At 44.0% G+C, this 62422-nt stretch overlaps 3 protein-coding genes across 3 annotated transcripts; all 3 read right to left on the bottom strand.

Annotated features, from left to right (window-relative positions):
• Positions 1–7463: 7463 nt before the first annotated feature.
• LOC140546318 (serine/threonine-protein kinase pim-1-like) lies at positions 7464–10202 on the bottom strand. The gene is made up of 8 exons (XM_072669504.1): positions 10124–10202; positions 9116–9280; positions 8880–8974; positions 8737–8787; positions 8253–8628; positions 7942–8118; positions 7701–7813; positions 7464–7511 (listed from the first exon to the last, which is right to left on the bottom strand). Exons 1-8 carry the CDS (start codon positions 10200–10202, stop codon positions 7464–7466), a joined length of 1104 nt encoding a protein of 367 aa, XP_072525605.1.
• Positions 10203–21841: 11639 nt separating this feature from the next.
• On the bottom strand, positions 21842–24594 carry LOC140546317 (serine/threonine-protein kinase pim-2-like). The gene is made up of 8 exons (XM_072669503.1): positions 24516–24594; positions 23493–23657; positions 23257–23351; positions 23114–23164; positions 22630–23005; positions 22319–22495; positions 22078–22190; positions 21842–21889 (listed from the first exon to the last, which is right to left on the bottom strand). The coding sequence occupies exons 1-8, from the start codon at positions 24592–24594 to the stop codon at positions 21842–21844; spliced, it is 1104 nt and encodes a 367-aa protein (XP_072525604.1).
• Positions 24595–26524: 1930 nt separating this feature from the next.
• chrnb3a (cholinergic receptor nicotinic beta 3 subunit a) lies at positions 26525–50377 on the bottom strand. The gene is made up of 7 exons (XM_072670683.1): positions 50093–50377; positions 40685–40836; positions 31133–31177; positions 30131–30240; positions 29490–30003; positions 28832–29215; positions 26525–28737 (listed from the first exon to the last, which is right to left on the bottom strand). The coding sequence occupies exons 1-7, from the start codon at positions 50163–50165 to the stop codon at positions 28603–28605; spliced, it is 1413 nt and encodes a 470-aa protein (XP_072526784.1). The 5' UTR covers positions 50166–50377; the 3' UTR covers positions 26525–28602.
• Positions 50378–62422: the final 12045 nt, after the last annotated feature.

Raw genomic sequence — 62422 nt, 5'->3', positions numbered from 1 at the left:
CAGCACACGTCTACTACAGTCGTCCTCCTCAGATCTGCACTGACCTCCCTGGACTTTCCCGTTGCACTGTGTGTTGGTCAGTCCACTCAGGGCTGGTAATGTGGGCGTTGAGAAGCTACCAGCTGTAGTCCATCATGATCACTAACAGGAAGTTAGCAAGAAGACCTGACCATAGCAGGTTTGAAGACATTTTGGAGGCTCACTTCCCAGTTTCATTGGTGTAGCCTTCAGCTAGGAAGGGAACTCGGGTCTCCCATCCATGAATAAGGGTCTTCCACATTCATTGGCTTATGTCAGGCTAACGTTGGCTAATAGTCTAATGCTAAATAATGTAGCAGGCTAAATAAGATGCTCCTCAGGGTCCTCAGGTATTAGGGGGTGAATTCAGGCCGCAGATGTGAGATTTGGCTTCACCCTGGATCGATCGCATGGTAACTGCACAGATTAGTTGTGTCCTCTGCTGCCACCAGCTGCAGGAACAGGGAACAGCAGTTCCAGATACCATCGCCATCATAGCGTTAATTATAGTGTGAACAAAAGCATGCCTTAGGGGTGTCAAGCGTAGCAGATATACACCTGATTGACACATCACACAACACAAGTACTATGGTACTACTCAACCAGTAAGACCAGATCACTATATAGGGCACTATTATAGGGAACAGAATTCCACTAAAGGTAGTGAACACAGATTTGGGACATGTGCATTATGGGTATTCTATGTCTGCTAGTGTGCATCTGCTTCTCTGATCCCAAAGATTCTCAATGGGGTTCAGGTCTGGTGGCCGGTCCATGTGTAACAATGGACTCTCCCTGAACCACATCGTCCTCCCGTTGCTCCAGAGTCCAATCTTTATGCTTACTAGCCAGACATGTAGAAAGTACTAGAGACCCAGACTTGAGTAAAAGTGACTTGAGTGGCACTCAGGTACTCAACATTTTCTGTACAATGCTGAGGCGGCTTCATCAAACCCGACAGCGCCATCTAGTACTCTGGAGGTGATGATGTGGGTTTGAAATGGTTCGTTATAATTGTAACGAGTAACGATGCAGCACATAAACAATGTAGACACTAAAATATGTAGTGTAGTAAAAAAGTATATAATACTCCAGTAGATACAGATACAGTATTTTAGTACTTTAGTACAGTAGTGAAGTAGATCTACCTCTGTACCATAAATCTCTGTCCTTAGCAAACTAAAGCCGTTTCTGCCGGTTAGCCTCACTAGCAAGTGGTTTTCTTAAGGCTACAATTATCCTCTTATCTATTTGCTTAGTTAAATCTAGTGGTGGTCAGGCAGTGTGTGTATGTATGTATGTGTGTGTATATATATATATATATTGTGTTGAGCTACCCCCCCTGTGTGGAGGCTGCACGTTAGCCTGGCTAGCTCTCGTTCTAAATGCCTTATTAGCTTCAGAACAGTGCTACATTAGAATAGTCGGATTTGGAGCTATGTCTAGAGCGGCCGAATTTCATTTTCCAAGAAATACAGACATCAAGGACAGTACAGACAAAAAAAGCAAACATCAACATGGAATAAAAGCCGGGCGGGGACAGTATGGCTGAGCGGCTGAATTAGTGTGTAGTGATATGGACACTGTTTCAGGACAAGGTCAAAGCTAATACACCTTCTGTGCTCTTCTCTGAAAGACGCTTCTTCATCTAGATGAAGATACTGTATGAGCTTCCCAAATCAAGGCCTTGTCTGAATTAAAAGTCTGGAGATGAGCAGATGTTTCCACCTCCTGAAGTGGACTGAAATGGGCTTGGTGGATCACATGGTTTACAGGAAGAGTGCTACGCTAGCATCAGTCCACCGTAGTCCAGACGAGAGCATTGATTAAAGGGATAGTTTCAGCTCAGAGATCAGCTGTAGTCTAGGGAAGAGTGTGGAAGAGCGAGCTTCTGAACCAGTGAAGAGGTCCAGTGCTGTAGGATAGTTGGTAAGGAGGACTGTTCTGGGTTGAGTCCGAATCTGAGGAATTGGGTCTGTTCGTGAGGGAGGATGTGGTGTGGTAGTAGATGATGAAGGTGGTGTAAAATAAGAAGGGTTTAATGAGGTGGAGAAGATGTGATGTAATGGGTTTACATTTGTTGAGTTCCTGAGGTGTGTGTTAATGAGGTTTCTAATGGGGTTAGTGTTACTGTTTGAGGTGTGTGTTAATAAGGTTTCTAATGGGGTGAGTGTTAATGTTTGATGTGTGTGTTAATGAGGTTTCTTATGGGGTTAGTGTTACTGTTTGAGGTGTGTGTTAATGAGGTTTCATATGGGGTTAGTGTTACTGTTTGAGGTGTGTGTTAATGAGGTTTCTTATAGGGTTAGTGTTACTGTTTGAGGTGTGTGTTAATGAAGTTTCTCATGGGGATATTCTTACTGTTAAAGGTGTGTGTTAATGAGGTGTTACTGTTTGGGGTGTGTGTTAATGAGGTTTCTGATGGGGTTAGTGTTACTGTTTGAGGTGTGTGTTGATGAGGTTTCTACTGGGGTTAGTGTTACTGTTAGTGGTGTGTGTTAATAAGGTTTCTAATGGGGTTAGTTTTACCGTTTGAGGTGTGTGTTAATGAGGTTTCTAATGGGGTTAGTGTTACTGTTTGAGGCATGTGTTAATGAGGTTTCTAATGGGGTTAGTGTTACTGTTTGAGGCATGTGTTAATGAGGTTTCTGATTGGGTTAGTGTTACTGTTTGAGGTGTATGTTAATGCAGTTTTTAATGGGGTTAGTTTTACTGTTTAAGATGTGTGTTAAGGTTTCTGATGGGGTTAGTATTAATGTTTGAGGTGTGTGTTCATGAAGTTTCTACTGGTGTTAGTGTTACTGTTTGGGGTGTGTGTTAATGAAGTTTCTAATGGGGTTATTGTTACTGTTTGAGGTGCATGGTAATGAGGTTTATAATGGGGTTAGTGTTATTGTTTGAGGTGTGTGTTAATGAAGTTTCTGATGGGCTTAGTGTTACTCTTTGCGGTTTCTAATGAGGTTAGTCTTACTGTTTGAGGTGTGTGTTAATGAGGTTTCTTCTGGTGTTAGTGTTACTGTTTGAGGTGTGTTAATAAGGTTTCTAATGGGGTAAGTGTTACTGTTTGAGGTGTGTGTTAATGAGGTTTCTAATGGGGTTAGTAGGAATTTCTGAGGTGTGTGTTAATGAGGTTTCTAATGGGGTTAGTGTTACTGTTTGAGGTGTGTCGTAATGAGGTTTATAATGGGGTTAGTGTTAATGTTTGAGGTGTGTGTTAATGAGGTTTCTAATGGGGTTAGTGTTACTGTTTGAGGTGTGTTAATGAGGTTTCTAATGGGGTTAGTCTTACTGTTTGAGGTGTGTGTTAATGAGGTTTTTTCTGATGTTAGTGTTACTGTTTGAGGTGTGTTAATAAGGTTTCTAATGGGGTTAGTGTTACTGTTTGAGGTGTGTGTTAATGAAGTTTCTGATGGGGTTAGTGTTAATGTTTGAGGTGTGTGTTAATGAGGTTTCTGATGGGGTTAGTATTACTGTTTGAGGTGTGTGTTAATGAGGCATTCATCAGTCATTGAATAGATGTTAAGTCAACGTTAAAGTTTCGCCGTTAACGTCATTCATTGAATCCATAATCCAATCTTATGTTGATTCATCGTCAATTTTGCTCCCTAAATTCATACTGAATCAACCCTGAAATTTTGACAAAACATCAACAGAAGATTGACGCCACCTCAGACATCTTTAAACCTTTTAAAAATATGATTACTGAGGTAAAATACGGTAAATCAGCCCTGCTTTATGCAGCACAGGTCATTTTGAGGAAAGAAAATAGTGAAGATCAGACGTGAGGTCAGACGTGAGGTCAGACTAGTCATCTAGCACTACCGCCAAGTCTTACCTCTCCAATCAGTCACTTCCTCCACCAAGTTCTACTCCGATAGCAATCAGTCATTAAACAGATGTTGAGTCAATGCTAAACTGTCGACATTAATTAATTGAATCAATTAATTGAATCATTCACTGAATCAATTATCTAATCTGATGATGATTCAGTGTCACTTTTGCACCCTGAATTCATACTGAATCAACAGCACTTCAGTCATCTTTAAACCTTTTAAAAATCTGATTACTGAGGTAAAATACGGTAAATCAGCTCTGCTTTATGGTCAGCAAGGGTCATTTTGGGGAAAACAGTATAGTGAAAAGAGACTTAAAGAAACTTGTCAAATATAGAATAAAAATTTTCAAAAATATCTGAAAACATCACCACAGTAAAACAAAAAAGCTATTAAATAAAAATATGAAATATGTATAAATAAATACCCACATTTATGCTCACAAACCCGTCCTAAAAAACCTTTATGGTGTGAATGAGCGTTTATGGTTAGCTAGCTCCCCGTGCTAATGACTGAAAAAAGACGTAGCTAGTTAGCTAACTAATGGGAATGTAACATGACAAAAATCACAATCACATGCTAAACTACGTCAAATATCCATGTTATATTTGATATATTTGACATAGATGACAACAACGTAGTAATCTTGTGCATCTAGGGCGGAAATGCTGACTTCGGGGAAGTGGCTGATAATGGGGACGGCTGTTGTGAAAAAGCTTGGCGATGTGAAAAGATTCAGATTTGAAAACTTCGTTTAAACCATTAAAGTCGGATTACATTACAACATAATGTTACTTAGCTACGTAGCTACAATTCCCTCATGCTAATTAAAACCACACTATCTAATACCTAAAGGTCATTAGCATAAAAGTAATGCCATTACGTTCCATTACAGCTAGTTAGCTTGTTAGCTAGCTAAAGTCCTCAGTCATAACCAGACGTTTTACCACAGTAATGTGAAAGTGATTTAGTTAAAGCTTTAAAATAATCAATATTCAGTTAGAACTGATACATATTACCAATATTCACTCAGAAATGGATCATTTTTACCTCATGAAGTGTTTTCTTACCTCAGAGGCAGCAGTTAGCCGTTAGCGTCTGTTTATTGCCTGAAGGAGCTCGTCAGTTATTACTCAGTGTATATGACTGACTGGCCGCATACCATAGCACAGCCTAGCCTAGCGTAGCGTAGCTTAGAACTGTAGCAAATCCAAATCCGAACAAACGTATTTGCTGTAACTATTCTCAAGTCTTACTGGATGGTGTTGCTTTCTAAGTTCTCGCTGTGTCCAGTCAGCACAGTCAGTAGCGGTCAGCCTAGCGTTAGCTTTACCAAAGCTATTAAAAGTAGATTAGCATCTCAGTCCTTCAGCACTAATAACTGTAGCACTGATTGCTATTTTGCGTCTAGCATTAGCTTTTAGCCTCTGCCCAGCCATTCTCCCTTCTCTTGTGTGGCTGGAGTTAGCATTTAGGCTCTGTTTAGTTGTTTATATGACATATTATTTTATGTCTCATTTAACAGAAGGTAAAACAGATAAATCCACCACTGAATCTGACTAATCATAGCCAAGTTGTCCAGAGACGTGTCTTATGGCTACAGCTGGTCATCGTTTCAGCTCTGAAGACTCTGCTCGGCTCCAGATGCCTCCACATGTTCTAACACTGAAGGTAGAACCGTTGTTAGCTGTTAGCTGTTAGCGTCAGTATGATGTACAGTAATGCTTTCTGAAATGGAGTGAATCATCAGTGATAATAAACACATTCACCTGAGCAGTGCTCTAAAAATCTTTATTTTGATCAGGGGCGTTCAGACCAGGCCATCAGCTTCTGATCATATGGGAGGAGACTGTAAGGGAAGGGGGAGAACTCTGAGAACTCTGGGCTGGAGCTCAGGTGGCTTCTGCTTGGTGGGAGAAGGACGGAGCTGGAATTTATAGGAGGTCAGATTGGTCAGAGGATAAGTCTGTTAGTTCAGACCATGCCATCAGCTTCTGATAATATGAGAGGGGGCTGCAAGGGGGGCGGTTGATTTAAAGTATAGAGGTCAGATAAGTAAGACGGACGTCCGATTAAATACTCCATTGAATTTAGCCCGTTGTGTCGCTAGTGAATAAGGCTAGAATCCGGGCCTAGACCCCTAAGGAGCAAGCCGAGGGCAACGGTGGCAAGGAAAAACTCCCTGAGAAGCCAGGAAGAAACCTTGAGAGGAACCCAGGCTCAGTAGGGGAACCCATCCTCCTCTGGTTGGCGCCGGATTGTGGAAAAGTACTTCTTAGTCCTTCCTTACTTCTACACGTACTTCTTACTAACGACGGACGTAATGTGGAGACCAGCTGCTAGAAGACAGCAGAATAACGGAAAGCTGAGAAAGCCGAGGGAGGGTCAGCCGATCCTGCGACGGGTCAGCAAGACGACGCACCTGGGGAGTCGTGCAGAATGGAGGAGCCAGTCCAGAGGCTTCTACTCCAGGCACTGACAGTGGAGGGGCGCATGGACTACGGTCGAGGGAACTGAGGTACTGCAGCGAGAGGGAGCGGCGGAGCTCGGGGAACAAGCTCTACGCCTAGGAGGGTCCGCAGATTAAGGGCAGAAGACGCGTGAAGGTTCGAGCAGCGGTCCGAGGTGTGGCCAGAGGGGAAGGTGAAGGCATGGAGTGAGGAAAAAGTGATGGGGCAGAGTCGAGGCTAGAAGGGGCGGGAGTTGGCAGATGGCATGACCTAGGGATGAGTTCTGGAGGAACCAGACAACCAAGGATGGAGGAAAGGAGGAATCCTGAAACACACACAATCAACACAGCAGCAGCAGCAGCTTCTACTCAGCGCAGCAGTGAGCTAAAGGCTAACCGCTTCACAGGCTTTTGGTTCATACACTGTTTGGTGCTTCTGTCCAAAAAAAGGCTTCTAAGCTCTACGAGAAGTGGGGAGCGCTTAGCGCTTAAAGGGAATGAGGTGATCTTCACTGTAAGAGTGAACTGCCCCTCTGTCCCACCCCCCCTCTCGGAGCTCTGCTGACCCCCATTTCCACAAACACTGGTGTCAGGCCTCTAAGACAGCAGCAGATTAAACCAGTGGTGAACTTTCCCACCTTCCAGAATCCGCCGTTCACTCTCATCTTTTATCAGACGGAGTCGTCGTCATTAAGACGAGGGTAAACAGTTCCCAGCCTTACATGGGAATTTCCTTAAGCAAGCCAAAGCACGTCAAGTGTACCCATTCCCAGCTACACACACTGCTGGGGCTTCCTGTAAAGACTTTAGGGACTCTACACTATATTGACAAAAGTATTGGGACGCCTGTTCATTCACTGCTTCTTCCAAAATTAACGGCATTTAAAAGAGTTGATCCTGCTTTTGTTGGGGTAACTCTCTCTACTGCCAGGGAAGAAGGCTTTCTACTAAAATTTGGAGGAGCACTGCTGTAAGAATTTGATTGCATTCAGTGACGAGAGCGTTAGTCAGCTCAGGATTATCACCAACTCACCTCATCCCCAACTCATCCCAGACTTATTGGATGGAGCACCATCATTCCATAAAACACAGCTCCACAGCTCCACAGCTCAACGCTGGAGCTCCTTATACCCATTTTTACCTGTTGATGAAACGGGCCAACTTCAGACGGTTTGTCTCCTCTGCTCTGAAGGCTGCTCTGTTCTCAGGACCTGAAACACAACCCAGGAGATACGCATTGGAGACGGAAGCACGTCTAAGGATCAGAAATGCTGAGAATTCAGATCTTCCTCTTCATTTCTAGTAGTTTTTCTTTCCTTCGCCTCCTCGATCACAACTCTAGATATTTTAGCTTCTACTGTTTCTTCTCTAAGCAGTCGTTCTCATTTTCCATGGCTAACCTGATCCTCGGTAGGAACGCTGCACTGGAACCAGTCGTGCTTCAGGATCTGCTTCACTTTGGGCCTCTGGGATGGGTTGCGCTGCAGACACCTCCTAATCAGATTGCAGCATTCTGTGCAGAGGGACGGGATTGGATTGGATGTGAGAGAGATACTTAAGTACATTTCAGAAAGACGACCGTGCAGAACACGTCGTCCTGAACTTCTAAGAGTCTCTCGAGGAGGCTCTCAGATATCTCACCATTGGATAGGTGGTCCTTGAAGCTCAGAAGCCCCTCCACGATTTCCTGCTCGTCTGTAAAGGGAAGGTGTCCACTAACCAGCCTGAACAGTAGGACTCCTAGAGACCAGACTGTCGCAGGACTGGCGTGGTACCTCCCCTTTAGAAAGAACTCTGGGGGGCAGTACTGAAAGGTGCCTGAGAACATAAAAGAAGAAGAGCGTCCAGCTCGTTAACTTTCCAGTGAAGTGGCCATGAGAGGGACACATGGGTCCTCTCAGACTCATGTTTCTAAGGTAACGTGTAAATTTCGTCCCTAGACTCCAGTTTACCTGCAAATTCACGGTATCCGCCTTTCTTGACCCAGTCCCCACAGCCGAAGTCGATCAGCTTGATCTCTGAGGTGTCTGTGTTGATCAGGAAGTTCTCCAGTTTGATGTCTCTGTGCAGGACACCTCGCTTGTGGCACGTTCTTGCTGCCTCCACCGTCTGGAGCATGATGTCCCTGGCTATCTCTTCACTGACCGAACCTCCCCACTGGTCGATCAAGGACTGCAAGTCCTGGCAAGGATCTGGGCGCTCCAGGACCAGGATGTAGCGCTCAGGCTCGTCGAACCACTCGATGAGCTTCACCACATTGCTGGTGGGTGGCTGGCTCATCCTGTTCATTAGAGCCACCTCCATGGGCACGGTCCTGAGCTGAACAGGCTGGAAGAACAGAAACGCAGGGCAAGGTTGGTGGAAAGGTGAGTGCAGTGAAGTCTGGGAGCGTGATGTGTGATCGGACAGTAAAACCTGGCTTCCAGGTGCACTTACGCATTGGACGTATTCATCGTCGTCCCGCTTGGTGACGAATTTAACGGCCACCTGCAGACAGAGAGGAGATGAGGTGTGAATGTTATGAGGACTGAAAAGGGAACAGATGAGATAATGAAGTTCTGGAGGGGTGATTTGAGAACCTGTAGGCCGTCGGAAACCCGGGTTCCCTCGAAGACGGCGCCGAAGCCTCCTTCTCCCAGTTTCTCTCCAGTGACGTAGAGAGAGGCAAAAGTGTCTGTGGAAAACAAACAGTGTTGAAGCTGAACATCAGCTCTCTCCCCATCATCTCTCAGGAGTCTATCTATTAGCAGCACAGGCTATTGCACTAAATACTGGACCACTTCCTTGTGTGCAGTGGTCTGGCCAATGAGCTAACCTGGCTTGATGTCGCTCCGCTGTCTTCTGGTCATTATCTTGGGCTGGCTAACTTCTCCCTTCCTTCTCTTCCTTACCGGGCTTTTACTTCTGGCAACCTCGGTTGTTCTCTGTGAGAACCTCTGGCTGCCCTCCTCCTTTCTTTTCCTCTTTCGCCGCCCAACATCTAAATACAGGACATAAGGGTTGGAGTCTGTACAGACTGACGTCTAGAATGGAGTAGGTAGTGCCTACAATTCTCTTAGCTCTTAATGAAGCTCCTAACAGAGCTTATTCCAGTTCACATCACAGAGAGTAAACATGGATCCCGAGACCTAAATCTAAAATCTAATCAAAGCAACAAAGTGTGGATCTGTAAGATCAGATTCCAGCAGAACTGTATGAATGACCTGTAGCTGTAGACTCCTGCTCCATCATCTACTGCTGGATGAAGAACCTGCAATTCCCTACAGCTAAGACAATAACTAACACTGTGGCTAAGCCAGTTGCTAATACTGTCGCTAAGCCAACAGCTAAGAATGTGACTAAGCCAATAGCTAAGACTGTCTCTAACGCTATTGCTAAGCTAGTCACTAATACTATCAGCTAATCCAGTGGCTAAGTCTAATGCTAAGCCAACAGCTAAAACTGTCACTAAGCCAGTGGCTAGGACAATCCCTAAGACTGTCTCTAAGACAATCACTAAGTTAGTCTCTAAGACTATGATTAAGGTAGTAGCTAAGACTGTGACTAAGCCAAAAACTACGCCAGTCGCTAAGTCGCTAAGCCAATCAGTGAGATTGTCGCTAGGACAATCACCAGTGTAGTCTCTAAGACTATGACTAAGCTAATAGCTAAGGCTGTGACTAAGCCAATAACTAATAACTAATAACTAATAACTGTCACTAAGACAATCACTAAGACTGTCGCTAAGACTACCAGTAAGACGTTCACTAAGACTGTCGCTAAGTGAACCGCTACGACTGCTGCTAAGTCAATCGCTAAGACAAACGTCAGGACCAAGTCGAACAGCTTGTCTCTTCCTCAGTGTCCTGAGAAGAAGTGAAGGAGTTCCGAGCTCGGAAGGCTGTGACAGGGAGCTCCACCATTGTGATGTCATCAATAGAAAGAGCTGCTCGGTTGCCATGGCGAGTTCCGTCCAGTGTCCGCGTGTCCTCTGTTCACCTGCAGTTAAAACAGGAAGATGCTTTTATGAGATGATTTGTCAAGTCAAGTCAAGTCAAGTCAAATTTATTTGTATAGCGCTTTTTACAACTGTTGTCGTCACAAAGCAGCTTTACATAATTATTACTTAATAAAGAACAGAGACAGAGAAGAAAGAAGAAATAACATGAAGCGTCAAAGACCCCCGTGAGCAAGCCAACGGCGACAGTGGCAAGGAAAAACTCCCTCAGAGCTGGAGGAAGAAACCTTGGGAGGAACCAAGACTCACAAGGGGGACCCATCCTCCTCTGGCCAGACTGTTTTAAACATTAATGATAAAAATTACCAAACCAGGTACAACAGAAAGTTAATAGTTGTGATATTAATAGTGTCAGACAGGCACGAGTCCATCTAGGTTTCAGCACGGCCACCAAACAGGCAGCAGCGGCTGGCGGGTGAGCCATGGGTGGTGGCGGGTTGGGGGGGACCCGCTGGCTGGACTGGTAGGTGGCAGCTGGTTAGATGCAGGTAGAGGGGACCTCAGCGGGCAATCTTCCTGCAGATCGGGCTGGGTGGCCATTTACTCGGGGAAGGTAAAGAGAGAGAAGTTAGTTCTAAGAGGAATTTTATGGAGTGCAGAGAATGTTGATCATCAGCATCTGGGTATGTCTGATGACTCCGGCAGGTCTGATTATCACAGCATAATTAAAAGGAGAGAGCCAGAAGGTAACACGGACACGGGCGTACCCTGAGAACACCAGCATCTATCTGCTCCACCGTCAACAAACCTGAGTGATCGCGTGTAAGCAGCGAGACGACAGCTCCAGCATCTCAGAGTACTACAATTCCCTGGGTCCGCGAACCCCTGGACCTGCAGCCCTTATCTAAGAAACATTAATTACCAAAAGCTAAACTAAACATATAAGTTTTCAGTTTAGATTTAAAGATTGAGACTGTGTCTGAGTCCCGAACATTATCTGGAAGGTTATTCCAGAGCTGGGGGGCTTTATAGGAAAAGGCTCTTCCCCCTTGTCTTTGCTGAGAAAATAAAACAGGAGATCAAACGAACGATGTAACAATGCTTATTAACATCAATCAATCAATCAATTTGATCCTATTTTTAAATTGTAACAGAGAGCTTTACATCATCGCTTCACTCTGTAAGATCTTCTCCCTCTGTAATACTTACTGTTGACCAGTAGGTGGCGTACTGTCTTAGCTGCTGTCTGTAGGAGATGCAGCTGGTGCATGTAGAGACACTCTTCAGCAGCACACGTCTACTACAGTCGTCCTCCTCAGATCTGCACTGACCTCCCTGGACTTTCCCGTTGCACTGTGTGTTGGTCAGTCCACTCAGGGCTGGTAATGTGGGCGTTGAGAAGCTACCAGCTGTAGTCCATCATGATCACTAACAGGAAGTTAGCAAGAAGACCTGACCATAGCAGGTTTGAAGACATTTTGGAGGCTCACTTCCCAGTTTCATTGGTGTAGCCTTTAGCTAGGAAGGGAACTCGGGTCTCCCATCCATGAATAAGGGTCTTCCACATTCATTGGCTTATGTCAGGCTAACGTTGGCTAATAGTCTAATGCTAAATAATGTAGCAGGCTAAATAAGATGCTCCTCAGGGTCCTCAGGTATTAGGGGGTGAATTCAGGCCGCAGATGTGATATTTGGCTTCACCCTGGATCGATCGCATGGTAACTGCACAGATTAATTGTGTCCTCTGCTGCCACCAGCTGCAGGAACAGGGAACAGCAGTTCCAGATAACATCGCCATCATAGCGTTAATTATAGTGTGAACAAAAGCATGCCTTAGGGGTGTCAAGTGTATCAGATTTACACCTGATTGACACATCACACAACACAAGTACTATGGTACTACTCAACCAGTAAGACCAGATCACTTTATATGTAACAATGGATTTTCTGTACAATGCTGAGGCGGCTTCATCAAACCCGGTGAGAGCGCCATCTAGTGCTCTGGAGGTGATGATGTGGGTTTGAAATGGTTTGTTATAATTGTAACGAGTAACGATGCAGCACATAAACAATGTAAACACTAAAATATGTAGTGAAGTAAAAAAGTATATAATACTCCAGTAGATACAGATACAGTATTTTAGTACTTTAGTACAGTAGTGAAGTAGATCTACCTCTGTACCATAAATCTCTGTCCTTAGCAACTAAAGCCGTTTCTGCCGGTTAGCCTCACTAGCAAGTGGCTTAAGGCTACAATTATCCAATGGGAAGCTCTTATCTATTTGCTAAGTTAAATCTAGTGGTGGCCAGGCAGTATATGTATATATAAATATATTGTGTTCAGAATCATACAGTCGGCCGACGTGTCCAGCTGTTGAAAATATCTACAATATAGTCCGTTATCTGAATGCTACAGTTCTTCAGAGGCTAACCACCCCACCGTTGAGGTTCCTCCTGTAGGAACTTCCTGGTGCTATGCATTGTAATGGACCCGGCTGAGGAACACGGCTACGAAGACCACTCTACATCTACAAACATGAATACACACAACACACTGCTGTATTGCTAGCATACTGGACGGGGCTCCTGCTGACTCCTACATGCTGTAGTCTCTCAGTGAGGCGGGGACAGTATGGCTGAGCGGCTGAATTAGTGTGTAGTGATATGGACACTGTTTCAGGACAAGGTCAAAGCTAATACACCTTCTGTGCTCTTCTCTGAAAGACGCTTCTTCATCTAGATGAAGATACTGTATGAGCTTCCCAAATCAAGGCCTTGTCTGGATGGCTGGAAGCAGATGGGCTGAATCAAGGCCTTGTCTGAATTAAAAGTCTGGAGATGAGCAGATGTTTCCAGGTATGTGTCCAAAAACGAACCTCCTGAAGTGGACTGAAATGGGCTTGGTGGATCACATGGTTTACAGGAAGAGTGCTACGCTAGCATCAGTCCACTGTAGTCCAGACGAGAGCATTGATTAAAGGGATAGTTTCAGCTCAGAGATCAGCTGTAGTCTAGGGAAGAGTGTGGAAGAGCGAGCTTCTGAACCAGTGAAGAGGTCCAGTGATGTAGGATAGTTGGTAAGGAGGACTGTTCTGGGTTGAGTCCGAATCTGAGGAATTGGGTCTGTTCGTGAGGGAGGATGTGGTGTGGTAGTAGATGATGAAGGTGGTGTAAAATAAGAAGGTTTTAATGAGGTGGAGAAGATGTGATGTAATGGGTTCACATTTGTTGAGTTTCTGAGGTGTGTGTTAATGAGGTTTCATATGGGGTTAGTGTTACTGTTTGAGGTGTGTGTTACTGAGGTTTCTTATGGGGTTAGTGTTACTATTTGAGGTGTGTGTTAATGTGGTTTCTTATGAGGTTAGTTTTACTGTTTGAGGTGTGTGTTAATGAGGTTTCTACTGGGGTTAGTTTTACTGTTTGAGGTGTGTGTTAATGAGGTTTCTAATGGGGTTAGTGTTACTGTTTGAGGTGTGTGGTAATGAGGTTTCTTATGGGGTTAGTGTTACTGTTTGAGGTGTGTGTTAATGAGGTTTCTTATGGGGTTAGTTTTACTGTTTGAGGTGTGTGTAAAGGGGTTTCGCATGGGGTTAATGTTGATGTTTGAGGTGTGTGTTAATAAGGTTTCTAATGGGGTTAGTGTTACTGTTTGATGTGTGTTCATGAGGTTTATAATGGGGTTAGTGTTACTGATTGAGGTGTGTTAATGAGGGTTCTGAGGGGGTTAGTTGTACTGTTTGAGGTGTGTTAATGAGGTTTCTAATGCGGTTAGTGTTAATGTTTGAGGCGTGTGTTAATCAGATTTCTACTGGGGTTAGTGTTACTGTTTGTGGTGTGTGGTAATGAGGTTCCTAATGGGGTTAGTGTTACTGTTTGTGGTGTGTTAATAAGGTTTCTAATGGGGTTAGTCTTATTGTTTGAGGTGTGTGTTAATGAGGTTTCTAATGGGGTTAGTGTTAGTGTTTAAGGTGTGTGTTAATGATGTTTCTCATGGGGTTAGTCTTACTGTTTGAGGTGTGTGTTAATGAGGTTTCTAATGGGGTTAGTGTTACTGTTTAAGGTGTGTGTTAATGATGTTTCTCATGGGGTTAGTGTTACTGTTTGAGGTGTGTGTTAATGAAGATTCTGATGGGTTAGTGTTACTGTTTGCGGTTTCTAATGAGGTTACTGTTTGAGGTGTGTGTTAATGAGTTGTCTACTGGTGTTAGTGTTAGTGTTTGAGGTGTGTTAATAAGGTTTTTAATGGGGTTAGTATTACTGTTTGAGGTGTGTGTTAATGAAGTTTCTCATGGGGTTAGTCTTACTGTTTGAGGTGTGTGTTAATGAGGTTTCTAATGGGGTTAGTGTTACTGTTTAAGGTGCGTGTTAATGATGTTTCTCATGGGGTTAGTCTTACTGTTTGAGGTGTGTGTTAATGAGGTTTCTGATGGGGTTAGTGTTAATGTTTGAGGTGTGTGTTAATGAGGTTTCTACTGGTGTTAGTGTTTAAGGTGTGTGTTAATGATGTTTCTCATGGGGTTAGTCTTAATATTTGAGGTGTGTGTTAATGAGGTTTCTACTGGGGTTAGTGTTACTGTTTGAGGTGTGTGTTAAATATGTTTCTGATGGGTTAGTGTTAATATTTGAGGTGTGTTAATGAGGTTTCTGATGGGTTTAGTGTTAATGTTTGAGGTGTGTGTTAACGAGGTTTCTAATGGAGTTAGTATTATTGTTTGAGGCATGTGTTAATGAGGTTTCTGATGGGGTTAGTGTTGCTGTTTGAGGTGTGTGTTAATAAGGTTTCAACTGGGGTTAGTCTTACTGTTTGAGGTGTGTGTTAATAAGGTTTCTAATGGGGTTAGTGTTACTGTTTGAGGTGTGTGTTAATGAGGTTTCTGATGGGGTTAGTGATAATGTTTGAGGTGTGTTAATGAGCTTTCTGATGGGGTTAGTGTTACTGATTGTCGTGTCTGTTAATGAGGTTTCTAATGGGGTTAGTATTATTGTTTGAGGCATGTGATGATGTTTCTGATGGGGTTAGTGTTACTGTTTGAGGTGTGTGTTCATGAGGTTTCTGGTGGGGTTAAATTTAATGATTGAGGTGTGTGTTAATGAGGTTTCTGATGGTGTAAGTGTTACTGTTTGAGGTGTGTGTTAATAAGGTTTCTAATGGGGTTAGTAGGAATTTCTGAGGTGTGTGTTAATGAGGTTTTACTGGGGTTAGTATTAATGTTTGAGGTGTGTGTTAATCAGATTTCTACTGGGGTTATTGCTACTGTTCGTGGTGTGTGTTAATGAGGTTTCTAATGGGGTTAGTGTTACTGTTTGAGGTGTGTGTTAATGAAGTTTCTAATGGGGTTACTTTTACTGTTTGAGGTGTGTGGTAATGCGGTTTCTAATGGGATTAGTAGGAATGTCTGAGGTGTGTGTTAATGAGGTTTCTACTGAGGTTAGTGTTATTGTTTGAGGTGTGTGTTGATTATGTTTCTGATGGGGTTAGTGTTAATGTTTGAGGTGTGTTTTAATGCAATTTTTAATGGGGTGAGTTTTACTGTTTGAGGTGTGTGTTAATGAGGTTTCTGATGGTGTAAGTGTTACTGTTTGAGATGTGTGTTAATAAGGTTTCTGATGGGGTTAGTGTTACTGTTTGAGGTGTGTGTTAATGAGGTTTCTGGTGGGGTTAGTGTTGTTGTTTGAGGTGTGTGTTAATTATGTTTCTGATGGGGTTAGTGTTAATGTTTGAGGTGTGTTAATGAGGTTTCTCATGGGGTTAGTGTTACTGTTTGAGGTGTGTGTTAATGAAGTTTCTCATGGGGTTAGTCTTACTGTTTGAGGTGTGTGTTAATGAGGTTTCTAATGGGGTTAGTGTTACTGTTTGAGGTGTGTGTTAATGAAGTTTCTACTGGGGTTAGTGTTACTGTTTGTGGTATGTGTTAATGAGGTTTCTAAAGGGGTTAGTGTTATTGTTTGAGGTATATGTTAATGCAGTTTCTAATGGGGTTAGTATTACTGTTTGAGGTATGTGTTAATGAGGTTTCTGATGGTGTAAGTGTTACTGTTTGAGGTGTGTGTTAATAAGGGTTTCAATGGGATTAGTAGGAATTTCTGAGGTGTTTGTTAATGAGGTTTCTAATGGGGTCAGTGTTACTGTTTGAGGTGTGTGTTAATGAGGTTTCTAATGGGATTAGTAGGAATTTCTGAGGTGTGTGTTAATGATGTTTCTAATGGGGTTAGTGTTACTGTTTGAGGTGTGTGTTCATGAGGTTTCTAATGGGATTAGTATTTCTATTTGAGGTGTGTGGTAATGAGGTTTATAATGGGGTCAATATTATTGTTTGACGTGTATGTTAATGTAGTTTTTAATGGGGTGAGTTTTACTGTTTGAGGTGTGTGTTAATGATGTTTCTGATGGGGTTAGTGTTACTGTTTGAGGTGTGTGTTAATGAGGTTTCTAATGGGATTAGTATTATTGTTTGAGGTGTGTGTTAACAAGGTTTCTAATGGGGTTAGTGTTACTGTTTGTGGTGTGTGTTAATGAGGTTTCTACTGGGGTTAGTGTTACTGTTTGTGGTGTGTGTTAATGAGGTTTCTAATGGGGTTAGTGTTACTGTTTGTGGTGTGTGTTAATGAGGTTTCAAATGGGGTTAGTTTTACTTTTTAAAGTGTGTGTTAATGATGTTTCTCATGGGGTTAGTCTTACTGTTTGAGGTGTGTGTTAATGAAGTTTCTACTGGGGTTAGTGTTACTGTTTGTGGTATGTGTTAATGAGGTTTCTAATGGGGTTAGTGTTACTGTTTGAGGTATATGTTAATGCAGTTTCTAATGGGGTTAGTATTACTGTTTGAGGTATGTGTTAATGAGGTCTCTGATGGTGTAAGTGTTACTGTTTGAGGTGTGTGTTAATAAGGGTTTCAATGGGATTAGTAGGAATTTCTGAGGTGTTTGTTAATGAGGTTTCTAATGGGGTTAGTGTTACTGTTTGAGGTGTGTGTCAATGAGGTTTCTAATGGGATTAGTAGGAATTTCTGAGGTGTGTGTTAATGAGGTTTCTACTGGTGTTAGTGCTACTGTTTGTGGTGTGTGTTAATGAGGTTTCTACTGGGGTTAGTGTTACTGTTTGTGGTGTGTGTTAACGAGGTTTCTAATGGGGTTAGTATTATTGTTTGAGGTGTGTGTTAACGAGGTTTCTAATGGGGTTAGTATTATTGTTTGAGGCATGTGTTAATGAGGTTTCTGATGGGGTTAGTGTTACTGTTTGTGGTGTGTGTTAATGAGGTTTCTACTGGGGTTAGTGTTACTGTTTGTGGTGTGTGTTAATGAGGTTTCTAATGGGGTTAGTGTTACTGTTTGAGGTGTGTGTTCATGAGGTTTCTAATGGGATTAGTATTACTGTTTGAGGTGTGTGTTAATGAGGTTTCTGATGGTGTAAGTGTTACTGTTTGAGGCGTGTGTTAATAAGGTTTCTGACGGGGTTAGTTTTACAGTTTGAGGTGTGTGTTAAGGTGTCTAATGGAAGAAGTATAAATCTTTGGGATGGTGTGTTAATAAGGCTTCTAATTGGATTAGTAAACATTTAGGGGTGTGTGTTAATGATGTTTCTATTGAGGTTGGTGTTACTGTTTGAGTTGTGTGTTAATGAGGCATTCATCAAGTATTGAATAGATGTTAAGTCAACTTTAAACTGTCGCCGTTAACATCATTCATTAAATCAATATTCCAATCTTATGTTGATTCATCGTCAATTTTGCTCCCTAAATTCATACTGAATCAACCCTGAAATTTAACAAAACATTAACAGAAGATTGACGCCACCTCAGACATCTTTAAACCTTTTAAAAATCTGATTACTGAGGTAAATTATGGTAAATCAGCCCTGCTTTATGCAGCACGGGTCATTTTGAGGAAAGAAAATAGTGAAGATCAGACGTGAGGTCAGACGTGAGGTCAGACGTGAGATCAGACGTGAGACCAGACGTGAGACCAGACTAGTCATCTAGCACTACCGCCAAGTCTTACCTCTCCAATCAGTCACTTCCTCCACCAAGTTCTACTCCGATAGCAATCAGTCATTAAACAGATGTTGAGTCAATGCTAAACTGTCGACGTTAATTCATTGAATCAATTAAGTGAATCATTCACTGAATCAATTATCTAATCTGATGATGATTCAGTGTCACTTTTGCACCCTGAATTCATACTGAATCAACAGCACTTCAGTCATCTTTAAACCTTTTAAAAATCTGATTACTGAGTTAAAATACGGTAAATCAGCCCTGCTTTATGGTCAGCAAGGGTCATTTTGGGGAAAACAGTATAGTGAAAAGAGACTTAAAGAGACTCAAATATAGAATAAAAATCTTCAAAAATATCTGAAAACATCACCACAGTAAAAGCAAAAAGCTATTAAATAAAAATATGAAATATGTATAAATAAATACCCACATTTATGCTCACAAACCCGTCCTGAAAAACTTTTATGGTGTGAATGAGTGTTTATGGTTAGCTAGCTCCCCGTGCTAATGACTGAAAAAAGACGTAGCTAGTTAGCTAACTAATGGGAATGTAACATGACAAAAATCACAATCACATGCTAAACTACGTCAAATATCCATGATATATTTGATATATTTGACATAGATGACAACAACGTAGTAATCTTGTGCATCTAGGGCGGAAATGCTGACTTCGGGGAAGTGGCTGATAATGGGGACGGCTGTTGTGAAAAAGCTTGGCGATGTGAAAAGATTCAGATTTGAAAACTTCGTTTAAACCATTAAAGTCGGATTTCATTACAACATAATGTTACTTAGCTACGTAGCTACAATTCCCTCATGCTAATTAAAACCACACTATCTAATACCTAAAGGTCATTAGCATAAAAGTAATGCCATTACGTTCCATTAAAGCTAGTTAGCTTGTTAGCTAGCTAGAGTCCTCAGTCATAACCAGACGTTTTACCACAGTAATGTGAAAGTGATTTAGTTAAAGCTTTAAAATAATCAATATTCAGTTAGAACTGATACATATTACCAATATTCACTCAGAAATGGATCATTTTTACCTCATGAAGTGTTTTTTTACCTCAGAGGCAGCAGTTAGCCGTTAGCGTCTGTTTATTGCCTGAAGGAGCTCGTCAGTTATTACTCAGTGTATATGACTGACTGGCCGCATACCATAGCACAACCTAGCCTAGCGTAGCGTAGCTTAGAACTGTAGCAAATCCAAATCCGAACAAACGTATTTGCTGTACCTATTCTTAAGTCTTACTGGATGGTGTTGCTTTCTAAGTTCTCGCTGTGTCCAGTCAGCACAGTCAGTAGCCGGTCAGCCTAGCGTTAGCTTTACCAAAGCTATTAAAAGTAGATTAGCATCTCAGTCCTTCAGCACTAATAACTGTAGCACTGATTGCTATTTTGCGTCTAGCATTAGCTTATAGCCTCTGCCCAGCCATTCTCCCTTCTCTTGTGTGGCTGGAGTTAGCATTTAGGCTCTGTTTAGTTGTTTATATGACATATTATTTTATGTCTCATTTAACAGAAGGTAAAACAGATAAATCCACCACTGAATCTGACTAATCATAGCCAAGTTGTCCAGAGACGTGTCTTATGGCTACAGCTGGTCATCGTTTCAGCTCTGAAGACTCTGCTCGGCTCCAGATGCCTCCACATGTTCTAACACTGAAGGTAGAACCGTTGTTAGCTGTTAGCTGTTAGCGTCAGTATGATGTACAGTAATGCTTTCTGAAATGGAGTGAATCATCAGTGATAATAAGCACATTCACCTGAGCAGTGCTCTAAAAATCTTTATTTTGATCAGGGGCGTTCAGACCAGGCCATCAGCTTCTGATCATATGGGAGGAGACTGTAAGGGAAGGGGGAGAACTCTGAGAACTCTGGGCTGGAGCTCAGGTGGCTTCTGCTTGGTGGGAGAAGAACGGAGCTGGAATTTATAGGAGGTCAGATTGGTCAGAGGATAAGTCTGTTAGTTTAGACCATGCCATCAGCTTCTGATAATATGAGAGGGGGCTGTAAGGGGGGCGGTTGATTTAAAGTATGGAGGTCAGATAAGTAAGACGGACGTCCGATTAAATACTCCATTGAATTTAGCCTGTTGTGTCGCTAGTGAATAAGGCTAGAATCCGGGCCTAGACCCCTAAGGAGCAAGCCGAGGGCAACGGTGGCAAGGAAAAACTCCCTGAGAAGCCAGGAAGAAACCTTGAGAGGAACCCAGGCTCAGTAGGGGAACCCATCCTCCTCTGGTTGGCGCCGGATTGTGGAAAAGTACTTCTTAGTCCTTCCTTACTTCTACACGTACTTCTTACTAACGACGGACGTAATGTGGAGACCGGCTGCTAGAAGACAGCAGAATAACGGAAAGCCGAGAAAGCCGAGGGAGGGTCAGCCGATCCTGCGACGGGTCAGCAAGACGACGCACCTGGGGAGTCGTGCAGAATGGAGGAGCCAGTCCAGAGGCTTCTACTCCAGGCACTGACAGTGGAGGGGCGCATGGACTACGGTCGAGGGAACTGAGGTACTGCAGCGAGAGGGAGCGGCGGAGCTCGGGGAACAAGCTCTACGCCTAGGAGGGTCCGCAGATTAAGGGCAGAAGACGTGCGAAGGTTCGAGCAGCGGTCCGAGGTGTGGCCAGAGGGGAAGGTGAAGGCATGGAGTGAGGAAAAAGTGATGGGGCAGAGTCGAGGCTAGAAGGGGCGGGAGTTGGCAGATGGCATGACCTAGGGATGAGTTCTGGAGGAACCAGGCAACCAAGGATGGAGGAAAGGAGGAATCCTGAAACACACACAATCAACACAGCAGCAGCAGCAGCTTCTACTCAGCGCAGCAGTGAGCTAAAGGCTAACCGCTTCACAGGCTTTTGGTTCATACACTGTTTGGTGCTTCTGTCCAAAAAAAGGCTTCTAAGCTCTACGAGAAGTGGGGAGCGCTTAGCGCTTAAAGGGAATGAGCTCATCTTCACTGTAAGAGTGAACTGGCCCTCTGTCCCACCCCCCCCTCTCGGAGCTCTGCTGACCCCCATTTCCACAAACACTGGTGTCAGGCCTCTAAGACAGCAGCAGATTAAACCAGTGGTGAACTTTCCCACCTTCCAGAATCCGCCATTCACTCTCATCATTTATCAGACGGAGTCGTCGTCATTAAGACGAGGGTAAACAGTTCCCAGCCTTACATGGGAATTTCCTTAAGCAAGACAAAGCACGTCAAGTGTACCCATTCCCAGCTACACACACTGCTGGGGCTTCCTGTAAAGACTTTAGGGACTCTACACTATATTGACAAAAGTATTGGGACGCCTGTTCATTCACTGCTTCTTCCAAAATTAACGGCATTTAAAAGAGTTGATCCTGCTTTTGTTGGGGTAATTCTCTCTACTGCCAGGGAAGAAGGCTTTCTACTAAAATTTGGAGGAGCACTGCTGTGAGAATTTGATTGCATTCAGTGACGAGAGCGTTAGTCAGCTCAGGATTATCACCAACTCACCTCATCCCCAACTCATCCCAGACTTATTGGATGGAGCACCATCATTCCATAAAGCATAGCTCCACAGCTCCACAGCTCAACGCTGGAGCTCCTTATACCCATTTTTACCTGTTGATGAAACGGGCCAACTTCAGACGGTTTGTCTCCTCTGCTCTGAAGGCTGCTCTGTTCTCAGGACCTGAAACACAACCCAGGAGATACGCATTGGAGACGGAAGCACGTCTAAGGATCAGAAATGCTGAGAATTCAGATCTTCCTCTTCATTTCTAGTAGTTTTTCTTTCCTTCGCCTCCTCGATCACAACTCTAGATATTTTAGCTTCTACTGTCTTTCTCTAAGCAGTCGTTCTCATTTTCCATGGCTAACCTGATCCTCGGTAGGAACGCTGCACTGGAACCAGTCGTGCTTCAGGATCTGCTTCACTTTGGGCCTCTGGGATGGGTTGCGCTGCAGACACCTCCTAATCAGATTGCAGCATTCTGTGCAGAGGGACGGGATTGGATTGGATGTGAGAGAGATACTTAAGTACATTTCAGAAAGACGACCGTGCAGAACACGTCGTCCTGAACTTCTAAGAGTCTCTCGAGGAGGCTCTCAGATATCTCACCATTGGATAGGTGGTCCTTGAAGCTCAGAAGCCCCTCCACGATTTCCTGCTCATCTGTAAAGGGAAGGTGTCCACTAACCAGCCTGAACAGTAGGACTCCTAGAGACCAGACTGTCGCAGGACTGGCGTGGTACCTCCCCTTTACAAAGAACTCTGGGGGGCAGTACTGAAAGGTGCCTGAGAACATAAAAGAAGAAGAGCGTCCAGCTCGTTACCTTTCCAGTGAAGTGGCCATGAGAGGGACACATGGGTCCTCTCAGACTCATGTTTCTAAGGTAACGTGTGAATTTCGTCCCTAGACTCCAGTTTACCTGCAAATTCACGGTATCCGCCTTTCTTGACCCAGTCCCCGCAGCCGAAGTCGATCAGCTTGATCTCTGAGGTGTCTGTGTTGATCAGGAAGTTCTCCAGTTTGATGTCTCTGTGCAGGACGCCTCGCTTCTGGCACGTTCTTGCTGCCTCCACCGTCTGGAGCATGATGTCCCTGGCTATCTCTTCACTGACCGAACCTCCCCACTGGTCGATCAAGGACTGCAAGTCCTGGCAAGGATCTGGGCGCTCCAGGACCAGGATGTAGCGCTCAGGCTCATCGAACCACTCGATGAGCTTCACCACATTGCTGGTGGGTGGCTGGCTCATCCTGTTCATTAGAGCCACCTCCATGGGCACGGTCTTGAGCTGAACAGGCTGGAAGAACAGGAACACAGGGCAAGGTTGGTGGAAAGGTGAGTGCAGTGAAGTCTGGGAGCGTGATGTGTGATCGGACAGTAAAACCTGGCTTCCAGGTGCACTTACGCATTGGACGTATTCATCGTCGTCCCGCTTGGTGACGAATTTAACGGCCACCTGCAGACACAGAGGAGACGAGGTGTGAATGTTATGAGGACTGAAAAGGGAACAGATGAGATAACGAAGTTCTGGAGGGGTGATTTAAGAACCTGTAGGCCGTCGGAAACCCGGGTTCCCTCGAAGACGGCGCCGAAGCCTCCTTCTCCCAGTTTCTCTCCAGTGACGTAGAGAGAGGCAAAAGTGTCTGTGGAAAACAAACAGTGTTGAAGCTGAACATCAGCTCTCTCCCCATCATCTCTCAGGAGTCTATCTATTAGCAGCACAGGCTATTGCACTAAACACTGGACCACTTCCTTGTGTGCAGTGGTCTGGCCAATGGGCTAACCTGGCTTGATGTCGCTCCGCTGTCTTCTGGTCATTATTTTGGGCTGGCTAACTTCTCCCTTCCTTCTCTTCCTTACCGGGCTTTTACTTCTGGCAACCTCGGTTGTTCTCTGTGAGAACCTCTGGCTGCCCTCCTCCTTTCTTTTCCTCTTTCGCCGCCCAACATCTAAATACAGGACATAAGGGTTGGAGTCTGTACAGACTGACGTCTAGAATGGAGTAGGTAGTGCCTACAATTCTCTTAGCTCTTAATGAAGCTCCTAACAGAGCTTATTCCAGTTCACATCACAGAGAGTAAACATGGATCCCGAGACCTAAATCTAAAATCTAATCAAAGCAACAAAGTGTGGATCTGTAAGATCAGATTCCAGCAGAACTGTATGAATGACCTGTAGCTGTAGACTCCTGCTCCATCATCTACTGCTGGATGAAGAACCTGCAATTCCCTACAGCTAAGACAATAACTAACACTGTGGCTAAGCCAGTTGCTAATACTGTCGCTAAGCCAACAGCTAAGAATGTGACTAAGCCAATAGCTAAGACTGTCTCTTGCTAAGCTAGTCACTAACACTATAAGCTATGCCAGTGGCTAAGTCTAACGCTAAGCCAACAGCTAAAACTGTCACTAAGCCAGTGGCTAGGACAATCCCTAAGACTGTCTCTAAGACAATCACTGAGTTAGTCTCTAAGACTATGATTAAGGTAGTAGCTAAGACTGTGACTAAGCCAAAAACTACGCCAGTCACTAAGTCGCTAAGCCAATCAGTGAAACTGTCGCTAGGATAATCACCAGTTTAGTCTCTAAGACTATGATTAAGCTAATAGCTAAGGCTGTGACCAAGCCAATAACTACGGTAGTCACTAAATCGCTAAGCCAGTCAGTGAGACTAAAACTGTCACTAAGACAATCACTAAGACTGTCGCTAAGACTACCACTAAGACGTTCACTAAGACTGTCGCTAAGTGAACCGCTACGACTGCTGCTAAGTCAATCGCTAAGACAAACGTCAGGACCAAGTCGGACAGCTTGTCTCTTCCTCAGTGTCCTGAGAAGAAGTGAAGGAGTTCCGAGCTCGGAAGACTGTGACAGGGAGCTCCTCCATTGTGATGTCATCAATAGAAAGAGCTGCTCGATTGCCATGGCGAGTTCCGCCCAGTGTCCGCGTGTCCTCTGTTCACCTGCAGTTAAAACAGGAAGATGAGATGATTTGTCTTTGCTGAGAAAATAAAACAGGAGATCAAACGAACGATGTAACAATGCTCATTAACATCAATCAATCAATCAATTTGATCCTATTTTTAAATTGTAACAGAGAGCTTTACATCATCGCTTCACTCTGTAAGATCTTCTCCCTCTGTAATACTTACTGTTGACCAGTAGGTGGCGTACTGTCTTAGCTGCTGTCTGTAGGAGATGCAGCTGGTGCATGTAGAGACACTCTTCTGCAGCACACGTCTACTACAGTCGTCCTCCTCAGATCTGCACTGACCTCCCTGGACTTTCCCGTTGTACTGTGTGTTGGTCAGTCCACTCAGGTCTGGTAATGTGGGCGTTGAGAAGCTACCAGCTGTAGTCCATCATGATCACTAACAGGACGTTAGCAAGAAGACCTGACCATAGCAGGTTTGAAGACATTTTGGAGGCTCACTTCCCAGTTTCATTGGTGTAGCCTTCAGCTAGGAAGGGAACTCGGGTCTCCCATCCATGAATAAGGGTCTTCCACATTCATTGGCTTATGTCAGGCTAATTTTGGCTAATAGTCTAATGCTAAATAATGTAGCAGGCTAAATAAGATGCTCCTCAGGGTCCTCAGGTATTAGGGGGTGAATTCAGGCCGCAGATGTGAGATTTGGCTTCACCCTGGATCGATTGCATGGTAACTGCACAGATTAGTTGTGTCCTCTGCTGCCACCAGCTGCAGGAACAGGGAACAGCAGTTCCAGATACCATCGCCATCATAGCGTTAATTATAGTGTGAACAAAAGCATGCCTTAGGGGTGTCAAGCGTAGCAGATTTACACCTGATTGACACATCACACAACACAAGTACTATGGTACTACTCAACCAGTAAGACCAGATCACTATATAGGGCACTATTATAGGGAACAGAATTCCACTAAAGGTAGTGAACACAGATTTGGGACATGTGCATTATGGGTATTCTATGTCTGCTAGTGTGCATCTGCTTCTCTGATCCCAAAGATTCTCAATGGGGTTCAGGTCTGGTGGCCGGTCAATGTGTAACAATGGACTCTCCCTGAACCACATCGTCCTCCCGTTGCTCCAGAGTCCAATCTTTATGCTTACTAGCCAGACATGTATAAAGCACTAGAGACCCAGACTTGAGTAAAAGTGACTTGAGTGGCACTCAGGTGCTCAACATTTTCTGTACAATGCTGAGGCGGCTTCATCAAACCCGGTGACAGCGCCATCTAGTGCTCTGGAGGTGATGATGTGGGTTTGAAATGGTTTGTTATAATTGTAACAAGTAACGATGCAGCACATAAACAATGTAAACACTAAAATATGTAGTGAAGTAAAAAAGTATATAATACTCCAGTAGATACAGATACAGTATTTTAGTACTTTAGTACAGTAGTGAAGTAGATCTACCTCTGTACGATAAATCTCTGTCCTTAGCAAACTAAAGCCGTTTCTGCCGGTTAGCCTCACTAGCAAGTGGTTTTCTTAAGGCTACAATTATCCTCTTATCTATTTGCTTAGTTAAATCTAGTGGTGGTCAGGCAGTGTGTGTATGTATGTATGTGTGTGTATATATATATATATATATATATATATATATATATATATATATATTGTGTTGAGCTAACCCCCCTGTGTGGAGGCTGCACGTTAGCCTGGCTAGCTCTCGTTCTAAATGCCTTATTAGCTTCAGAACAGTGCTACATTACAATAGTCGGATTTGGAGCTACGTCTAGAGCGGCCGAATTTCATTTTCCAAGAAATACAGACATCAAGGACAGTACGGACAAAAAAAGCAAACATCAACATGGAATAAAAGCCAAATCTCTGACATTATAGGCAACTTTAATACGGATACATCATTGGAATTGTAGAGACACACTACATCCATTCCCAAATGGAATCATACAGTCGGCCGACGTGTCCAGCTGTTGAAAATATCGGCAATATAGTCCATTATCTGAATGCTACAGTTCTTCAGAGGCTAACCACCCCACCGTTGAGGTTCCTCCTGTAGGAACTTCCTGGTGCTATGCGTTGTAATGGACCCGGCTGAGGAACACGGCTACGAAGACCACTCTACATCTACCAACATGAATACACACAACACACTGCTGTATTGCTAGCATACTGGACGGGGCTCCTGCTGACTCCTACATGCTGTAGTCTCTCAGTGAGGCGGGGACAGTATGGCTGAGCGGCTGAATTAGTGTGTAGTGATATGGACACTGTTTCAGGTCAAGGTCAAAGCTAATACACCTTCTGTGCTCTTCTCTGAAAGACGCTTCTTCATCTAGATGAAGATACTGTATGAGGTTCCCAAATCAAGGCCTTGTCTGGATGGCTGGAAGCAGATGGGCTGAATCAAGGCCTTGTCTGAATTAAAAGTCTGGAGATGAGCAGATGTTTCCAGGTTTGTGTCCAAAAACGAACCTCCTGAAGTCGACTGAAATGGGCTTGGTGGATCACATGGTTTACAGGAAGAGTGCTACGCTAGCATCAGTCCACTGTAGTCCAGACGAGAGCATTGATTAAAGGGATAGTTTCAGCTCAGAGATCAGCTGTAGTCTAGGGAAGAGTGTGGAAGAGCGAGCTTCTGAACCAGTGAAGAGGTCCAGTGCTGTAGGATAGTTGGTAAGGAGGACTGTTCTGGGTTGAGTCCGAATCTGAGGAATTGGGCCTGTTCGTGAGGGAGGATGTGGTGTGGTAGTAGATGATGAAGGTGGTGTAAAATAAGAAGGGTTTAATGAGGTGGAGAAGATGTGATGTAATGGGTTTACATTTGTTGAGTTCCTGAGGTGTGTTAATGAGGTTTCTAATGGGGTTAGTCTTACAGTTTGAGGTGTGTGTTAATGAGGTTTCATATGGGGTTAATATTACTGTTTGAGGTGTGTGTTAATGAGGTTTCTTATGGGGTTAGTTTTACTGTTTGAGGTGTGTGTTAATGAGGTTTCTGATGGGGTTAGTGTTACTGTTTGAGGTGTGTTAATAAGGTTTCTAATGGGGTTAGTGTTACTGTTTGAGGTGTGTGTTAATGCAGTTTTTAATGAGGTTAGTTTTACTGTTTGAGGTGTGTGTTAATGAGGTTTCTGATGGGGTTAGTGTTACTGTTTGAGGTGTGTTAATGAGGTTTCTGATGGGGTTAATATTACTGTTTGAGGTGTGTGTTAATGAGGTTTCTTATGGGGTTAGTTTTACTGTTTGAGGTGTGTGTTAATGAGGTTTCTGATGGGGTTAGTGTTACTGTTTGAGGTGTGTGTTAATGCAGTTTTTAATGAGGTTAGTTTTACTGTTTGAGGTGTGTGTTAATGCAGTTTTTAATGAGGTTAGTTTTACTGTTTGAGGTGTGTGTTAATGAGGTTTCTGATGGGGTTAGTGTTACTGTTTGAGGTGTGTGTTAATGAGGTTTCTGATGGGGTTAGTGTTACTGTTTGAGGTGTGTGTTAATGCAGTTTTTAATGAGGTTAGTTTTACTGTTTGAGGTGTGTGTTAATGAGGTTTCTGATGGTGTTAGTGTTAATGTTTGAGGTGTGTGTTAATGAGGTTTATAATGGGGTTAGTATTACTGTTTGAGGTGTGTGTCGTAATGAGGTTTATAATGGGGTTAGTATTATTGTTTGGGGTGTGTGTTAATGAGGTTTCTGATTGGGTTAGTGTTACTGTTTGAGGTGTGTGTTAATGAGGTTTATAATGGGGTGAGTGTTACTGTTTGAGGTGTGTGTTAATGAGGTTTCTAATGGGGTTAGTGTTACTGTTTGAGGTGTGTGTTAATGAGGTTTCTAATGGGGGTAGTATGGATTTTTGAGGTGTGTTAATGAAGGGGTTAATGAAGTTGGTACATAAGGAACGTGTCTGGAATGCTTTATTTGGGACTGTCCTCTGTTTTTGAAGTGTGTGTGTGAGTGTTTAAGGGGCAGTGCTTAGGTACATTTTCAGAGCTGGAGTGAAGATGAGGATGGTGCCGAGCACAGACACAGTAAGGAAGGCCCACAAGAAGATCCGGTCCAACACCTGAGCTACAAACTTCCAGTCTTGGACCACCTGAAGATACACACACATACACACACATATAGACAGTTACAGAGCTATCGCTTTAATAGACCCTGAAAAATCTGTGTATACTGATTCTACACACCTCTCTGATGAAGTGCTCCTTCCTGATGTGCCGGGATATGTAGCGCACCGAGCTGGTGGCCTTCTCCAGCATGGACATCCAGGCCTGGTTCTCGTCCTCCTTGCCCCCGACTCCACCTGCGCTCCTCTGCTGCCCTCTCTTCATCCCGCGCTTCAGTTCCGGACTGCGCAGCTCCATGTCCGGGTATCTGTAGCGGTCGGTGTGGCCGTGCATGCACAGCAGCCTGGGCAGCTTCTGTAGGAACAGGCTCTTTACCCATGGGGCCATGGGGTGGTAGGTGGCCGAGGAGCGGTGGTGCACGTTGATGACGAAGACGGTGACGATGATGGAGAAGGTGACGAAGATCATGATGAAGAGCAGGTACTCGCCAATCAGCGGGATGACCTTAAGGGTAGAGGATACGACAATTAGAAGGATCTGAGACACTTGGACAAGAACCAAACTGTGAGGTTCTAGACGATGACTGGGTCAGGTGGGGTGACAGGTCTTGTGGGGTGTTCTCCGGCATGCAGTGGTCCAAGGAACTACAACCGGTAAACCGCCCAAGGCTCACTGATGCTCATGGAGACCCCAGGTTCTGCTATTAGCATGCCAAGTGGTGCCATAGAGTTCTACGATTCCCCCTAGAACCATACATCCAGAACCAACCCCTCCCTACCTTGGAAGACGATGGAATGATCTCTTCGATGACCAGCAGGAAGACAGTGAGCGAGACCAGGACGGAGGTGGACAGCGACAGCTTCTCGCCTTCATCCGATGGCAGGTAGAAGACCAGGACGGTCAGGAAGGACAGGCCGAGGCAGGGGATGATAAGGAAGAGCGTATAGAAGAGGGGGAGGCGCTTGAGGATGAAGGAGTAGGTGACGAAGGGGTAGGAGTAGATGCCGTCTCGCCGGCTGCCCCGCCGGCCCGTGGCGTCCAGGATCTCCCACTCGCCGTTGTCGAAAAAGTCCTTGCGGTCCACGTGCGGGTCCACCAGGGACAGGTCCACCATGGTGCCGTCGTAGGTCCACGAGCCAAACTTCATGGAGCAGTTCTGCCGGTCGAAGGGGAAGAAGGTCACGTCCATGGTGCAGGCCGACTTGTAGCTGGCCGGTGGTGTCCACGTGACGGTGCCGTCGTACTTCACGATGGCTTTGGTCATTAGAGAACCCTCGAATCGCCCGTCGGCACTGAGAGAGAGAGAGGGAGGGAGAGACCGAGATGGAGAGAGTCATTAGTGCCCAAATTATCTGGAGGGCGGATAGGGGGTAGGGGCTGGTCAGCATGGTCATGTATGCAGTCCTCTGCAGGTCTTACTTCTCATACAGGACGATGTCGGGCAGCCAGATGTTCTCTGAGGGAACTCGGATGGATGTAATTCCTCCATAGTCCTCCGGGTCCCAGCGCAGCTTATAGTCCGTCCACTCCTGCAGACACAGAGAAGGGGAAGAGAGAGAGAGAAGGGGAAGAGAGAGATGGAAAGGGTTAGAGAGAGAGATGGAAAGGGGAATAGAGAGAGAGAGAGGGAGAGAGAGATGGAAAGGGGAAGAAAGGGATAAAGAAAAGGGGAGAAAGAGAGCAAGGGAATGAGAGAGAGAGAGAGAGAGAGAGAGAGAGAGAGAGAGAGAGATGGAAAGGTTTAGAGAGAGAGATGGAAAGAGAAAAAGAGAGAGAGAGAGAGATGGAAAGGGTTAGAGAGAGAGATGGAAAGGGGAATAGAGAGAGAGAGAGAGAGAGAGAGAGAGAAATGAAAAGGGGAAGAAAGGAATAAAGAAAAGGGGAGAAAGAGAGCAAGGGAATGAGAGAGAGCGAGAGAGAGGGGAAGAGAGAGAGAGAAAGTGGGAGAGAGAGATGGAAAAGGAAAGAGAGAGAGATACAGAGAGAGAGAGATAGAGAGAGAGAGAGATGGAAATGGGTTAGAGAGAGAGAGAGATAGAGAGAGAGAGATGGAAAGGGTTAGAGAGAAAGAGAGAGAGAGAGAGAGATGGAAAGGGTTAGAGAGAAAGAGAGAGAGAGAGATGGAAAGGGGAAGAGAGGGATAAAGAAAAGGGAGAAAGGGAGGGCAAGGGAATAAGGAAGAGAGAGAGAAAGTGGGAGAAAGAGAGAGATAAAGAAAAGGGGAGAAAGAGAGCGAGGGAATAAGGAAGAGGAAGAGAAAATAAATAAATTGGGAACTTTTGCTTTCTTTCATTTATTTGTTTGTTTGTTTTTCCGGGTTCTAAACACCTGTAAAGGCTCCCCGTCTGTACGTAATACATCTGTAATTAACAGCAATGAATTATATCATACAATCATACAGACAATCATCAGAACCTTTACCTGCCAGAGCCACACATTAGTAGTCATCAGCTGGTTCTTTTCATCCTAGAGCAAGAGAGAGAGAGAGAGAGAGAGAGAGAAAGAGAGAGAAAGAGAGAGAGAGAGAGAGAGAGAGATTAAAAGCATAATGATACAAATTAGAGATGAAAACCTGGCTGAAATGAAAAGCTGTTCATTAAGGACGGTAATGTTGCTGTGCTATCACTCAGCTCGGCCTCTTACATCTGACTAATAAGGACGATTAGGAATGAGATCAGAGTCGTCCCGAGAACCAAAAGGCCGGCGCTAACAGTACACTACTGCTGCCAAAGCTGCGGTCTTTGACCTGCCGCTGCTATAAAAGCTCCACAAGCTTTGATCTTCCGCTTGTCCTCCCACTTCCTTTAGGGACGCTTGGGGACGAGCAGCGCGCTCCGCTTTATTCATTTATTTGCGTCTCTGAATAAATTAGCGGGAAGCCAGACAGTCAGAAGGAGACACATCAGCTAGATTAGGCTCATTCACAGAGGTTCAGGCAGTGGCCACCAGAGGGCGCCAGTCGCCAATCAAAGAGCTTTAAAAAGGAAACGCGTGTTGAGAAAAAAGTCCCCCACAATACACTCCTCACACCTCTCTGAGAACTGGGGTATGGGCGTGGCATTAATATTCTAATGAATGTGTGTGACTGACAGCCCTTCATCACTGGGCAACAAATTTGCTTTACGCTACCATGGCAACGCACACAATCGTGAGGCGGAGAAGTTGCGTTATTTAGCTTTGGTTGTGATGTCACAGATCTTTAGGGTTTACTGAGGTTCTGATATCTGGAACCGAGTCGCCCCACCCGTCCAATGTCCCGTCGTCTCTTCCGGATCTCCCCGGCTATGGTCCGTCCCGGCACTCAGCAACTGACGGGCGTTGGACGTGAAGGACGATGGGGCTCCCCTGGTCATGCCTCGAGCTTTAACTTGGCAGGTTGCTCAGACTCGAAGAGAGCTTGGAGCCATGTTAGCCTTGTGATTGGTCAGGGGTATGCAGACGTACACCTGACCCACTTTTAGGGCCGTCCATTCCACATGGTACATTGAAAATTTACATTGGGGCCCCTGAGGAGCCAGATTTACTTCATTAGAGAGATGTTCTAGTCAGATTTAGGTTCCCAGGGGCTTTACTCTGCGGATTTTCCCATGAAAAGTGCTTGGCTCAGGTGTGCCTTCGCCTGGTTATTTGTTAGTAGTATGTATTTATTGCTCTGTCCAAGCCCTGCTGTCCCCGTTGATGGCCTGCTCGATAGACGATGACCATAACCAACCAGACCTTCCTGCACTCCGATCAATATTTCATAATGGGATGATGAAACATTTATGCTCCATTTGTAAGAGGCAGGGACCTTGTATGAATTTAGAACAGACTTATTGCAGACTCAACAAGAAAGAGAGGGAGAGAGGGGGACAGGAGATTCGGTTTACCAAGCCAAGACCAAGACTAAGAGTGGGCGAGACCTGGTAAACACAGAGAACAAGAGGAGGCGAACAAACCATCAAGAGCGAGACTAGGAGTTGGTGATGCTGAGTCACAACCAAGGCCTACCTAGGAGTAGACAAAGCTGAGTCAAGAGTAAGACTAGAGGTAGACAAAGCTGGATCAAAAGTAGAACTAGGGGTAGATCAAGCTGAGTCAAGAGTAAGACTAGGGGTAGACAAAGCTGGATCAAGGGTAAGACGAGGGGTAGACAAAGCTGAGTCAAGAGTAAGACTAGGAGTAGACAAAACTGAGTCAAGAATAAGACTAGGGGTAGACAAAGCTGAGTCAAGAGTAAGACTAGGGGTAGATAAAGCTGAGTCAAGAGTAAGACTAGAGGTAGACAAAGCTGGATCAAAAGTAGAACTAGGGGTAGATCAAGCTGGATCAAGAGTAAGACTAGGGGTAGACAAAGCTGGATCAAGGGTAAGACTAGGAGTAGACAAAACTGAGTCAAGAGTAAGACTAGAGGTAGACAAAGCTGGATCAAGAGTAAGACTAGAGGTAGACAAAGCTGAGTCAAGAGTAAGACTAGGGGTAGATAAAGCTGAGTCAAGAGTAAGACTAGAGGTAGACAAAGCTGAGTCAAGAGTAAGACTAGGGGTAGACAAAGCTGGATCAAGAGTAAGACTAAGAGTAGACAAAGCTGAGTCAAGAGTAAGACTAGGAGTAGACAAAGCTGAGTCAAGAGTAAGACTAGGAGTAGACAAAGCTGGATCAAAAGTAGAACTAGGGGTAGATCAAGCTGAGTCAAGAGTAAGACTAGGGGTAGACAAAGCTGGATCAAGGGTAAGACGAGGGGTAGACAAAGCTGAGTCAAGAGTAAGACTAGGAGTAGACAAAACTGAGTCAAGAATAAGACTAGGGGTAGACAAAGCTGGATCAAAAGTAGAACTAGGGATAGATCAAGCTGGATCAAGAGTAAGACTAGGGGTAGACAAAGCTGGATCAAGGGTAAGACTAGGAGTAGACAAAACTGAGTCAAGAGTAAGACTAGAGGTAGACAAAGCTGGATCAAGAGTAAGACTAGGAGTAGACAAAACTGAGTCAAGAGTAAGACTAGAGGTAGACAAAGCTGGATCAAGAGTAAGACTAGGAGTAGACAAAGCTGAGTCAAGAGTAAGACTAGGGGTAGACAAAGCTGAGTCAAGAGTAAGACTAGGAGTAGACAAAGCTGAGTCAAGAGTAGGACTAGGAGTAGACAAAGCTGGATCAAGGGTAAGACTAGGGGTAGACAAAGCTGAGTCAAGAGTAAGACTAGAGGTAGACAAAGCTGAGTCAAGAGTAGGACTAGGAGTAGACAAAGCTGGATCAAGGGTAAGACTAGGGGTAGACAAAGCTGAGTCAAGAGTAAGACTAGAGGTAGACAAAGCTGAGTCAAGAGTAGGACTAGGAGTAGACAAAGCTGGATCAAGGGTAAGACTAGGGGTAGACAAAGCTGAGTCAAGAGTAGGACTAGGAGTAGACAAAGCTGGATCAAGGGTAAGACTAGGGGTAGACAAAGCTGAGTCAAGAGTAAGACTAGAGGTAGACAAAGCTGAGTCAAGAGTAAGACTAGAGGTAGACAAAACTGAGTCAAGAGTAAGACTAGGGGTAGACAAAGCTGAGTCAAGAGTAAGACTAGGAGTAGACAAAGCTGAGTCAAGAGTAGGACTAGGAGTAGACAAAGCTGGATCAAGGGTAAGACTAGGAGTAGACAAAACTGAGTCAAGAGTAAGACTAGAGGTAGACAAAGCTGGATCAAGAGTAAGACTAGAGGTAGACAAAGCTGAGTCAAGAGTAAGACTAGGGGTAGATAAAGCTGAGTCAAGAGTAAGACTAGAGGTAGACAAAGCTGAGTCAAGAGTAAGACTAGGGGTAGACAAAGCTGGATCAAGAGTAAGACTAAGAGTAGACAAAGCTGAGTCAAGAGTAAGACTAGGAGTAGACAAAGCTGAGTCAAGAGTAAGACTAGGAGTAGACAAAGCTGGATCAAAAGTAGAACTAGGGGTAGATCAAGCTGAGTCAAGAGTAAGACTAGGGGTAGACAAAGCTGGATCAAGGGTAAGACGAGGGGTAGACAAAGCTGAGTCAAGAGTAAGACTAGGAGTAGACAAAACTGAGTCAAGAATAAGACTAGGGGTAGACAAAGCTGGATCAAAAGTAGAACTAGGGATAGATCAAGCTGGATCAAGAGTAAGACTAGGGGTAGACAAAGCTGGATCAAGGGTAAGACTAGGAGTAGACAAAACTGAGTCAAGAGTAAGACTAGAGGTAGACAAAGCTGGATCAAGAGTAAGACTAGGAGTAGACAAAACTGAGTCAAGAGTAAGACTAGAGGTAGACAAAGCTGGATCAAGAGTAAGACTAGGAGTAGACAAAGCTGAGTCAAGAGTAAGACTAGGGGTAGACAAAGCTGAGTCAAGAGTAAGACTAGGAGTAGACAAAGCTGAGTCAAGAGTAAGACTAGGAGTAGACAAAGCTGGATCAAGAGTAAGACTAGGGGTAGACAAAGCTGAGTCAAGAGTAAGACTAGGAGTAGACAAAGCTGAGTCAAGAACAAGACCAGGAGTTGGTGAGGCTGAGTCAGGAATGGGTGGTCCTAAAATATGCTTCACTTTACCTAGACGTGACCTTTAGATTAGACTCATGAGACCCATGGCATGTAGAAGCCCCCAGGCTCTGGTCCCTCTGGCCTGGTCCACAATCCATCCCATGATTTTTCAAATGATATGGAAAAATATGGCACGACAGCGTGTTTGGCAGTATTGGACAGTCCTGACTGTAGAATCTCCACCATCATCAACAATCAATACACAAGCAAGCCGAGCAATATGGAACTGGCCCTGAAGAGAAGGTCGGATGGATACATTAAAGAAGAACTGCATCCAAATCAATCGACCCAGTCAGTATAACTGCATTAAAATATTCCATCACTCTGGATGAAGAACAGGCATCGGTGGACACAGTGGCTCTGTCTATACTCACAGGGGTCGATTAGAGGACCACCACAGTGAACATGTACCTATAGCAGCCCTGCTCTCTGTGAGAGGCCTAGATGCTGAGCTCACATCTTTTCCAGCTCGGGTTACTCTGTGTTGTGTCTCCTTGACTCTTAAATCATACACACAGACACAAATGGGTGCTCCCTGCTTCAGCCCATAAACCATCCTATCCGATCCTCAGATTTAATGTGTTGCCGCGTGCGTGTGTGTTTACTATACTGCATGTAAAAATGAATTAAAAAATGAGTCACCTTGCGTGTTCAAGGTGGTAGTAACTTCAGGCCTCATGCAGATGGTGTGGCACAAGAATGAGGGGGCTATAAATACAGTGGGGATTTGTGACCGGACTCAGACGTTGAGAATAGTGCAGTAGTACAGTGCAGTGGGTGTCTCGTTGTCTCTGTGTCTCGTCTCGATGTTAATGATTGGCAAAAAGGAGGGATTGCATCTAGACACGCCGAAAAGGCCATATTGCGAAGAACGTAGCTGAATCTGCAGGTGTATGGAAGCGTATGGTCATACTGGTCTACCAGCAGTGGCAGAAATCCCTACAGTCTACAGGAAACTCGCCTCAGAACTGTGTCCAAAAGATGAAACTGACGGAAAGGGACCACCGGAGGATTTCCCAGCTTGTGAACGAAAATTGCTTCGCTTCCAGGCGAGATTTTCTTCTAGAAGACAACCACCACTTTCTGAAGGGAAATGCTCAGGGAACTGCAGACCATCAACATATGGAGCAAAGTGGCAACGAAAGAGGCCTTCGCTCACTTCTGCTCGAAAATGATGACCTCCTCACCCTCTGGAACAACGTCCTGTGGACCGATCAGCCGAAAGTGGATCTTTACGAAAGCCAACAGTTAAGAAAACCAACAGTTAAGCATGGTGGTGGTAGTGTCACGGTGTTGGAATGTTTTGCTGCTTAAAGGGGCCGTATACGATTCTGGAGAACGACTGTTGACATCTGAACTCAACAAACACACCCCTTTCTTCAGGTCACATTCTTAGGCTCCGCCCCCCAAAAAAATCTGGGCCTGTTGTACAAAGAAAACACAAACATAATACAAGAGTGGGGAGAGAGAGATAGAGCAACGTCATGGTGCCAACTCCTGATTGGCTGAAATTTCCTATTTTACCAAGCCACCGGACTTTCCCCAGTGCATGAACAGACCAGAGGGCAGCGAACCGTGACTAACATTCGCAGTGTATCGGACCGAAATCGCATACAGCTCCTTTAAGGGCCTGGACGACTTCCAGTAAATGCATAAACAACGTAAACCACAAATTCTGCTCTTCTAGGCCTACATATGGGACACATGTATGCATGACCTCATGTCCTGACACTGTAAAATAATATGTGTGTGTGTGTGTGTGTGTGTGTGAAGTTCCCTTCTCTATATAGTCACACTGTGACTATACCATCCCATTCATCTTGGCCCTTGTGAACTTCAGTATTTCATGGCTAATGCACTTACCACACCTCCAAAACCCATTACACACTTCACTTCTCTCCCCCTATGTCTCTCTCTCCCTCTCTCTCTCTCTCTTTATTCTTGGATTCTCCTCCCTCTTCGTATCTATCTCTGCCTCTAGCCACCCCCCCACACTCTCTCTCTCTCTTTCTCGCTTGTTAATCCCCTTTTACTGAGTACAATTCCCAGTGTTTTCAGTTATTCAGCTTCCTATTAACATCGCTCTCTCTCTCTCTCTCCCTCTGTTCTGTCTCTAAGTCTCTCGCTCTCTTTATCCTCCTCTTGTTATCTCTCTCTCTCTCTCTCTCTCGCCCTGTCTCTATTTCTGTCAGTGTGCAGTGGAGCAGTTAACCCCTCTTAAGAGCTTCCTGCTCACATGGCCCAAGTGTGTGTGTGTTACAGTGACCTTAGTAAAGTGTGTTTAGTGTGAAACCACAGTAATGTGTGTGTGTGTGTGTGTGTGTGTGTGTGTATGCTCAGACACTACCCACAGCATCATTTTACACTGCATTACTGTAATGCTGCCTGTCCACTATTACGGTAGATGGACGACAGCAAACAGAGCAGCTATGGAAACTTCCGTCACCACCAGCAATGACGGCAGCGCCACCCCCCCCCCCCCCCAATCCGCTTTTCCAGCATTTGTGGTCGACCGCAGCTCAGTGTAAGAGTGTCCAACCACGCTTAAGCCAACAGCCGCAATTAGAGACATTAGCGTGGGTTTAAAACACCTTCGGCATCAAACAGCAGCAAACACCCCACAGAGAGCCACATAGCCTAATGCTATGCTAACGCACTATGGCCTCTTTTCCACTGCAGGGCCACATGGTTGGGGAAGTGCACACACTTTAGTCCTGCGCTACAACTACAGGGCTAATGTAGCTAAGGTTAATATCGCTAAAGCTAGCTAATTTACTGAAGCCGTAATTCATCTGCCTGCATACATCACACTCGCCTGTAGCGCGGCAAGTTCGCGAGTCGCGAGTGTGTGATGGCTTTGGCATGCGATTAGCTAAGCATTGCTACCATGCTAGTGACATCACTAGTACTAGCAAGGTCTGCTACCGTGCTGGCCACCGGTCTCGCCCAGCATCGCTACCACATCGACCATCGGCCTCACCCAGCATCACCACTGCAAGAGTACCGCAACGACCTCCAGCCTAGCCGAGCATTACTGCCGGCTACCGGCCTCGCCCAGCATCGCTACCGTAGTGGTGGTGACATTGCTATCGTGCCATCAGCATTGCTACTGTGCTGGCCACTGGCCTCATCAGCTTATGTAGTCCACCCAGTGTTGCCCATGCCACAGGCAGCAACACAACCCCAAAGCATGGTAGACCCCCACCCCCATACTTCACAGTTGGCAAGGTGTTCTTTTCATGAAATGCTTCTCCAGATGTTCTGTAGCACTCTTCACACGTTAGGTCTTGTAAAGAGGTCACTGGTGAGGTTTCCTTCCTCTGATTCCTTCATGAAGGTTGTGAGGCACGGTGCACCTTCTAGGTAGAAACTTGAAGAACACAGGGGATAACCTGGAGATGCTGCCGCCAGGAACCCAGAGCTTCCATATGACAGGGTGGACCTTCACACACACTAATTACACAGTAGATAACAGACACAACGTCTCATTGGGTTGGGCAGGATTGTTTTGACCATATTCTTGTCCAACCATAGCAACAGTTACTATGGAAAAAAGGCATTTGTGGGGGGACACTGATGAGTCAGCTGTGACAGAAGCGATGGCCTTTGTGGATGATGATGGTCTACAGACAAGTGGAAGGATTCCATCTAACCTAAGAGCATGTGGATGTGCGTGTGTGTGTGTGTGTTTTGGGCGGGGATGCATTTTAAGAGGCACGTCCATGGTAACAAACACACATATATATCTACACACAAATGCGCGCACACAAATCAGTACAAGCACAGGATCAGGAGCGAGCAAGGTGCTGGCTGAATGGTCGTCATGGCGATGTGTGTGAGACACATGCTCGCTGTGTGTGTTTGTGTTTGTTTATACCCCTCTAGCCCACATCTGGCGTTAGGCAGCATGGTGCCAATAGCTTCATGTTCATCTGATCCAGAGAGTCCTATTCTATTGGCAGTACTTCTCTACAGGGACTAGACAAGCTGTGTGTGTCTGTGTCAGCATTGGACGCACCTTAAAGTAGCTGAACACATTCTGTAGAAGGGCTGTCCACAAACTTTTGGACGGGCAATATTTAGACAATATTAATTGGTTTCTGAAAATAATAATTGTAATTTATCACAATTAAAATGTATCTCTAATCACTTACTTTCTTTTTTACTGTTTTTATATTTTTTCACTTTATTTTGACTTTCTCCTACATTTTGAAAAACTCAAACCTATTGTCTCCAAATATTTACAAAATATGGACATTATTACAATTATTACAATATACTTGAACTTTTTAAATATATTTCTTCAAATTGTTTCATTAAATAATATTTTAGTCAACAATTATATAATGTTTATAATTACAATCATTGTCAATTCATGTTCTGGATATTCATGTTATATATATGTTATATATGTTATAATGTAGATTATATATATAGATTAATATTATATATATATACATGAATATCTATAAATATAGATTTATATATAAATAATGCCATATATATATTTATATATATATATATATATATATATATATATATATATATATATATATATATATATATATAGCTTTATTTTGGATATTAACTTCATTATAAATTCATTCTTGATATTAATTTATTAGATATTTATTTGTAATAGTTCTCTCCAAGATATTCATTTGATTAGAACAATTTGATTGGAAAATAATTTAAATAGAATTTCTTTTAGAAATGTATTTTACTTGTATTAGAACTTCTATAAATCTCCAAATATTTACAAAATATTGAAATTATTACAATTATTACAATATTTTCTCTCTTTAACTTTCTTATTATATTTCTCCATATTGTTCAATAAAATAATATTTTAGTCAATTATATAAAGTTTATAATTATAATAATAACTTTTCTGCATATTGTTAATTTGTAACATATTTCTAAATTGTAAAGCAGTATCTTATTTTTTAGGTGATTTAAGTATCTAAAAAAAAAATCAATTCTTTTTTCACTTTTGATACATTTTCTCCTCATTTTGACTTTGAAACCTGAATCTTGAATTAATCATTATTTATTTATTTTTATTTTGTTAAATTATTATTAATTATTCTTCATTTCGGAAGTTTTTCCATGCCAGTGTTTTACATTTTATACATCATAAACACACTACAGATGTAAATATATTAAAACTAACTGTGTTTACACTGACTTGTATTTGTGTCAATTTACCAGACCCTCAGTCTGTTACAGTTAACCCACCCATCTGCACTGTATCTTTATATCTCACTTTATTTACACACACACTACAGTGTGATAGGTGGCTCTCGCTCGTCTAGGTCTCAGCGTACGTACGTGTGTGTTAATGCACTAATATCATCAGTGTGTGTTCACAGTGATGACTGTAAGTGGTCCCTGAATCAGGCCTCTACTCGTGTTGTAGACGGAGAGAGAGAGAGAGTGTGTGACTGTGAGATTCTCACCACGTCCACCAGCTGCGAGATCTTGAGGCCGAAGCGGACGGCGATGGTGTCGTTAGCGTGAAGCACAGGCCTCACCCACTTCTGATAGCCTCTAAACAGATTCCTCAACAGCGTGTCCTCCAGCTCCGCCAACGACACAAACTCCTCTGGAGCTACAGGGAGAGAGAGAGAGAGAGAGAGAGAGAGAGAGAGAGAGAGAGGGAGAGAGATATGAATGCCCAGGGGGATCCAATGCTATTTTTTCAGACGTGCTGTACGTCTGGTGGGCAGCGGTGTTGTTATTGTTTTGGTAAGAAGTGATGAGTAATAAAGGTCAGACTGTAATGACCTACGGTCAGTGTGACTGTAGTCCAGTAAAGTCATTTAATAATCGTATTACAGTTTATCACTCAGATATAAACCAAATATCAGTTTTACTGGAACTTATTTAGTTTATTTAGAACTATTATTAATAATTCATTTCAAATTAGATTGAATTGGATTAAAACTTCAGTTTTATTAGATATTTAATCTGTATAATAACTTAATTTTAAATAAATTCTAAATATCAGTTTTATTAGATCTTTAATCTGTATAATAACTTAATTTTTAATTAGTTCAGTATATCTTTTTTATTAGATCTTCAATCTGTATAATAACTTCATTGTAAATAAATTCTGGATATCAGTTTTATTAGAACTTCAATCTGTATAATAACTTCATTGTAAATAAATTCTGGACATCAGTTTTATTAGATCTTCAATCTGTATAATAACTTCATTGTAAATAAATTCTGGATATCAGTTTTATTAGAACTTTAATCTGTATAATAACTTAATTTTAAATTAGTTCTGGATATCAGTTTTATTAGAACTTCAATCTGTATGATAACTTCATTGTAAATAAATTCTGGATATCAGTTTTATTAGAACTTTAATCTGTATAATAACATCATTGTAAATAAATTCTGGATATCAGTTTTATTAGAACTTTAATCTGTATAATAACTTAATTTTAAATTAGTTCTGGATATCAGTTTTATTAGAACTTTAATCTGTATAATAACTTAATTTTAAATTAGTTCTGGATATCAGTTTTATTAGAACTTTAATCTGTATAATAACTTAATTTTAAATTAGTTCTGGATATCAGTTTTATTAGAACTTTAATCTGTATAATAACTTCATTGTAAATAAATTCTGGATATCAGTTTTATTAGAACTTTAATCTGTATAATAACTTCATTGTAAATAAATTCTGGATATCAGTTTTATTAGAACTTTAATCTGTATAATAACTTAATTTTAAATTAGTTCTGGATATCAGTTTTATTAGATCTTTCTGTAAAAAGTATCTTCATTAGAAAATTAGTAAATTTATTGTAAATGTATATGTGTTTAATTAGAATTTCACTTTGCATAATAGCTTCACTATCAATTCATTCTGTTCTGGATCTATATATATAGCTTTATTTTGGATATTAGCTTCATTATAAATTCTTTCTTGATATTAATTTATTAGGTATTTATTTGTAATCGTTCTCTCCAAGATATTCATTTGATTAGAACAATTTGATTGGAAAATAATTTTAATAGAATTTCTTTTAGAAATGTGTTTTACTTGTATTAGAACTTCTATAAATGTATAATACAGAACAGAATATTATTACTGCAATAATTCATTCAGAAAAGTAACTTTATTATAAGTCCATCTGGAATTTATTATTATTTTTAGAACTCAATGCTGGAAAGAATCTTTATAATGAATTAATTGTGGTTGTGATGTAAGTTGTATTAGAACTAAGGGCATGCTGGGAGCCTGTGCTGTGTGGGTGACGTCCCCTTGCCAAACTCATCAGTTGAGTTTCCACAAAAAAAGCTGAGCCGCCTGAGCCACCGCGTGGAATTATTCCACTGAATCCATGAATATTTGATTGGACGAGGAGTCGGAGTACGGCAGCCTCTGATTGGCCAGTGACCGAGCCACGCTCCCAGGAGGGCTAGAGGAGCACAGAGTCATGGAGCGACAGCTGGTCCGGGCTCCTCCGAGCTTTCGGGCTGACGCAAAGATCACTGTGACATGATCACCTCGGACAAGAATGCCAGCGGGACGACACAAACACACACGCTTACACACACACACACACACACACACACATATGACATCATCATACACAGCAGATCACACTCAGAAGTTACTGTGGCTTCTCAAAACAAATCATCCACAAGAAGCCGACAGTTCAGCCAGATCCGAGCGAGGGAGGCAGAGACCAACGGGCAAAATAAAGCAAATGGCCTGAACCCATTTGTACAGAACTACAGAGCAAGCGGGAGTTGAGCCAACTGGCCCTCCGGAAGCAGCGGAGCTACACCTTTAAGTGCACCGCCTGCCCTCCGACAAGCTCCACCATAAACATTTCAACTGGCAGCATTAACATTTCAGTTGAACTCAACTGTAAAACTGCAGCAGCAAAGTACTCTAAATAGACAAAAGTATTGGGACGCCTGCTCCTTCATTGCTTCTTCTGAAATCAAGGGTATTAAAAAAAAATAGTGGATCCTGCTGAAGGAAGGCTGTCTACTAGACTCATCTTTGGGGAGTTGGCCTCACCCACGCTTGCTCTTGTCGCTGAATGCAATCAAATCCTCACAGCAGTGCTCCTCCAGAATCTAGTAGACAGCCTTCCTTCTTTCCTGGAAAGGGTAGAGACAGTTACTATAACAGAAGCAGGATTGATTCTTTTTTTTTTTTAATCCCCTTGATTTCAGAAGGAACTATGAAGGAGCAGGCGTCCCAATACTTTTGTCAATTTAGTGAGGCTGATTAGTAACTGCCCACCTCTGAGCAAGACCTTTGGCAGACACTCGAAAACGGAAGCATATCGTTTACATGGTGACGCAAGCTCATCTATATAAGCTATAAAAGTCTGCGGAAACGATTGCCACTGCACTGTACGCACACACACACACACACACACACACACACAAACACACACACTCTCTCACACAGTTTTATTCTATAACAGGATAAATGGAGACTGATCCCAGCATGACTCCCTCCTCACTAAAAGCTGAAGCGATTAATGTTGCAGTTTGTGAAAGTGTGTGTGTGTGTGTGTGTGTTATAAATGGAAAATGAATGTGGATCAGAGTCCTGTGGTGTTCTGAGTGTGTGTGTGTGTGTGTGTGTGTAACACTGCATGGCGAATGGAGTGTGTTTCTAAAGGATCAGAAACACTGCTGCTCGCTTTATCCTCACACACTCTCTACAAGACCCACTATAAGAGAGAGAGAGAGAGAGAGAGAGCAAAAAAGAGAGCAAGAAAGAGAGCAAAAGAGAGAGAGCAAGAAAGAGAGAGCAAAAAAGAGAGAGAGCAAAAAGAGAGAGCATCAAAGAGAGAGAGCAAAAGAGAGAAAGCAAGAAAGAGAGAGCAAGAAAGAGAGAGAGTAAAAGAGTAAAGAAGAGAGAGAGAGGAAGAGAGAAAGTAAGAGTAAAAAAGAGAGAGAAAGAAAGAGAGAGAGAGTAAAAGAGTAAAAAAGAGAGAGAGAAAGAAAGAGAGAGAGTAAAAGAGTAAAAAAGAGAGAGAGAAAGAGAGAGAGTAAAAGAGTAAAGAAGAGAAAGAGAGAAAGTAAGAGTAAAAAAGAGAGAGAGAAAGAAAGAGAGAGAGAGTAAAAGAGTAAAAAAGAGAGAGAGAAAGAAAGAGAGAGAGTAAAAGAGTAAAAAAGAGAGAGAGAAAGAAAGAGAGAGAGTAAAAGAGTAAAGAAGAGAGAGAGAGAAAGAGAGAAAGTAAAAGAGTAAAAAAGAGAGAGAGAAAGAAAGAGAGAGAGAGTAAAAGAGTAAAAAAGAGAGAGAGAAAGAAAGAGAGAGAGTAAAAGAGTAAAAAAGAGAGAGAGAAAGAGAGAGAGTAAAAGAGTAAAAAAGAGAGAGAGAAAGAGAGAGAGAGTAAAAGAGTAAAAAAGAGAGAGAAAGAAAGAGAGAGAGTAAAAGAGTAAAAAAGAGAGAGAGAAAGAAAGAGAGAGAGAGTAAAAAAAGAGAGAGAGCAAAAGAGAGAGTAAAAAAGAGAGAGAGCAAGAAAGAGAGAGCAAAAGAGTAAAAAAGAGAGAGAGAGAGAAAGAGAGAGCAAGAAAGAGAGAGAGTAAAAAAGAGAGAGAGCAAGAAAAAGAGAGCAGAGAGAGAGAGAGAGAGAGAGAGCTTGGCTCTCTGTTTCAGGTTTCAGATTAATCAGCTTTACAGTCCCCACTGACCCCTCTGTCCACTTCATTCTCTCTCTCTCTCTCTCTCTCTCTCTCTCTCTCTCTCTCTCTCCTCCCCTCTTTTTTGGGGATTGCTGTAAGTAAGAGCTCACAGCAGTGTGTATGTTTGTGTGTGTGTGTGTGTGTGTGTGTGTGTGTGTTGGGGTTTGTTGCAGTTCACTGCACTGACTCTAATGGATTTTAAAGGGCAGTGGTCAGACCGTGTGCTGGTGGAGACTCACACTCTGATTTGCAGCTCTCTGATTGGCCAGGGTGTAATGGTGTGGCACCAGTGCAGTCAGATCTCAACACCAGCAAAGCGTGAACCGAGGCTCAGCGTTAGCGTACACGCAAAGAGGCCGAGGCAGAATAAACGCTCACAGTTTTTCTCAGAGAAACGCGCTGGGCTAATCGAGCAGCAGGTCTTACTGCGCTAGCTGATAACTCTGTCAGAGGCTGAGGCACACTCTGTTCCCTGTCCTCGAGCCTTCAGATCTCTGCAATAAAGTACGAGCAACAAAAAGCTTAGCATCAAACGGAGGCAGAACACTAATCTGACTCGTTGCGACGTTACGAGAGGTCACAGCGTTTCTGGACTGGCTACTTCAGTAGCTAACCTGCTGCAAAGAGGCTTCCTAGACTGGCTACCTCAATGACTCTACACTGCTTTTCTGAAGCTTCCTGGACTGGCTACCTCAATGACTCTACACTGCTTTTCTGAAGCTTCCTGGACTGGCTACCTCAATGACTCTATACTTCTGCTACAATGCTTCCTGGATTGGCTACCTCAGTGACTACCCTGCTGCTATGATGCTTCCTGGACTGGCTACCTTAGTGACTCCACACTGCTGCTATGAGGCCTCCTGTATGGCCTACCTCAGTGACTCCACACTGCTGCTTTGAGGCCTCCTGTATGGCCTACCTCAGTGACTCCACACTGCTGCTATGAGGCCTCCTGGACTGGCTACCTCAGTGACTCCACACTGCTGCTATGAGGCCTCCTGGACTGGCTACCTTTGTGACTCCACACTGCTGCTATGAGGCCTCCTGGACTGGCTACCTCAGTGACTCCACACTGCTGCTATTAGGCCTCCAGGACTGGCTACCTTTGTGACTCCACACTGCTGCTATGAGGCCTCCTGGACTGGCTACCTCAGTGACTCCACACTGCTGCTATGAGGCCTCCTGTATGGCCTACCTCAGTGACTCCACACTGCTGCTATGAGGCCTCCTGGACTGGCTACCTCAGTGACTCCACACTTCTGCTATGAGGCCTCCTGGACTGGCTACCTCAGTGACTCCACACTGCTGCTATGAGGCCTCCTGGACTGGCTACCTCAGTGACTCCACACTGCTGCTATGAGGCCTCCTGGACTGGCTACCTCAGTGACTCCACACTGCTGCTATGAGGCCTCCTGGACTGGCTACCTCAGTGACTCCACACTGCTGCTATGAGGCCTCCTGGACTGGCTACCTCAGTGACTCCACACTGCTGCTATGATGCCTCCTGTATGGGCTACCTCAGTGACTCCACACTGCTGCTATGAGGCCTCCTGTATGGGCTACCTCAGTGACTCCACACTGCTGCTATGAGGCCTCCTGTATGGCCTACCTCAGTGACTCCACACTGCTGCTATGATGCTTCCTGGACTGGCTACCTTAGTGACTCCACACTGCTGCTATGATGCCTCCTGTATGGGCTACCTCAGTGACTCCACACTGCTGCTATGAGGCCTCCTGGACTGGCTACCTCAGTGACTCCACACTGCTGCTATGAGGCCTCCTGGACTGGCTACCTTTGTGACTCCACACTGCTGCTATGAGGCCCCCTGGACTGGCTACCTCAGTGACTCCACACTGCTGCTATTAGGCCTCCAGGACTGGCTACCTTTGTGACTCCACACTTCTGCTATGAGGCCTCCTGGACTGGCTACCTCAGTGACTCCACACTTCTGCTATGAGGCCTCCTGGACTGGCTACCTCAGTGACTCCACACTGCTGCTATTAGGCCTCCAGGACTGGCTACCTCAGTGACTCCACACTTCTGCTATGAGGCCTCCTGGACTGGCTACCTCAGTGACTCCACACTGCTGCTATTAGGCCTCCAGGACTGGCTACCTTTGTGACTCCACACTTCTGCTATGAGGCCTCCTGGACTGGCTACCTCATTGACTAGCCAACGTGTCTCACTGTGTCCTGGAGGCGTCCTGCACGCCTCTATGTGGATATCATAGCAACTGCCTAGCAACCACCGAGCAAAAACCTAGCAACCACTTAGCAACACCATAGCAACCACCTGAGACACCAAAGAAGAGATCTCCTTCAGAAGATACACTGTTCTTCTACCTAGAGAAGAAGCCAATCTGTGGGACTGGACCACCTTCTGGTCTTCTGTTCCTATCCAGCCAATCAGAGAGGAGGAGCGAGAGCGCGAGTGAGACAGAGAGAAAGAGAGAGAGAGAGAGAGAGAGAGAGAGAAGCTTGTGAATCAAAAGAGGCGAGTCATCAAGCCCGGGGCGAGAAACGAGGGGTGTGTGTGTGTGTGTGTGTGTGTGAGAGAGAGACAAGACGTCCTCCTGCTGAAGCATCCGGTTGGCAGGAGGCTGGAAATCTGATGGAGGTGCAGAGCAACTGATGGTGCATATTTTAAAGGGTAATAGGCCTGGTCCAATGCTGAGCCCTCCTTTAGGCTGTTCTATAGTAACCCCCCTTGAAAAACCATAGCAACCACCAGAGATACCATAGGAAGCACCTAAACCAGGACCTCTTCAGCATAGCAAAACACCTGAAACACTAAAGCAACCTCCTGGTATACATATGTAAACTGTTTAGCAACATCCTAGCAACCGCTTAAGACACCATAGTAACCACCTAGCAACCCACTCCTCCATTAAAAAGAACTCACATGACAACCCCTGGCAAACAACTAAACCAGGGCCTTAGTGGCTGTCTTAGATAACGCAGCAACCACCTTAGCAACTGTCTCAGACGACATAGCAACACTTTAGCATAGCAACCACCTAAAAAACATGTCAGCTGTTTAGCAACATCCTAGCAACCACTTAAGACACCATAGCAACAACTAGCAACAACTAAGTAACTATTTGGAATACCATTGCAACCACCTAGCAATGCCATAGCAGCCACGTGCAACTCTCCAATGAACGAACTCACATGAAAACCCCTAGCAACCACCAGAGATACCATAGCAAACACCTAAACCGGGACCTTAGTGACTGTCTCAGGTGACACAGCAACACCTTAAGATAGCAAACACCTGAAACACTAGCGCAACCACCTGGAATTCTTATGTCAACTGTTTCAAACTGTCTAGCAACCACTTAAGACACCATAGCAACCAACTAGCAACAACTAGCAACAATAACTCCGCTATGCGCAACTCCCCCTGAAAGAACTCACATGTCTAGCAACCACTAGAGATACCATAGCAAGCACCTACGCCAGGACCTTCGTGATTGCCTCAGATGACACAGGAACACCTTACCTCCTAACAACCACTTAAGAAACCATAGCAACCACCATAAGTCCTGATCACTCAATAAATCAGTGAATGAGGGGAAACGCGTCTCAGGCCCTCTAATCCTCTGGATTTGTGGATTTGTCCACCCTGGTCAAGCCCCTCGCCGGATTGCAGTTCATAGCCACGCCCCCTCGTCATTGCCCTCACATGTTTCTTGTCTGTGTTCAGTGTACAGTATCTACACCTCTTTGTTGGGCCTGGTGCTTTGGGGATCGGATCACCCTCGGATTTCACTTGTCTGCATGAAAAGCCAGGCGTGAACGCCCCAAGCCCGACCCCCCGAGCGTCTTCCGTCGAGCCTTCCGTCGAACCTTCAGCCAGTTGACCTTGGAGTCTCCCACATGCCTTTGGCTGAACTACAGGGAGGTTTAGCTCCCATAAACCCGGGCAACAGTTGTCTTGGTCTAGTCTCCTCCTTGTACCTCACAGTCCCGAACTCCTGAAATAGTCTGATCCTGATGTCCTGCAGACTAAAGAATGGCTTAACTTTGGCATTGACTCACCGTAGCTTTGGCCAGAAGGAAGATGGATGGGGAAATCTATGTACAGTAAATCTATGACCCCCACATCCTGAGACTGTGTGTGTGTGTGTGTGTGTCCTCCAGCTCGCAGTATTTCTGTGTTGACGGGAGGATGAATGATCACGGGCTCCAGCGCTTCCATTCGGGGATTAAATGAATGCAAAGTGCTCCACTCCTCTCAGTGCACAGCTGCTAAGAAAAAGCTCTTGACTGTTGACTTTCTCCCCCCTCACACACACACTCACACACTCACACACACACACAGACCTTCCATGACCACAACATGCTCCGTTGATCTGGTAGTCATGTGGATCCCTGAGCTAGTCCGCTCTGGCAGTGCATTTCGGGTTGCTGCACTAAGCAGTTTCAGTAGATCTTAATGGACTAAAGTATTTGGACACCTGCTCATTCATTCAAAGTTTATTGGGAAATCAAGGGAATTAAAACCACCTGCTTTTGTTGAAGGAACTGTCTCCACTGTCCAGAGAAGAAGGAAGGCTTTCTGCTAGATTCTGGAGGAGCTTTCAGCAACAAGAGCTGAACTCATCTCAAAAGTGCTGGATGGGGCTCCCCCACCATCCATCATTCCAGAGATCCACAGTTCTCCCACTGCTCCACAGCTCTATGCCCTCTACTAGCCCACGCCTGGCGTTAGACTGCTCCAGAGAGTCCTATTCTAGGACGTTAAGTAGCTGAATGCATTCATTAGAAGGGGTGTCCACAAACATTTGGACATCTAGAGTAGGTAGTGTCTGGTTCTCCACCACTAATGAAGATCTAGATCCTTCAGACTTATCTAGAACCTCAGTGTATGACATGCAGTTTACACACCTGAGCAACTCTAATTCCCTGCTAGTGGATTCGCATACTGCCCCCACCCCCCAACACACACACACACACACACACACACACCTCTCTCAAAACAGCACCACCATATGAGGGCTATGACTAATCACACCCCTTCTACTAACCGCTGCACCGCCAGCACCCACCCCCACACCTCTACACACACACTCACACACACACACACACTCAGTCACACCACAGCTTATTAAAGAACGCACGCGCAATGACGGGACACTTACATTAACAGTCTCACACATCAGCTCCTAACGCGCGCGGGCGCCTCTCTCACCTTCTGTAGTTGCATCGGCGGCTGCGAGCGCGAGCCACAGCGCCAACAAAACGCACTTCATCCTGCTCTTCATCGCTCCATCCTCACCCTATCCCTCCATCCGTCCCGCGCGCCGGACGCTCCACGGGGATGGCACGTGTGTGTCCGTGCGGTGTGAGTGTGTGTGTGTATGTGCGTTCTGTGTGGGTGTGTGCACGTGTGAATGTGTGTGTATGTGTGTGTGTGTGTGCGTGTGTGTGTGTGGTTTATACCGAGATGCTCGCGCTCTCTCTGCCCTTCCGTTTACCGGAGCAATCGGTGATGTGGGGCGAGAGATGGGGACTGCGCATGCGCGATCAGAGAGCGTCAGTAAGAGAGAGAGAGAGAGAGAGAGCGAGAGCGAGGGAGAGTATGTAAAGGAGGCTTATAGGGGCTTATAATGTGTTTATAAAGGGGGGTTTATAGGGGCTTATAATGTGTTTATAAAGGGGGGTTTATAGGGGCTTATAATGTGTTTATAAAGGGGGGTTTATAGGGGCTTATAATGTGTTTATAAAGGGGGGTTTATATGGGCTTATAATGTGTTTATAAAGGGGGGTTTATATGGGCTTATAATGTGTCTATAAAGGGGGGTTTATATGGGCTTATAATGTGTTTATAAAGGGGGGCTTATATGGGCTTATAATGTGTTTATAAAGGGGGGTTTATATGGGCTTATAATGTGTTTATAAAGGGGGGTTTATAGGGGCTTATAATGTGTTTATAAAGTGGGGGTTATATGGGCTTATAATGTGGTTATAAAGGGGTGTTTATATGGGCTTATAATGGGTTTATAAAGGGGGTTGTAGGGGTTTATAATGGGTTTATAAAGTGGGTTATATGGGCTTAGAATCAGGTTTTATATATATATATGAGCGTATAATGGGTTTATAAAGGGGTTTACATGGGCTTATAATGGGTGTATAAAGGGGGTTATATGAGCTTATAATGGGTTTTTAAAAGGGGGTTATATGGAATTTTAATGGGTTTTTAAAGGAAGTTATATGGGGCCATAATGGGTTTATAAAGAGGGGTTATATGGTCTTACAATGGATTAATAAAGGTGGGGTTTATATGGGCTCATAATGAGTGAAGTGAGTAGATGCAAGGTGGATGCTAGGCTAAAAGCTCATTAGAAGGGGTGTCCATAAACATTTGGACATATAGTGCACATTCCCGAACGTGCATGGCTCATTGACTGTACAGCCACCGGGGGCAGCACTGCTCCTCAATAAACACAGGCGTGGTTAAACGTAGCCAGGTGCTAACAGTAGGCTATATACACTGATCGGCCATAACATTAAAACCACACTGATGATCCAGTCCAAGCGGGTGGATATATTAGACAGCAGGTTATGCAGCGGTCAGTACCTACCAAAAGTCCAAGCTCCAAGGAAGGACAATCAGTGAGCCGGCAACAGGGCCAGGATGTGATTGCCCTACATTCACTGATGCAATGCATGGAGGCCCCACCTCACCTCTTGGTGCAGTAGAGTAGATGCTGTGTTTGCTGAAGGCACCATAACTGATTGAGACTTATCAGCAGTGAGCTCTGTCTCCCTTTGGGAGTGTGTGTGTGTGTGTGTGTGTGTGTGTGTTTCTGACTTAATTTGCATGTGTTTCCCTGCTGGGCCACTAGAGAGCTCTATACTGATGGGCATGAGCAAACACACACACACGCCGGTATTAGCTGCAGTGTGAAGGAGGGGATTGGGTTTTGATGTGTGTAAAATGTGCATCTAATGAAGCTCTAACAGCTCATCAAAGCAGGAGAGAAGATAACACCTGATCTCCCCACCACACTGCCAAACTCATCATCACACACACAAACACACTCGCTCAGACAATAGACAGTCTGGCAGAGAAAGCAAGAGAGGTTGAGGTTGAAAAATGGAGGTGTGTGTGTGTGTATGTAAGAGAGAGAGAGAGAGAGAGAGAGAGAAAGCAAAATCCTTCTGCAAACTACGTATCATGCCACCACCAGTGACAGCAGGTACACACTGTACCACTAAGTCATAACAGCCCACACTGTTACACCACTGACCCATTACACACTCTATACTGTTACACCACTGACCTTAACACACTCTACACTGTTACACCACTGACCCATTACACACTCTATACTGTTACACCACTGACCTTAACACACTCTACACTGTTACACCACTGACCCATTACACACTCTATACTGTTACACCACTGACCCATAAAACACTCCACACTGTTACACCACTGACCCATTACACACTCTACACTGTTACACCACTGATCGATAACACACTCTATACTGTTACACCACTGACCCATAAAACACTCCACACTGTTACACCACTGACCCATTACACACTCTACACTGTTACACCACTGACCCATAAAACACTCCACACTGTTACACCACTGACCCATTACACACTCTACACTGTTACACCACTGATCGATAACACACTCTATACTGTTACACCACTGACCCATAAAACACTCCACACTGTTACACCACTGACCCATTACACACTCTATACTGTTACACCACTGACCCATAACACACTCTATACTGTTACACCACTGACCTTAACACACTCTACACTGTTACACCACTGACCAATAACAAACTCTATACTGTTACACCACTGACCCATAAAACACTCCATACTGTTACACCACTGACCCCTAACACAATCTATACTGTTACACCACTGACCCATTACACACTCTATACTGTTACACCACTGACCTAAAACAAAGATACAAGGAGCAAGAACTTGAGAGAGAGAGAGAGAAGTAAACAGCAGTGAGAAGAATAGAGCGAGACGGTTTGTGAAAGAGAGGAATGAGGAAGAGAATTAGAGTAAGTGGGCTAGAGTGAAAAGACGAGAGCGAGAGAGATAGTAAGAAAGAGAGAGAGAGAGGCTGGAAGCTGAGGCAGCAGTTTAGAAGTTTTAGCTGATGCTGACAAATAGCTGTGTGTATGTGTGTGTAGCGTGGCTCTTGGCTAGGAAATGGGAGTGTGTTAGGGCAGCTGGAGCAGCATGAACACACACATATACAGTATATTGTTGTAATGACTGATGGGCAGATTGCTGGTGCACACTGATGACAGATGATGGAGCATTAGCGTGGTTAGACTGGTCAGGCTGGGTGAGGTTAGCGGCCGTGTCAACAACTGTAGATTAGCCGAAACACAATAAGCAACGTCCTGCCGCCCAGCTGCCAAGTTCTACAACAGACTAATACACGGTCACGTGTGGTTTGCAGCATTGCTACTGCCCTCGAGAAGCTAGCTAGCTGTGTGCTGTTGAAGTAGTGCTTTGCGAACGCTAACATCTGTAAACACCACGTTTCTGTTCTGAGAGAGTCAACCAGTGCTGGTGAGTGTGTGGAGCCATTAGCCACAGAAATCACAGAAAAGACTGCAATCCAGGCACTGAAACGTGAGGGAGGTCAGCGAGTGGTGAAGTCACGCTCTGAAAAACAGGTGGGGAAAAATGAAGGCCACTGCAGTTGCGAATTTAGTGACATGCTAAGTTCAAGTAAGAGGGAAAGCAAGCAAACCTGGATGAGCCAGTCTACTAAATGAGCCTGAAAACTGTGGAAAACACTCCTAAGGTCATTCACTCGACTCTGTGCTCTCAGATATGAGGCTTTGTCCTCTAAAGAGGTGGAATTTGAGCCCACCTACGCTTCGCTGTCTCTCACATCAGGGCAGATTCCTGTCCTGTCGATCATACAGCATCAGCGGGGTGAGATGGGTCGATACCTTGCCTGGCGTGAAGGGTACTGGCGCTAGTCAGCCTGTCGGGAAGAATTAGGCTGTGTGTTCATTCAATTTCAGGATAAGAATGACTAATATATTGCACATGGGATATTATATATATATGGACAAAAGTATTGGGACACCTGCTCATTCATCTTCCTTTGAATTCAAGGGTTTATCCTGCTTTTGCTGGAGTAACTTTTCTACTAGACTTTCTACCACCCCACTTCCTGAATGTTGTCGCTGAATGCAAGGGAGGTGATGTGTGTTTAAAGCTAAATAGCCTGTTAGCACGTAGAGGTAGCCATAGCATAGAGCATACCATCCTCTTTGCATTCACTTCGCATACGTTACACCCTTAAACCATTTAACACGAAATGACGGGACATTCTAACAGAAAGGTGGCAAGTGGGCGTGGCCAAATGAGGTAAAGAACATATATAGAGATACTAAAGATTATATATTATACATATAATACATTATTATGACACACTGATTCACTGCAGAGAAATGTCGCCCCCTGTCAGAACATGTCCCACCGAAGACGGTCAACAGTTAACCGTAGCCTGGAGCATCCAGCAGCCTGTGCAGCCAGGGTGTGTGTGTGTGTGTGTGTGTGTGCAGCAGCAGCAGCAGGTGTCGGCCTGCTCAGCTGGCAGTGTGTGTTCTTAGAATAACCCAGGTGGGGAGAAGAGATCGCCCTCCAGAGAATCACAGTGTGTGTGAGTGTGTGTGTGTGTGTGTACTGAAGGATAAAGGGATGTGGATTCTTGCAGGGGGAGAATTTCCTCTAGCCGGTGTCTGTCTGGTACGTCTGGTAGGTTCTCAGCAAATTTTTGGAATGTGGGTGTAGACCCCGCAGTTGCTGAAGTGTGCATTACGGCGCATCACAAACACACTCACACACACTCTAATGAGTTTGTTTGCCCTATGCTGATTTGTTTCGGGGGGCTCGGATGCTCGTTTACATAAGGCGCTTATATAAAACTTTATATAAGACTCTGTAGCTGCTGGTTGGTCTTTGAAACCCCACGTAGAAGTTGACAGTGAAGCCCACACTTGCTCTCTACAGTCGTCATCGGAGAGATCCATGTTCCGAGTGGATGGTAGTCAGGGCAGTGGCTCGTAGAACCGCTGATCTGCTGAGCATTTTATTAGGAACGCTTTAGAAACCTTGATTTTTCAGGAGAACCTTCAGGCTCTGAATCTCACGGTCTGCTGGATTCAAATGACTGATGACTGCCTGGAACCGCCCCTGAAGAACACTGAACTCATCGTAGTTGTTAGAAAGAGGGTCAGCAGCAATGCTAAAATAGACCAGAGCCTAGAGTGTACCAAGAAAACCTTTCTCACACCATTACACCACCACCTCCAACCACCAACCTGCACTGTTAACAGGTTGGGTGCATGGATTCATGCTGTTGACCCCAAATTCAGACCTAACATCAGAACCTAAACCTCAGCAAAAATCCAGATTCATCAGAGTCAATAGGTCAGTTTGGGCGGACCACTTGGTTATACATCAAGGATGCCTATATGGTCCCACTTTGGGAAAATGGCCCATATAAAAGAACCATATCAGAACCTATACAGGGTCATGTTTCCGTCTTCCTTCTCGGACGGCAACCTTTCAGTCCATGGGGATGTAAAACTTGCTTGACGGTAGACAGTGACCCTGATGTTCCAGCAGCTTCCAGGTCATGGTAGGCCTGTGTCTTGGTGGTTCTTGGATTGACAGCTGAGGGTGGTAGTTTGGGTGTACAGTCGTTTGGTCTGATGTTCTAGGAATCAAGGAATCAAGCAGTTTACAAGAGACATTCCTGCCTTGTGTATGTCTACCTATGGTCATCCTTCTCAGATCTGCAGTGAGCTCCTTGGACTTTCCCATCATTGGAAATCCAGTCAGTGCTGCCAAACAAAGCCTTTTAATGTGGGCACTGAGAAGCTACCAGCTGTAGCCAATCATGATCACTATCAGGAAGTTAAGAGGCCTTGGCCTTTTCATGATTTGTGCCAATGATTGGCATGATTGTCACGATTGGGACCCCCTCATAGCTCAATGTTGCTGAGTTCATTCATGTTCATGATGAGTGCAAGTAAGCAAACTGTTTACAGACAGGGAGAGAGAAGGCAAGAGCGTGAGAGAGAGAGAGAAAGAGCAAATGATTCATCTCTGGAAAGCCAACCTTGTGCACAATTGTCCAGCCTTTCAGTGTTTTTACCCCACAGGACAATTAGTCACAAATGAATTCCTTCGTCAACAAGCTTATTTGTGCCGAAATGCAAATGAGCATGAGGGTGTGATGTGAAAGAGCCCGAGGTGCGTCCACTTACTTACAGTTTGTTTGCTTGCTTACCTGGTGGCAGAAGTCTTCACGTGATCTTATTGAAGAAATTGTAGAAACCATACCGTCGCCGTCGCCGGGCTTCTGCTGTCTATGCATCCCTTCCTGAAATTGCAAACTTGCAGTCCTGCATCCCTGACAGATCCGTCAGTCTAGAGTGGCCAAAGGTCCTGGCACTGACCCGAGAGTTCCTAAGAGGTTCAGGATGATCTGACAACATCCTGTCACATTCCCTATGTCCCCAAATACCTCCAAAGTGACCAACCACATCTCAGCAGTGACTGATCTGTAGGTTATACAAGTAGCTTCAGGCAAAAGTGTCAGTTATCTTATTAGACCATTCATCCCAGTCCAGGTCCAAAACATAATGTCATGTTTTATTCCACATAGTTTTACACTTTAGAGCAGGGGTAGGCAATGGTTTCTAGAGTCCAGCGCAGTTTGCTAATTCCCCGGCTTGAGCGAACCTATGGGGTTGTGAATCCAGGTCTAGAAAGTGCCGTCTGTGCAGTCCGAACAAAATCCTGACGGGTGGAGTTTCATTTCCCAACAAAATGCTGGGAGGACCTGGTTTTGCCACCATTGCAGACCTACTAAAGGATAAACAGGATAACCTGCTTTAGACCATTGGCCATCAGTCTGGGCCAGTTTTCAGCCCAGTTTGGAGATTTCTCTGCTCAAACTAAACTAGCAACTGGTCTTGCTGAATCAGAATTGATGAGCCTGGCTTTAAGCAATACTGCTCCCCCCTCCGTGAATCAATTTTTTAAATTGTAAAGAGACTATTTATCATGTTAGCTACGGTGCATTGCTAGTTTGCATACAATGCCTTAAAATGTACTTAAAAATACGCCTTTAAAAACTGTAATCCTTAAAAAGACTAGCTCTAATCTGAGTGTATGTGTTCTCATAGGTATTGTATTTTGGTGACACATAGTTTACATAATAACAGTTTGTAGTACCACACAATACTGAATGTAACAAGTGTGCAGTTAAACCCTTAAATATACTTTAAAATAAAAAAAAACTTTAATCTGACTTTTCTATGTTCAAAGGGTATTTTACATTAATTACCTGTTTTTGTTACTGATTATACGTATTTAGATTTCATAATCTAGATTATATACAATGTTTCTGGACACTGAACAATGTGTGTAACTTACTGTTTGATTTATAATGTACTCTTAAAGCTAATAATCCCAAATCAATAACTAATTTGATTTGATCTTTTTTCCAATGGTATTCTGCTTTGATTTGTTCAGATTACATAGTGTATAATTTGCTGTTGTCTAATTTGAAATGTAACTCAAACGCAAAAAAACAACCCGTTAAAATAAATGTTCACGTTCTGATATTCAACTGTCATTACAAGTATTTGTTCAGATTACAGTGTCACCCAACACTGAAATAAACATATGCATAGTCAAAAAATCCCCCAAATAGTAACTGTTATCTTTTTTTTAAATCCAGATTACAGTGTAGTCCAAAACAAAATTAAATTAGGCTGTAATTTTAGAGTTGGTCAAATGTAAAACCTAAAAAAGTAACTAATCTGAGTTTTACAGCTCTATACTTAAAAGGTTTTTTAGATTTTGTTCTATTTTTTTTGTTTTTGTTTTGTTCTAAGTACTTTACTATCATTACATATATAATCAGATTATAATCCAGATTACACTGTAATCCCAAACTGTAATTTTAAAAGGAAAAGATAAAAATTAAATAATTAGATTTTGTTTTTATAAGGTACTCTACTATGATTACACATATTTAATCAGATTATAATGCAGATTACAGTGTAATTCCAAACCGAATGAAATTAGGGTGGATTTACTTTTTTCTAATTTAAAATGTAAAAGTAACTGTACTCTGATTTTAATGTTTTTATAAGGTACTCTATTATGATTGCCCATATTTAATCTAATTATAATCCAGATTACAGTGTAATTCCAAACTGAATGATATTATGGTGTAATTTGCTGTTCTGTCATTTAAAATGTAAAACCTAAAAAGTAACTAGTTAGATTTTGTTTTTATAAAGTACTTTACTATGATTACACATATTTAATCAGATTATAATCCAGATTACACTGTAATCCCAAACTAAGTGATATTATGGTGTAATTTGCTGTTCTGTAATTTTAAAAGGAAAAGCTAAAAATTAACTAATTAGATTTTGTTTTTATAAGGTACTTTTCTATGATTACACATATTTAATCAGATTATAATCCAGATTACAGTGTAATCCCAAACCGAATGAAATTAGGGCGGATTTACTTTTTTCTAATTTAAAATGTAAAACTTAAAAAGTAACTGTATTCTGATTTATTATGTTTTATAAGGTACTCTACTGTAATTACACATATTTATTTAAATTATAATCCAGATTACAAGGTAGTGTAAATGAATGAAATTAGGGTGTAATTTTCTGTTCTGTAATTTAAAATTTAAATTAAAATTGTAAAAAACTTAAACAATTACCTGTACTTTACAAGGTACTTTACCATGTTTACACATATTTATTCAGATTATAATTCATATTACAGGGTAACCCTAAACTGAATGAAATAGGGTGTAATTTGCAGCTCTCTAATTTAAACTGTAAAACTTAAATAGTAACTGTGATCTGATTTCAGCGAACTTTAATATTCTTCACAGATTATGAATTATATTTTATAATCCAGATTACACAGTATTATTTAAAACCAAATGTTTAAAAGTATTGCATTTTGATTTGATTTTCACCCATAAACCTGTAATGTGTGTAGTTCGGAATGTCGACTAATCCAAAATAAAATTCTTATAAAAGTGTAAAACTAAAAATCTGAAAAAATAAAATATGACATAATCTGGATTACAGGTAAGCTGTAACTCCCCAACATCGACTGTAACGCATGTCACAATGTGAAGAAGTTTCCAGAAGTGCTCTTTACCGACGCTCAAAGACACACACACACACACACACACACACACACAGTTACACACTTACACACACACTCGCACACATGTGCGCCGGGAGCGATTTTCTGCTCCAGTTGTGGCGTGCGGCGCGGCAGCTGCAGCAGGCAGGCAGGGTGGAGCGCCCAGAGACGCATCCGTGCGTTAACGGGACACGCTGGACCGTCCTGCCCGTCCGTCCGTTCCCCCATCCGTCCATGGCGCGACTGCCACTGCGTCGGCTTAGACCGAGACGCTCTCGCTCCAACCTGTCACTTCCCATGAAGTTTTCATCCCGGGCAGTGGTCATCGGCCTAACTACGGAAGCGTGCGATGAGGCAGAGCGGTCGAGCGCAGTGGAAACATGGACTTTAATGCTGGCTAAATACGTCATGCGGTGCAGCTGCTGACAGATGCTGCGGATTAGTGAATGAGGATCGCTGTGGATCGCTAAATTCTCGAATCTGATTGGCTGAGCCGCATTCCGAATGTTATGATAATAGACAGGGGGCAGGCGAAGACGAAGGTTCTAGAATAGAACCAATAGGGCAGTTGTAGAAGTCAGAACCCAGCCAACATGCTCATGTGGGGCTTGATAGGGTGGGCTTGCATGGGCTCTGGGAGGGCCTTAATCTCACATGGGTCCCATCTACTGGTTTTTGCTGTAGAATTTGGCCCAAAGGCAGCGTATAGAGATTAAACAGGAGAGGTCCGAGGACTGACCCCTGGGGGACGCCGCATGTCATAGCAAGTCATAGGCCAGAGCAAGAAACCAGATGGTTTATAGAGCAGATTAGGGCAGTCATAAAGTTCTAGGACAGATAGTGGGGTCCATAAGGTTCTAGGACAGATTACTTTGAGCGCAGAGAGAGGAGGACTGTCAAATACACTGGCTATATTCAATCTACCGTACACACACTTCTGTACACACAGCTGTGGGAGGACGAGAGGTGGAAGGTGAGGAAGAGAGGGCGTGTTAAGGAGCTTCTTTTATCACACACGGCCCACAGGCAGAAGAACAACGCTGCAGAACTCCTTGAAGAGACAAAGAGATAAGAGCGAGTGTGTGTGCGAAAGGCGAGTCTCCTCGCGAAAGGCTCGGGTGAGTGAACCCTCAGAACGTCGATAATTCTTTGATTTGCGCTTCTAACGCAGCGGGATTCATCCGCTATTAATAGACTCGGCAAACTCCAACACAGCGCGGCCTGAACCACCCCGCCGAACACGCGAGCGCTCGGTTTAGCTTCAAATAGCTCCTGTTCCCTCCCAAACGAGAGCGTAGCGGCAGTGTCAGGGTCGGGCCTCGGTAAAACCCGGCTGGGTCATCCAAAACCAGGCCTGATCCAGGGACCAGATACTCTAGCTAATGTAGCTGGCCTAGCAAAACCCTGTATCTCCACAGAGGTTCAGAATAGTTATTATACTTGTGCATAGCAAAGAAAGTGTGGGCTACCAGAGCAACCACCTGACACATCATAGCAACTGCCTAGCAACATCCTGGCAACCACTAAGTAACATCATGGCTACTGCCTGAAATACCAAAGCAATAACCTTAACACACTGTAGCATCCATCTAATGTCCACTTAGCAACACCCTATTAGCCACCTGGGATACCATAGCAACCAGCTAGCAACCACCAAGCAATACCATAATAACCACCTGGGATACCATTGCAACCAACTAGGAGCCACTTAGGAGCCTCCATAGCAACCCTCTGGGACACCATAGCAACCATCTAGCCACACCGTAACGACCACATAGCAAAAAACAGGCTAACTGTTGATAAAAAAAATGACAACCAAAAGTGATAACCATAGTGACCACCTAGCAATGCCATAGCAACCACCTACCAACCATTAGCAATTTCATAGCAACCACTTAGGAAAACAATATCAACCACCAGTGATACCATACCAACCACTTAGCAACACCATAGCAACCACCTAGCAACCAATTAGTAATTTCATAGCAACCACCTGTGATACCATACCAACCATACCAAAAGCATAGCAACACCATAGGAAGCACATAGCAACCATCCAGCAACCACTTAGCAACATCATAGCAACCACCTGGGGCACCATAGCAACCATATAGTAACCACCATCCTGGGTTTCCCCTCTCATAGTGTCAGAATTTAACGATGAATGGACCAATAGAAATGCTCTAAAAATAGTTCAGAAGGTTCAGGAGCAGGTAGATTGGAGGACAGACAGGTCTTCAATGGATGGTGTGCGTACATCTATCTACTAACGTCTGTCTGGCTGTCCGTTTACTTCCGGCTGTAAGGAGGAAAAACAGGAGCTCCTGCACCTTTAAGGGGTCGGGGACGGCTGTAGGACCGTTTGAGGACAGTGGACCAGCTTGACCTGAATCATTTTTGTCAATTGTTCTGTTCACACTGTTTCCAATCTAAGCTGGGATCCATTTATTATGTGTGTGAGGGGGAATCTGGGGCGACTGGGGGTCTAAATAAGCACAGGCTCTATAAGAGGCCGGTAGTGAATGGTTGTTGCCATTGTGGGCTGAAGTCTATTTCACACCGACTGCAGCAAAAAGACTCCACACAATAGAGCTCTCTGAAGGGGAGCAACGGTAATACGCTATAAACACACACACACACACACACATACACACATGTTAGGGCCTAGATGTCCCATGTTCCTTTATTATTTCAAGGCCGATTAAGGATATCAAAGGTCAGGAGTTGATTCTAAATGGACAAAAGTATTGGGACACTTGCTCATTCATTGTTTCTTCTGAAATCAAGGCTATTTAAAAAAAGAGTCAATCCTGCTTTTGTCGGAGTAACCGTCTCTACTGTCCAGGGAAGAAGGCTTTCTACTGGATTTGTACTGGAGGAGCATTGCTATGAGGATTTGATTGCATTTAACTACAAGAGCATTAGAGAGGCATTCATGCTCTTAGCTTGTCTGTGGAGAAGGACGAGAGAATAGGACTCTCTGGAGCAGATAAACATGAACCTATTGTCACCATGCTGCCTAATGCCAGGTGTGGGTTAAAGGGGTATAAAGCCCCCCAGCATTGAGCTGTGGATGAGGTGTCCTCTTGTTGCTGAAAATCCTTGTCTGGACAGTAGAAGCAAAGATTGGGCAGGTGTCCCAATACTTTTGTCCATTGATTGTATTAAAAATAATCCATATATTTATACTTATGTAGGCAGCTTGAGTTCATGAGCCTAAAAATGGAGGGGCTATGTAACTCCTAACCAGCGGATGCAATGTTGTTGTTAAAATACATAACACACACATTTACAC

Source organism: Salminus brasiliensis, chromosome 24, assembly GCF_030463535.1.
Source record: "Salminus brasiliensis chromosome 24, fSalBra1.hap2, whole genome shotgun sequence".
Taxonomy (NCBI): Eukaryota; Metazoa; Chordata; class Actinopteri; order Characiformes; family Bryconidae; genus Salminus; species Salminus brasiliensis.
The sequence above is the reverse complement of the archived record's forward strand: the minus strand, read 5'-3'. Positions and strand labels throughout refer to the sequence as shown.

What these genes read in the sequence shown, in the direction of transcription:
- LOC140546318 (XM_072669504.1), bottom strand. Translation starts at nt 10,202, where the DNA reads ATGGTGGAGCTCCCTGTCACAGCCTTCCGAGCTCGGAACTCCTTCACT. An exon ending in GCGGAGCGACATCAAGCCAG is followed by an intron (nt 8,975 to 9,115) that starts GTTAGCTCATTG and finishes TGTTTTCCACAG; the next exon opens with ACACTTTTGCCTCTCTCTAC. An exon ending in ACGATGAATACGTCCAATGC is followed by an intron (nt 8,629 to 8,736) that starts GTAAGTGCACCT and finishes CTGTTCTTCCAG; the next exon opens with CCTGTTCAGCTCAGGACCGT.
- LOC140546317 (XM_072669503.1), bottom strand. Translation starts at nt 24,594, where the DNA reads ATGGAGGAGCTCCCTGTCACAGTCTTCCGAGCTCGGAACTCCTTCACT. An exon ending in CGGATACCGTGAATTTGCAG is followed by an intron (nt 22,496 to 22,629) that starts GTAAACTGGAGT and finishes TTATGTTCTCAG; the next exon opens with GCACCTTTCAGTACTGCCCC. An exon ending in GCGTTCCTACCGAGGATCAG is followed by an intron (nt 21,890 to 22,077) that starts GTTAGCCATGGA and finishes GTTGTGTTTCAG; the next exon opens with GTCCTGAGAACAGAGCAGCC.
- chrnb3a (XM_072670683.1), bottom strand. Translation starts at nt 50,165, where the DNA reads ATGAAGAGCAGGATGAAGTGCGTTTTGTTGGCGCTGTGGCTCGCGCTC. An exon ending in GACATCGTCCTGTATGAGAA is followed by an intron (nt 30,004 to 30,130) that starts GTAAGACCTGCA and finishes TCTCTCTCTCAG; the next exon opens with TGCCGACGGGCGATTCGAGG. An exon ending in TCATTCCATCGTCTTCCAAG is followed by an intron (nt 29,216 to 29,489) that starts GTAGGGAGGGGT and finishes TCTACCCTTAAG; the next exon opens with GTCATCCCGCTGATTGGCGA.